Source organism: Schistocerca cancellata, chromosome 5 (genome assembly GCF_023864275.1).
Source record: "Schistocerca cancellata isolate TAMUIC-IGC-003103 chromosome 5, iqSchCanc2.1, whole genome shotgun sequence".
Classification (NCBI taxonomy): domain Eukaryota; kingdom Metazoa; phylum Arthropoda; class Insecta; order Orthoptera; family Acrididae; genus Schistocerca; species Schistocerca cancellata.
Window position 1 is genome coordinate 747732358 of NC_064630.1, and position 72089 is coordinate 747804446.

Sequence of the window (72089 nt, forward strand, 5' to 3'; positions counted from 1 at the left end):
CAACCTGCTGACAAGTGGTTGCACTTTTAATGTGACTGGACAATTTATGTTCATCCTTCCACGCAAGCAGATGCAGATTGAGAACCTGCGTGTGTAGTATAGGAAATGGAGTCGTAATGGAAATTCAGACCGAAAGCCCGTCATTCTAAAATTTATTCACTTTTATTGGTGATCCAGTTCAATTTTTTTAGCATATTTTTAGGGAATTGTAACTCTGTTGGTAGAAACTAAACGCTCACACTGAACATTGTAGTATCTTGTATTCATTTCTTTCAGAGGAAAACTGGCCCCGGAATAGATTAGTGCAACATACACACCCACTTCGGTTTTCCTTGAAAAAATGGAGTGTGTTAAAAATTTACGAGTGACGTATTTGTACTCCCGGATAAAATCAACTGAGGTAACTTAAAAATTGTAAAGAGTGAGAAAGACCCACTAAAGTGTTAACATATTCTATCCTTCCTGGGTCATATTTCTATCACTTGTCATATTGTGTTCCTGAACCTCTAATACATTTAATGAGAAGCGGAGTTTGGAGCTATGTATTCTTGACAGTGGGACCACTGTGCTGAACAACAATGTTTCTTTTTCTGAGATCCAGGAGAAGACAGCGCAGCAGTTACTTCAGGTAGTTTATACCACTCATCTCATCAGCTTGTCGTAACGCACCAGTGAGTTCTCTCTATTTTGTACAGGGATTATGTACAGAAACGAAAAAAATACATGCTGAAGTTGATACGGACAACATCTCTGCTACTCAAATACAAACTGCAACTACTATTCTCAGGTGGCATAGGATTTCACCCGTTCCGAATATTTGCTGGCACAGACTCTTAATTCCACGAATTCCACAGGTCAAGGTAGTTCATACAGGCTGTGCTAGTCTTACTTTACAGAGGCACTGCGTGCTGCACATACCACGTGACCCACGCAATACGTCCACTGTAGTTTTATGTTTCCCCTATAGTTACAGCAAGAAAAGGTTCCTCAACACTGCTGTCGAAAGGGGAGGCGCACGTAGTAGCGAACCTCCACCGAGCTGTGCGGCAATCTGACTGCGTTTTCCTCCTCGTTCAGCTTTGATAAGGTCGTGTGGCCGCCCGTTTCTAGTTCCAGTCACGTGTCACAATCAAACGGGTAGCAACTGCAATGTACTCCAGCGAAGACTACACCAATATGATGCTGTTATATGGGGAGACGATCCACAATTCCACAATGCAGCTGAGGCCAGAAGGCTGTATTCACAACGTTTTCCAACGCAACAACTACCTTCTGTGCATGGTTTTAGATGTACAGAGATATGTTTAAGAACGTGTCGTGGAAAGACCAATCCGCGACTGACTCGTGTTGCCTGGAACGGTGTTAAGTATTTCGAAACACATGACACCGACGGTAAGCATACCTTAATGAAAATAACGCCTACGTACAATGTGGGTTGCTGTATTGTTTGTGCCTACAGTGATGATAATAATAATAACACTACTAAGGTCATTATTATTATTATTATTGACTTTTTTTTCTCAGACTTAAGTCTGGTTAAAAATGGAACGTGACGCGGAGCAGAGTCAAGCGTGACTTCCTTGTAACTGTATGGTATATGTTATATTGCATTTAGGAACTTTCGGGTAATTGAACATGTATCAATAATTACAGATTTTTGTAGTTGTATATATATGTTTGGATATAGCTGTATTGCATTGATGTACTGGTGAATATTGTGAGGTATGACTCCTGTAGTTGATAGTATAATTGGGATAATGTCGACTTTATCCTGATGCCACATGTCCTGGACTTCCTCAGCCAGTTGGATGTATTTTTCAATTTTTTCTCCTGTTTTCTTCTGTATATTTGTTGTGTTGGGTATGGATATTTCAATTAGTTGTGTTAATTTCTTCTTTTTATTCGTGAGTATGATGTCAGGTTTGTTATGTGGTGTTGTTTTATCTGTTATAATCGTTCTGTTCCAGTATAATTTGTATTCATCATTCTCCAGTACATTTTGTGGTGCATACTTGTATGTGGGAATGTGTTGTTTTATTAGTTTATGTTTTATGGCAAGTTGTTGATGTATTATTTTTGCTACATTGTCATGTCTTCTGGGGTATTCTGTATTTGCTAGTATTGTACATCCGCTTGTGATGTGATCTACTGTTTCTATTTGTTGTTTGCAAAGTCTGCATTTATCTGTTGTGGTATTGGGATCTTTAATAATATGCTTGCTGTAATATCTGGTGTTTATTGTTTGATCCTGTATTGCGATCATGAATCCTTCCGTCTCACTGTATATATTGCCGTTTCTTAGCCATGTGTTGGATGCGTCTTGATCTATGTGTGGCTGTGTTAGATGATACGGGTGCTTGCCGTGTAGTGTTTTCTTTTTCAAATTTACTTTCTTTGTATCTGTTGATGTTATGTGATCTAAAGGGTTGTAGAAGTGGTTATGAAATTGCAATGGTGTAGCTGATGTATTTATATGAATGATTGCTTTGTGTATTTTGCTAGTGTCTGCTCGTTCTAGAAAGAATTTTCTTAAATTGTCTACCTGTCCATAATGTAGGTTTTTTATATCTATAAAACCCCTTCCACCTTCCTTTCTGCTTAATGTGAATCTTTCTGTTGCTGAATGTATGTGATGTATTCTATATTTGTGGCATTGTGATCGTGTAAGTGTATTGAGTGCTTCTAGGTCTGTGTCACTCCATTTCACTACTCCAAATGAGTAGGTCAATACTGGTATAGCATAAGTATTTATAGCTTTTGTCTTGTTTCTTGCTGTCAATTCTGTTTTCAGTATTTTTGTTAGTCTTTGTCTATATTTTTCTTTTAGTTCTTCTTTAATATTTGTATTATCTATTCCTATTTTTTATCTGTATCCTAGGTATTTATAGGCATCTGTTTTTTCCATCGCTTCTATGCAGTCGCTGTGGTTATCCAATATGTAATCTTCTTGTTTAGTGTGTTTGCCCTTGACTATGCTATTTTTCTTACATTTGTCTGTTCCAAAAGACATATTTATATCATTGCTGAATACTTCTGTTATCTTTAGTAATTGGTTGAGTTGTTGATTTGTTGCTGCCAGTAGTTTTAGATCATCCATGTATAGCAAATGTGTGATTTTGTGTGGGTATGTTCCAGTAATATTGTATCCATAATTTGTATTATTTAGCATGTTGGATAGTGGGTTCAGAGCAAGACAGAACCAGAAAGGACTTAATGAGTCTCCTTGGTATATTCCACGCTTAATCTGTATTGGCTGTGGTGTGATGTTATCTGGATTTGTTTGGATATTAAGTGTGGTTTTCCAGTTTTTCATTACTGTGTTTAGAAACTGTATCAATTTAGGATCTACTTTGTATATTTCCAAAATCTGTAGTAACCATGAGTGGGGTACACTATCAAAGGCTTTTTGGTAACCAATGTATGCGTAGTGTAGGGACCTTTGTTTAGTTTTAGCTTGATATGTCACCTCTGTATCTATTATCAGTTGCTATTTACATCCTCGTGCTCCTTTGCAGCAGCCTTTTTGTTCTTCATTTATAATTTTGTTCTGTGTTGTATGTGTCATTAATTTCTGTGTGATGACTGAAGTTAATATTTTGTATATTGTTGGTAGGCATGTTATGGGGCGATATTTAGCTGGGTTTGCTGTGTCTGCTTGATCTTTAGGTTTCAGATAGGTTATTCCATGTGCAAGTGTATCAGGGAATGTGTATGGGTCTGCAATGTAACTGTTAAATAATTTAGTTAGATGTGAATGTGTTGAGGTGAACTTCTTTAGCCAGTAATTTGCTATTTTATCATTTCCAGGGGCTTTCCAATTGTGTGTAGAATTAATTGCTCGGGTGACTTCATGTTGCAAAATTATCACTTCAGGCATTTGTGGTATCATCTTGTATGTGTCTGTTTCTGCTTGTATCCACCATGCATGCCTGTTATGTTGTACCGGGTTTGACCGTATGCTGCTCCAGAAGTGTTACATGTCTGTTATGTTTGGTGGATTGTCTATTTTAATGTGTGTGTTATCCATTGTTTGGTAAAATCTCTTTTGGTTTGTGTTGAATGTTTGGTTTTGTTTCCTTCTATTTTCACTTTTTTTGTATCTTCTAAATCGTTTGGCCAATGCTTGCAATTTCTGCTTTTTTTCATCTAATTGCTCTATTGCTTCTTGTTGTGAGATTTTACCTAACCTTTTTCGTTTTTTGTCTGATATTTCATTTCTTATAAATTGTGTTAGCTGTCCGATGTCTTTTCTCAGTTTTTCTATTCTGATCTGTAACCTGTGTTGCCATGCTGGTTTTGTGGGTTTCTTCTGTGTGTTGGTTTGTTCTGATCTCTGCCTAGTGTGTATATTTAGTGTAGTGAGTGCTCCTATATAAACCAGTAGTTGTAACTCTTCCATAGTTGTGTTTTCATTTATTTTGTTGTGCATGATTGTGTTGATAGTTTTTATTGTTGTTTCGACTTGTGGGTTATTTGGCGGTCTATGCAAGAATGGTCTAATGTCTGTATTTGTGTCTTTGTATTCTATATATGTCAGCTGAAATTTCTCTTCTATATCTAACACGTGTCTCTCTTCGTGTTCTATTTGTGCTTGTTCTGGTGGCTGTCTTAAGATTTCGTTTTCCTCTGATTGTTTAATTGATGCGTGTTGGTCTTTGTTTGTTTGCTCTGGGATGTTTGAGTCCATTACTGTGTTTTCTTCCTCTTCTGATTGCACATTATTTTGTTCCAGTATTTGTTGTACATGTTGTTTGATGTTTTCTAATTCTGACTGGGGTATCCTGTTATTTTTGATTATTACACGGATCTGATCAGCTAGTCGTTGTTCTGTTAAAAATTTTAATTCCGGGTATCTGGTAATAAATGTTGTGTATACTTGTGATCTGTATCCAGTTGTGTTGGTTCCTAGGTTTGTTGCTTGGTAATAACAGAACATGAGGTGTCGATTAACTTCATCTGACCATCTCATCCTCTGTCTTTGTTTTCCTTCTAGGGTGGTTGCAGGAAGCATATCCTGCAAAACACCTCTATTCGGATTTAAATCCTTTTCCAGTTGGCTAGCAGTGTCGTTACCATTGTGGGCGGGCATAGGGTTCAAGCGTCGTCCCCGACCATGACGGCACTTGTCCGAGGCTTCTTTAGTTCTGTCCTGAACCAAGTAATCACACTAAAAGGGGGGTTAGCCCTATTAGTGGTTTGTTCTTTTCGTCGCCTTTTACGACTGGCAGAACATACATATTATTATTATTATTATTATTATTACTGTCGTTGGCCAGCCGTAGTGACCGAGCAGTTCTAGGCGCTTCAGTCTGGAACCGCGTGACCGCTACGGTCGCAGGTTCTAATCCTGCCTCGGGCATGGATGTGTGTGATGTTCTTAGGTTAGTTAGTTTTAAGTAGTTCTAAGTTCTAGGGGACTGATGACCTCAGATGTTAAGTCCCATAGTGCTCAGAACCATTTGAACCATTTTTTTTTATTATTATCTTTGATTCCCTATTTAGGAGAGCGTTATTACACAATCAATTTTCATGGCACTTTTTTTTGTCTCTTTCTTTTCTCTTCTCGAAAACCTCTCAAATATTCATGTTGTTTCTTCTTTCTCTCTCCACTCCATTTATTTCTTGGTTTTTTCACTTTTGGTGTTTCCTCGAATTTCTGTTTCCTGATGTCTTTCTCTGTTTATTATTTCTTCTGTGGAGATATTTGGTTTCTTGAGGTCTTCCATGGTTTCCTCTGCCCAGTTAGTTTTCATCGTATTACTTATCACTATGCTAAAAATCTTCTTGATCAGCCTAGTGTTCATCCTATAAATATGCCCATAAAAGTTAGTCCTTCTTTTTCTAATGTTGTCTGTAGTTGCCTCTGTCTGTTTGTACAGTTCTTTTGTCGGTCATTTTATCCAGATCTCCTGTCTCTGAACTGGCCCATAGATCTTTCTCAGAATTTTCCTGTCTTGCTTTTCCATTTCCTCGATTTTCGTTCTTTCCCTGATTACTGTCGTTTCTGAGGCATACAAGGCTTCTGGTAAGATTGCTATTTTGCAATATCTTAATTTGGCATTAACGGAAAACTTCTTTGGTTGTAATGATTCCATAAAAGTCTGTAAGCTTTTTGTAGCTTTGCAAATCTTTCTTCATTGGCTGTCGAATTTAGTCCTGTTTTCTGTATAGTCTCTCCCAGGTATTTGAAACTTTCTGAGTGTGCTAACTTTCCATACTTTGTTAGCAATGGGTTTCTGTCTGTGGCTTTCGTGTCCAAATGGTTCAAATGGCTCTGAGCACTATGGGACTTAACATCTATGGTCATCAGTCCCCTAGAACTTAGAACTACTTAAACCTAACTAACCTAAGGACGTCACACAACACCCAGTCGTCACGAGGCAGAGAAAATCCCTACCCTGCCGGGAATCGAACCCGGGAACCCGGTCGCGGGATGTGAGAACGCTACCGCACGACCACGAGCTGCGGACTTTCGTGTCCATGTACTGGATTTTCATACGGAATTTGTAGTCCTGTTCTGGCTGCGATTTCATGTAGTGTCTCTAGGGCTTCTTAGGCTTCTTTTCTGTTACTTGTTATGATGCCTATATCATTAGCAAAGGCCAGACATCTTATGATGATGATTCTATTTTTGTGACTCCCCGTCTTTACCCCACTCGCTCCTTTGTCCCATGTCCTGAAAATTTTCTCTGAAACTGCGTTAAATAAAATGGGTGATATGCTATCTCCCTGTCTCACTGCTGTCTTCATTTCGAACGGCTCCGAGATCTCTTCCACGAACTTCACTCTGAATTTTGTATTTGTTAATGTTTCCTGGACTAGTTTTCTGGTCTTGTTGTCTACCTTCATTTCTTTCAGTGTACCGAAAAGTGTTTCTCTGTCTATGGAATCGTAGGCCTGCTTGAAATCAGCAAATGTTATTGTGGTGTTTCTGGGCTTTCTCGTAGTTAATATTGTCCTCAGACACCAGATCTGTTCACTGCACGATATTAACAGCCTGAACCTGCTTGGTACTCTCCGATATGTGGACCTATTTGCGGTTCCCACCACCTACCAAAGTCTCACATGGGAACAGGAAAGGGGCTGGACGGGTGCAAACAAATACTAACAAAGGTTGAAGCCAGGAGGCGTAGGGTATATTGCAGGAAGAGTTCCCACCAGCACAGTTCAGAAAAGGTGGTGTTAGTAGGAAGGATCCATATGGCGCAGACTGTGAAGTAGTCATTGTAATGAAGGATGTCGAGTTTGGCAGCATGCTCAGCAACAGGGAAGTCCAATTGTTTCTTGGCCACAGTTTGTCATTGGCCAATCATGCGAACAGACAGCTTGTCATGCCCACATAGAATGCAGCACAATGGTTGCAGCTTAGCTTGTAGATCACATGACTAGTTTTACAGGTAATCCTCTCTTTGATAGGGTAGGTGATGTTTGTGACCGGACAGGAGAAGGTGGTGGTGGTTGGATGTATGGGACAGGTCTTGCATCTAGGCCTATTACAGGGATATGAGCCATGATGTAAGGGTCTGAGAACAGGGGTTGTGTAGGGATTGATGAGTATATTGTGTAGGTTCGGTGGATGGCGGAATACCACTGTGGGAGGGGGGGGAAGGATGGTGGTCATGACATTTCTTATTTCAGGGCGTGGTGACAGGTAGTTCAAACCCTGGCAGAGATTGTTATTCTGTTGCTCCAGTCCTGGTTGGTACTGAATACGAGGGGAATGCTCCTCTGTGGCTAGACAGTGAGACTTTGGTAGGTGGTGGGAGACTGGAAAGATAAGGCACAGGAGATTCGGTTTTGTACAAAGTTGGGAGAATAATTACAGCCTGTGAAGGCTTCTGTAAGATGGTCAGTATATTTTGAGAGGGACTGCTCGTCACTGCACATGCAGCGACCACATATGGCTGGGCTGTGTGATAGGTACTTCTTGGTACAGAACAGGTGGCTTGTTGGATTGAGTAGTACCAGGTGAAGCTAATGGAGAGAAGCTGTTGAAATTCTGAATTAATGTGGAAAGGGTGCCCTCACCCTCAATCCAGATTGCAAGGATGTTGTCAATGGATCTCAACCAGGTGAGGGTGTTTAGGGAGGCTTCCTCTATAAGGTCCATGAATAGTTTGGCATAGGAGGGTGACATGTGGGTACTCATAGCAGTACCCTGGGGTACATCAAAGGCTGTGCTACCTGTCAAACCAGTCCTGTGATCTACAAGCTAAGCTGCAACTACTGTGATGCATTTTATGTAGGTATGATAACCTGCAAACTATCGACACGAATGGCCATCGACAAACCTGTGGGCAATGAACGATAGGACCACCCTGTTGCTGAGCACACTGCCCAACATAACATCCTTCATTTCAATGACTGCTTCACAGCCTGCACCGTAGGGATCCTTCCCACCAACACCAGCTCCCTGCAATATATCCTATGTTCCTGTATACCTCCTGTCCTCAAACTTCGTTAGTCATTGTCCTCACCCATACAGCCCCTTCCCTGTTCCTATTCCAACACTACACAGCCCACATTCCACCAATGCACCCAGTCTGTTTACTTCTCCATTTTTCCACGACTCTCTCCTGCCCCCTCTCCCCTGCCATAAATCTAACCTCACGACTGCACCTAGCTGCCGTACCCTCTCTCAACCTCGTCTCTGCATGCTCCCCAGCAGCACTTCACTATTCCACAACTCTGTCCTATTATCCTTCCGCCTTTCCATCCCAGTCTCCTCCTTACTCCTCCCCAGTTGCCACCACCATCATGCACTGCTGCTGCTGCCTACAGTATGGCATCAGCTGCCAGAGACTTCATGTGTGTGTGTGTGTGTGTGTGTGTGTGTGTGTGTGTGTGTGTGTGTGTGTGTGTGTACGAACGTGTATGTGTATGTCTGTCGTCTATTTTTGGCAAAAGCCTTGTTGGACGAAAGCTTATTTTTGACAGTCTTTTTGTTGTGCCTATCTGCGACTCAGAATCTGCACTATATGGTGAGTAGTAACTTTCCTTTTGAAACTTCCTGGCAGATTAAAATTGTGTGCCCGACCAAGACTCGAACTCGGGACCTTTGCCTTTGAAAGGCAAAGGTCCCGAGTTCGAGTCTCGGTCGGGCACACAGTTTTAATCTGCCAGGAAGTTTCATATCAGCGCACACTCCGCTGCAGAGTGAAAATCTCATTCTGCGAACTTTCCTTTTCATGAATTATTAAGATCTGTCAGTCTCTAACACAGGTTTACAGGAACCTCATTTATGAGATTCACTGTTCTTTGTTGCTGTCAAAGATATCATAGCATTTGTGTAAAACCGCCAACTGTGAAGCTCAAATTGGAACACTGTGTTTTGCTGATGAACTACCTGTCATATGTTGATGTTTCTTGAAACATATGCTTTGGCCCTTGTGTGTATTTTTTGGACAGGGACAATCATTTTACGAACTTTATGAAACATTGAAAATCAAATCCTGCAATTCTTCTTAAGTTTCACTGAGAACAGCGATGTCATCAGCGAATCTGATCTTTGATATCCATTCACCTGGAATTTTAATCACACTGTTGAAGCGTTTTATTTTCGTCATTTTTTCTTCAGTGTATAGAGTGAATGGTAGGTGTGAAAGACTACATCCCTGTCTTACATTTTTTAATCCCAGCACTTCGTTCTTGATCTTCCATTCTTACTGTTCCCCCTTTTCTCTTGTACATATTGTGTATTATCCGTCTTTCTCTAGAGACTATGACGGTTTTCTTCAAAATTCTGAACATCTTGCACTATTTCACATTGTCGATCATTTTCTACAGGTCGACAAATTCTATGAACGTGTCTTCGTTTTACCTTTAGTCTTGCTATCATTATCAGTCACAATTTCAGAATTGCTTGCCCTGTGATTTAAACCTTTCTTAGAACCAAACTGATTGTCAGCTAAAAAATGCTTAATTTTCTTTTCCATTCTTGTATGTATTATTCTTGTCGGCAACTTGGATGCATGAGTTGTTACGCTGATTGTGCGATAATTCTCGCACGTGTCGGCTCTTGCTGTTTTCGGAGTTGCGTGGATGACGTTTTCCTAAAGTCAGATGGTATATCACCAGACTCATACATTCTGCACTATAAGGTGGCAGAATAATTTTTACCACGTAACCTAATTTTATATCGAGAGATCGGTTACACTCATCAACCCGATGAATTTGATATCCCATAACCTATACTATGCTTGAAATCACGTTATTGCATAGTACAGAGACTAATTAATTGCTGAATGGCTCACGTGATCTTGATACCAACAAAATACACCTAATGTGCATGTTGATAGAGAAGTAGCATGTCTGTAACAATGGACTGAAGTGTGAGGCTTTCCAGCCGAACCGGGCACAGCGACACAGAAAGCCATAAACCAGCGAACTCTCGCCGTGGGACGCATGGTCCTTTCCAGGCTGGCATTTTCGGCGGAGATGGGCGCTGAAGAATGAGTCACCATTGGTCGAGTCTTCTGACGCACGCCTGCGGTGAAGTAAACATTTTAACGCAGCAGGAGATTCATTTGGATGGTCTCGAGGGAGAGAACACTGCGCTTCCATTTATGCAGAAATGTAAAATCGCAAAAGGTGCATCAGCTTTACACAAACAAAATTCACGTAACACATGTATCGGGCTTGGGACGCACATCTGGTCTGCGAAAGCCTTAAGAAAGCGTTCAGGAAAGTATCCGGAGGCTGCTTTTGGGATGGAGAAAGAAAGGCAACGGCGTAATGCAACGTTATTTTGCTAAACTTTCGGAAATCTCTTGGTACTGGCGAGGACGCGCATGGTGTTCAGGTGGACAGTTCCTGCTTAGGCGGAGCTTATTTCTGACTGAAAGTATGGCGAATGCTCATTAGACTGGGCGAAACTAGCGTCCGCCCCATTTCATTTCTGAGACCCTACTGGGCAAAGAAACGATGAATACTTCATCACAAGTTCGCATTGGCCGACACTAGTTGTGGCAAGAGGCGAACCCACAATGCAGTGGGTGACAGCTACAACAATAAAGGCAATTACGAGTGAGTAACGCAGGGCACTCCCTTCCTGGGAGGGCTGTGTGCCAGATGAAGCACATCCTGCTCTGTCATTTCTCCGGTTGAGACAGTTTGTTGTGCACACCTGTGTGCGTTCGCGAGGCGCTGATATCACTCATATTTGGGTAAACAATCTCGTAATATCTCTGGATTGGAGATTACGAACTGTGTTAGTTAAGTTCTGCGAAACATGTGACGGCAACAGAGTACACGTTTCTCAGCTTCAGCGAGTGGACACAGCCAGTTGATTTAGCCAGGGAAGAACCTAGCTCTTCGCCTCATGAAAAGTTTGGGCAGTTTACGTCTAGAATCCAGTCAAGGCCAGAGCAGAACTGTCAGGCTTACAGGTCAAGTCGTCGACGCATCGGTCGCCGACACACGCCACAGCCAGTCATGGCCACCCACATCGCCGCAGGGTGCACAATACATATATACCGCGTTGCTCAGGCGATAAGGGTGTTCGTTTCAGATCTGCTTTAGATTGGAGTTGACTTGCACAGTTTTTTTCATTCCCTCGTGTCCATGTCAATCATATTAAAAGCGTGTGTTTTTAGCTTTTAAATTCGAGGAAAGCATTCGCAGATAGAAGACATTGCCCAGCAAGAATAGAGTAGACACTGTACAGTCAATTGTGTGATTTTATAACACCGACACTGTAGTATTTTTGGTGTAACTTTTCTTGTGTTCAGTATACTTGAAGTTATGTTAATATTTGTTTTTCTCAAATTACGCTAATGTAAGAATCTTTTTAGTGAATGCGTTTATCTTGTTTGAAGTTAGGTTTATTAAGATTTTCTTGCGTTAACTTTCGGGATCTTGCTAAGTACATAGGATTTTCCTTCTTCCCCAAATACGCAGCCTGAACCCAGTCTTTATGGTCTTACTACAATAAAAATCTTTAGTACAGGTAATATTTAGTTTCATTCTGGAAATAGTTCGTTTAGTTCTAGAAATAGTTCATTTGTTCAGCCTGAAGTAGAGGTTACCCCTTTGTCATTGACATATTTTGAGGATTGTGTAACATCTATTATTCTGATATCTAAACGTCATTGTGTCTGGGATCTCCTTACCTGACAAGACCTAGGTTTAGAGGCATTTTAAACTTGTTAGAGTAATCTGTGAGCGGTAAGTGGTAAGGACAGGTCATATCAAACCGGGCGAGTACGTTACAACACACCAATGTGAGTAGTGATTTTGTTGCCACTTCCCTCAATGGTTTTAGAAATTCTGGAGGAATATTATCTATCCCTTCTGTCCTATTGACCTTAAGTCTTAAAAAGATCTTTCAAATTCTGATTCTAATACTGCCCCCCCCCATCCCTTCTGTATCGACTCCTGTTTCTTCTTGTGTCCAATTATCAAAAAAGTCTTCCCCCTCATAGAAACCTCCGATGTTATCTTTCCACCCATCCACTCCTTCCTCTGCATTTAACAGTAGAAATCCCATGGCACTCTTAATGTTACCACCCTTACTTTTAATATTACCGAAGGCTGATATCACTTATCTCTGTGGTGATTAAATCTTTCTGCCAGTTTTCTCTTTTTCAGTTTCTTCACACTTCTCATGCAATCATTTCGCCTTAGCTTTCTATTTATTTCATTCGAAAGTGACATGTACTCTGTGTTCCATAATTTCCCTGAAAATTTTTGCACTTTCTGACCTTAATTGCTTACATATTCCGACCTCACAATCATATTCCGCACATCAAGACGCTTCATTCGAACCCAAACTCGATAAGATAAAGTCAATGTTGTATGAATTCATGTAAACAATATGCAATTAACAAGTAAGTGCACCGTGGTTGAAATACTCGAGGCTGGAGTAAACACATACATTCCAGACACGACGCTCACAGAAGCTTTTAGTTCGGGAGAGAAACTGCACAACAGGACGCCGGTCCCTTCAGAGGACGACCCAGCCTATGTCGGCCGGTGACCGCCCGTGTAGCGGACAGCGTGGGCCCGAATGAAAGGGGGGAACAACCCCATGATCGGCTTAAAAGCAAATTCCGCTACATTGTGTGGGAGCGGCCAGCCAATGCGTTCTTTACACATAGCACGCAGTTTCAGAGATTTTCACAGGGAGACAGCAAACGCCAAACGCCAATGCTACAGGTTTCCGGAATGTGAAGAATGTTTCCTGAAAGTTTGGCCGTATCTTTTTGTAACACCCTGTATATCTGCTCCTGGGCACGCCTTCAGTCCAGTATCTGATTTTCGAATTTCTGCCTGACCATGATCTAATCTAACTGAAATCTTCCGTTATCTACCGGCGTAAATGTTCCGTTATCTCCCCGCCTTTTCAATATACATTACCTTCTCTTGTCATTCAGAAACAGAGTTTTCTCAATTACTAACAAAAATTTATTGCAGAACTCAGTTAGGCTTTCTCTTCTCTCATTACTAGTACCGTGCCCATATTCTCCTGTAACCCTTTCTTCCGCTCTCTCCCCTACAACCACCTTCCAATCCCCATTACTATTAGATTTTAATCTCCTTTTACATGATTTACCTATTCAGTATCCTCGTATACTTTCTCTGTCAAAACACGAAAACAAAACTTTTCCTTCACAAATGGTCAGTTTTGAGAGTGTTTTAATGCTAATTGTTTTGGCATGTTCACATTTGAATTTCTGAAGTTGAGTTCGGTTACTCACATCTCTAGTAGTTTCTATACCATATAATATTTGCAGTTCTGTTAGCACTCGCAATTCTGTTTGAAAGTTCAAAATGGTTCAAATGGCTCTGAGCACTATGGGACTCAACTGCTGTGGTCATAAGTCCCCTAGAACTTAGAACTACTTAAACCTAACTAACCTAAGGACAGCACACAACACCCAGCCATCACGCTGTTTGAAAGATATTGAAACATATTTTACCCTAAAAAGATCTGAAGTTCTGTTACCAAGAAGAGTAGAAGTTATACAAAACTTACTTGTATTGGACAGTTGTTTTCTAATCTAAGTATTTCAAGTTGTTAAGCTCTACAGTTTCATCTAATACCATGTAGGTTGTGCCTTACGGTTTTAACATATTTATCCCCAACCCGTTCTATCTTATTGCCAGTTTTTATCGACATATTTCTTCTCTCGCCGACTCTGAGCCTACTTAACCGACATTTTCCTTCTGCAACACCTATCTCAAACTCTTCGATTCACTTCTTTTCTGTGTTTCCTTGATCCCTTCCATACAATACTGTGCTCTATACGATTTTTTTTCTAAAGTTTCTTCTCCACACGAGTAGAATTCAGTTGATGGGGATTACACTCTCTGCCTGTATTAGCCTGCTTCTTACATTTTCCTTGTTTAGTCCACTTTCTTCTCAGGTGGCACCGTAGCTTCACTTTGGTTCCTAGTTTTGAGTGTAAAATATCTTTAATCTCTTTATAAATCACTCCTACTACCCCACGTTAATCTCGTCTTTCTTCAGGTAACAGTAAATTTATAGTCTGTACTCAGCCGACAGTTTATTGCATTCTACAGGACCTGGAAATGTTCCTCACTTTCACTAAGTACACCAACGATGTCAGCGAATCTTATCTATGATAGTATTTCACTCACGATACCTCAATAACACTTCCGAGCTTTAGATTTTGTTCTTTGATTGTTTCCTTAATATTCGTATATGCGTGTCGATCTATGGGGGAGCATGACTGCACCCTCTGCCTTACTCTCTTCTTAATCTGACCGCTTCTCTTTTGATCTGCCTGTCGGTACTTGCACATAATATATATTTCACGACTTTCACTACAGCATTTAATGTTGGCGAACCCTTTTTCTAGGTTAGTGTATCTTGTTAAAGTGATTTTATTATTTTTAAATATTGCCTCCATTATTGTGAACAACGTCATAACTGCTTCTCTTATATCCTTACCTCTCCTAAAGCCAAACTGGTCGTTATCTAACAGATCCTCAATTTTATTTTCCTTTCTTCTGAATGTTATTATTGTCAGAAACTTATGAGATGCTATAATAATATCACAATCGGTAGTTCTCTCATTTTCATATTCTCCCGACTGTCCGATGGCCCTCTCCAGTTTCAGAGACTGGACATACGAACATGAATATTCGTTTGCTTAGAATTTTGCCGATGATTTCAGTGATCCTGCAGAAATGTTATCTATGCCTTCTGCCTTGTCTGATGACAAGTTCTTTGAAATTCTGACTCCAGTACTGCATCTCCTTTTCCTTCTAACCCGAAACCCACGACCCATCTTTAGTGTCAATACTTCAGCGAAGAGTTCCTTTCTCTCGTAGTGGTCGTCAGTGTAGGCCGTCCGCTGTCCCCTCAGCGTTTAGAGTACACGCAGAATATCATGACCAGTAGATGTGCAGTCGGCAGGGCAAGCATGGAGAGAGCAGCAGTGGTAGGGGTCGCAGGCAGAATCGGTAGGGGAGATGCCGAGATCTGAAGGGGAAGTGCTTTTCTAAACTGAAGCCAAAGATGTCAATTTTAGTAAATATTAAGTGGAGCCCTTCCATACCCACACATGCATGTTGGCCATCCGAACAGACCTACTGTCACCTCTGCTTTGGTCGTATCTAAAAAGAATTCCACTGAAAATGCAAGAAAAGCAGCAATTTATTTTCGCCTGCCTTGTTAACCTTTTGCAACTTTTAGAGAAGTATCATGAGTGGTGAATTTTGATCAACACCTACATTTCTGTCGTTGTCACTTTAAAATATTACTTCTTTTCTAAAAAAAAAAGCACATTTCAATCAATATGGAAATGCCTTGTGGCTAGAGCCTCCACTCGGAGAGACCGTTCGTCTGGTGCAGGTCTTTCGATTTGACGCCTCTTCGGCGACTTGCGTGCCGATGGGGATGAAATGATGATGATAAGGACAACACAACACCCAGTCCCTGAGCGGAGAAAATCTCTGACTCAGCAGTGAATCGAATCCGGGCCGTTAGGTAGGACATTCCGTCCCACTGACCACTCAGCTGCCAGAGGCGGACAGTTTAATCAATGTCACCTCGCTCATATCTTGTGGAAAAGCTGTTGTGAGAGTTGTGAAACAGTAGTTTATTAAGTGAGGAACTGAGAACAAGTAAGGTGAATAGAGAATGAGATTTTCACTCTGCAGCGGAGTGTGCGCTGATATGAAACTTCCTGGCAGATTAAAACTGTGTGCCCGACCGAGACTCGAACTCGGGACCTTTGCCTTTCGCGGGCAAGTGCTCTACCATCTGAGATACCGAAGCACGACTCACGCCCGGTCCTCACAGCTTTACTTCTGCCAGTATCTCGTCTCCTACCTTCCAAACTTTACAGAAGCTCTCCTGCGAAACTTGCAGAACTAGCACTCCTGAAAGAAAGAATATTGCGGAGACATGGCTTAGCCACAGCCTGGGGGATGTTTCCAGAATGAGATTTTCACTCTGCAGCGGAGTATGCGCTGATATGAAACTTCCTGGCAAATTAAAACTGTGTGTCCGACCGAGACTCGAACTCGGGACCTTTGCTTTTTGCGGGAAGGTGCTCTACCATCACCAAGGTGAATAGCTTATAAAAAAAGCATACCATCAGTACAAAAATAATTCTATATTGTCTTCAGTTACGTTGTTCAAAAACACCAAGCATTTCTCATTTCAGCAGCTACCAATGGCTCTTAAAAATTACATTCCTTCATCTAAAAATTCCGTAGTTAGTGGAATAACGTGGTAGATAATGAAATTTTGCAGAACAGCAACATGGCAAAATAGTTTCCTTTTTGTGTTCTGTCATTTGCCAAAATCTTGTTTCGATATCTCAAACCATTTACAAAGTATGAGGGATGTAGTCAATATTTCATTCTAGCTCTATAGCTATCAAAAATGAATGAGCCACGTAAGATCAGTCTTCTCAAGATTGGTGACAAATGGAGATCTCTACCCAAGTGTAAAGAAAAATTCAATACGTTAGCTAAATTTCATACGCAGCAACATATTATATAATATGCGTCAAGCGCAGAATCATAGCGATCCCTATTTTTCATCGCAAATTTTTGTACCGAATGATCTTGTAAATTAGTTTGAGAAAGATTTTAGGGCGTGCCGCTCGATTGTGTCTTCGTAGTACGTAGCCCGCACTGCACTGCCAGGATACAACACGAGACAAGCAATCAAGACATGAGGTGGTAACAACAACGCAGGAACACTCCAAACGACGTCAGCATGTATCTACACTACTGGCCATTAAAATTGCTACACCACGAAGATGACGTGCTACAGACGCGAAATTTAACCGACAGGAAGAAGATGCTGTGATATGCAAATGATTAGCTTTTCAGAGCATTCACACAAGCTTGGCGCCGGTGGCGACACCTACAACGTGCTGACTTGAGGAAAGTTTCCAACCGATCTCTCATACACAAACAGCAGTAGTGAAACGTCCCCTTAGAACAATTATACATGACTGTGCTTAAACTGACACACAATATTTTCAGCGCAACGCAATCTGACTTTCAAAAATCCCTACAAAAGAATGGCCCTGACTAACATTAACCTATACGTTTCACAAATCACTTACCAAACAAAAAAAAAAAAAAAAAAAAAAGGTTCAAATGGCTCTGAGCACTATGGGACTCAACTGCTGAGGTCATTAGCCCCCTAGAACTTAGAACTAGTTAAACCTAACTAACCTAAGGACATCACAAACATCCATGCCCGAGGCAGGATTCGAACCTGCGACCGAAGCGGTCTTGCGGTTCCAGACTGCAGCGCCTTTAACCGCACGGCCACTTCGGCCGGCTTTACCTCATCAAAAATCTTCGTTACTCGAACTACTGCAATACAGCGAGCGCTACTACTGCCAGCTAAATAAAAGATTAAAACTACGGAAGGCACTAACTACTAGTAGGCATAGTTAGCAAATGAAAGATTTTGATAGAGAACAAATGATGTATATACCTTAATAGTCATAATATATATAGCAGTTCATGATATCCAGTATTACAAATTTCAAAACTCCACCATCTCTCTCCCCACATCCACCACTGCTGGCGGCTCACCTCCAACTGCGCAACGCTACGCGCTGTTCACATCCAGCTGCCCAACACTACAATGGCAGACAACAATGCAAACTAGCCACAGACTGCACACAGCACAGCTAGTGATTTTCATATAGAGCGCTACGTAACGTTGCCAATAAGAAAACCTAAACAGCCTACTTACAACCGGCGTTGCCTGGTGAAACGTTGATGTGATGCCTCGTGTAATGAGGAGAACTGAGTAGCATCACGTTTCCAACTTTGATAAAGGTCGGACTGTAGCCTATAGCGATTGCGATTTATCGTATCGCGACATTGGTGCTCGCGTTGGTCGAGATCCAGTGACTATTAGCAGAATATGGAGTCGGTGGGTTCGGGAGGGTAATACGTAACGCCGTGCTGGATCCTAACTGCCTCGTATCACTAGCAGTCGAGATGGCAGGCTTCTTATCCGCATGGCTGTAACGGATCGTGCAGCTACGTCTCGATCCCTGAGTCAACAGATGGGGACGTTTGCAAGGCAACAACCATCTGCACGAACAGTTCGGCGACTTTTGCAGCAGCATGGACTATCAGCTCGGAGACCATGGCTGGGTTACCCTTGACGGTGCATCTCAGACAGGAGCGCCTGCGATGGTGCACTCAACGATGAACCTGGGTGCACGAATGGCAAAACGTCATTTTTTTCGGTTGGATCCAGGTTCTGTTTACAGCATCATCATGGTCGCATCCGTGTTTGGCGGTGAACGCACATTGGAAGCATGTATTCGTCATCGCCATACCGATGTATCACCTGGCGTGATGGTATGGGGTGCCATTGGTTACACATTCGATCACCTCTCGTTCACATTGACGGCACTTTGAACAGTGGACGTTACATTTCAGATGTGTTACGACCCATTCGATCCCTGCAAAACCCTACATTTCAGCAGGATAATGCACGACCGTATGTTGCAGGTCCTGTACGGGCCTTTCTGGACACAGAAAATGTTCGACTGCTGCCCTGGCCAGCACATTCTCCAGATCTCTCACCAACTGAAAACGTCTGGTCAATGGTGGCCGAGTAACTGGCTCGTCACAATACGCCACTCACTACTCTTGATGGACTGTGGTATCGTGTTGAAGCTGCATTGGCAACTGTACCTGTACACGCCATCCAAGCTCTGTTTTGACTCAATGCCCAGGCGTATGAAGGCCGTTATTACGGCCAGATGTGGTTGCTTCGGGTACTGATTTCTCAGGATCTATGCACCCAAGTTGCGTGAAAATGTAATGTCAGTTCTAGTATAATATATTTGTCCAATGAATACCCGTTTATCACCTGCATTTCTTCTTGGTGTAACATTTTTAATGGCCCGTAGTGTAACTACACGGAAGTGGAACGCAGTATGGCCAAGGGGTACAAGTGAACTACGGCGAGTACAAAACTGCCTGTGTAGAGCCGTGCGGCCGCCTAAATATCTAACCGCGGGAAACGAGATTGGCTGCGGACTTCACGTGGCACGGAGAGTGGCGCACTCTCAAAGGCGAGGCTGGCGGCGCAGGTGCGCCGGAGCACAGAGACCACCAGTTGGTGTCCAGGTCCATACCCGCTGGCGCGCATTTAACTTCCGCGCCTTCCGACACCAGACTAACAAAGGAATTTCTGTCACACTCTCCGTGTTGACGCCCTGCCTATCATTTTAACCGGTAGTTATTTTGACTTTTCTAAATGCTGAATCCGTGCTTCTGGTAACTAGATCTCTTAAATTCTTCACAGCACGAGCTGCCTTTTAGGTGTACCTTGCTTGCACTCGTACAACGAAGAGAAAAAAAAATCGCAGCACCTGGAAGGAATTGTGCGACATAAATGTAAGTTGGTATACGTGTTTCTGCACCTGAAATATGGAGTCTATTAAAATTTCGCGCCAGTGATTGTAATATTTCTGGTTTGGTCAATCATCATATTGGGCTCCAAAAAGCTGTTCCCAGACCAGTGGAGATGCAAGAAGTATATAGATGACGAAATGTGGTGTGAGGTACCTGTGGCAGATGTTAGATTCGGTACCGTTCCCGTGAGAAAGACCGCCTGCATAATGCTCCTGCTCTGTGATTGGCTGCTGTGTTCGGAACAAGGGCGCCAAAACGTAAAAAGTATATTTATTATTATTAGTTTAACTACTCATTGCAATGACTTCACTTTTTAATATAAATATCTCTACAGCTGATTGTATATCAGTCATATTAGAATTATTAAAAACAATTTAAATCAAAAACAAAAGACTGACGAAATTGCATATAAAGGCACATTTGCATGCCGAGCGTGGGTCTCCTCGGAAACGCGAAATATTAATTAAATAAATAATCAGTGACAAATAAATAAAGCCTATGGCACACAACTGCAGCGCTGTGTCGCTGATAAAACAAAAGCACAATTACGTTACTCTTATGTTTGATTAAGAAATGAGAGAGCTCTGGTAGAAGTGGTGCGAGAAGCACGTATTTTATTCTATTGTCTGGCACACCGCCATATTTCATGTTATAGAAGAATACTGCGAGTTGCAACCAGACTAGGCACTCGATTCTGTAAAGAATTTATATTTATAAAAGTAAGTAGGATTATGAACTGTAGGCTTATTCATTGAATATATCTGATTTAACTAACTGTGTAACTTTTTTATGTTTAGTAGACAATCACCTCTGTACGACGTATTGGCATGGCTGGCAAATTATTGAAATATTGAGATTTAGATTATGAGTCCGCACCTACCGCAGCAGTCTTTGGAAACGATTTATTTACGAAGTCCGATTATTTCAGTTTTATTTCACGGTCAACTACGAGTAACATTGCCTTTACGAGAGAGCCATTGTCAAGCGTCTGATACCGAATAGTTAAACGTCCACGTTCCAGATAAGCAAATATTTATTACAATTACAATCACAATCACCATCATACAGATAGAATAAAATTAATATTTAAATAATATTTTTTATTTTATTTATTTTATATTGGCGACTGCTTGTCGGACTTGTTATTTTGTCATTTGTTACATTGTTCTCTTTGTTTCATGTGAAAAATCAACTTTCTGGACCTGGACGTGAATGTATGAGAGATAACAAAAAAATCTGAAGATATTTTCCAATTCTAAAATTTTGCGGGAAGACGCAATGAAACTTCCAGCAAAATAAGGTAAGACGCAGCATCTTTGCATTAGCAGGCTTGACCAGACGTATAATTCAGTGTATTAGCTTTTCAGTAGATTCTGTAGTGTTTCTTTCGTGCATAACAGTTTTCAGTGATAAATTTCATTCTCAGTACTTTTCCTTAAACAATAACGTATGCAACAATACCAATACACGAGTGTACAATATGGCCGACTTCTGTACGATACGTAGTAACATGGACAGCAGCCATTACCAATAATCTCAAATTCAGTTTATATTTTTAGATTAACAGACAGCCATTGTTGCTACGAGCGATTCATGCTCAACTGCATTTTATTTTAAAATCAGTGTCAAATATTTTCTTGAAACATATATCACGTGTGGCATGGTAATAACTAGAAATCAATACGCAAAAATGGAACAGCAAAGACGTACTATTCAGACGCAATCCGACTCGGACGAGAGACAAATGTTAGAAAATGACTTTACGACAGCAACCGGTAGTGACGATTTATCAAACATTGACGCAAGTGTTGACGGAAATTTTGGCAATAGGCCGTCCACTACAAAAATTTCAAAGTCTCAGTCAGAGCCCATGTTGATGCATGACGTCACGTCTAATGACGCGACGGGGGCACAGACCTTGCAAACAGTAAACATTGCCGACATGTTACAAATGCTAATGAAACAAAACGCCGAAAACATGGCAACCTTACAGACACAAAATGACGCAATTAAATCTGACCTCATAGCACTCAAGACAGGTAATGACACTTTATGTAAACGTGTGGAACTTATAGAGGCCACACTGACCAAACAGATGACTGAACTCAGTACTAAATTTTCCCAGCTTAATACGAGACAAGAAAAGACTACAACTGACGTAGCACTTTTACAGACACAAGTAAAAAACCTTAATGTCACGTGTGAAGTTCTTACTGAACAAATTCAAACATATCCTTCAGTACATGACAACCTTGAAAAACGAATTACTGACGTACAGAATAAATTTGACAATGTTGAACAACACCTGACTGACATCTTACAATCTGATGCCACAGCTCATTTTCAAAATATTAATAAAGAATTTCATGATTGGGTAGTGAACAAAGACAAACATTTCGATAGATGCTTACGTGAAAATTTACCAACAATTGTGCACGACTCCGTAGCGCCATACATTACTAATAACAAACAGCTGATCAGTGACGCAGTACAATCCGTCGCTGCACCCATGAGACAATTCACCGATCGACCACAGTCTGAATGTAACGAAAATATCAGTCAAAATGCACAGTTCAAGAACCAATATACATTCGAGTATGACACACACATACCGCACACGACAAACACACAAGAACAAAACACACCACGACTACAACACATACCACGATGTGCAAACACAAACACAAGCTATTATCATGGTAAACCACAGCAACATTATCGTAATTACTCGCCAGCTGAACATACCAGTAATTACAGTGGAATAAATCCATATCACAATACGAAGGAAGAAGAAAGCTTAATGAAACACAGGCAATTTCAGATTTTTATCCCAGAAAAACGAACCATTCATCCGGTGATTTTTCTTAAATCTTTTAGTAACGCATTTCCACGCACTTGGAGTGACCGGAAAAAGATTTCATATATTGTCGGTTACATCCAAGGCGATGCAGCTGTCTGGGCATACAGTCAAGCTGACGTATGTACCACGTACAGTGAGTTTGAGCGTGCTTTTCTGAACAAATTCTGGTCGCAATCCGTCCAGGAGCGACTCAGAAGACAAATTTTAGAACCTGTAACTTTTAACAGTAAAAATGGCAACTTACGCAGATATTTTGAAAAATACTTGAACATGGGACACTTTTTAGACGAACCAGTCGCAACGCGTGATATACCCCGTGCGTTGAAGGCCAAATTGCCTTTCAACATTAAAGAAAAACTCCTACATATCCCGGATGACGATTCAGATTATTTTTTAACAGCCTTAGATTCGGTTGACATGTTACTTGAAGATCAGCGCTTCGCGCGGCAAAACAGCAGCCACGATGTTTACACTAGTGGTATGCAAAACATGCAGGCTTACCAACTCAATTCTGGCGCGCCCACAGTTGGATACGCGGTACAGCAAAAACAGCAAACTCACATGCCGTTTCAATACGAAAATCAAAATCAACACGCGTATTCCAATACAAACAATAGTTACAACAGTAATAACACTTCATGCGGCAATCCATACAAAAGGCACCGCGGTAATAACTACAACGGTAACAACGGATACAAAGGCAACAACAAAAACACAAACAGAAATAGAAATAATAATAACTACGAGCCAAGACAGCATCAAGGTTGGACTCGCAACGATCAGTACTTCCATTCAAACTCTGCTTCACCACAGCAGCCACCAGGACAAAATTGGAGCATACCTTACGACCGACAGGTAAGTTATAATGCGCAACAGCAACAACAACCGCAAAAGTTTGGAGATCATAATAGGCAATATCCGAATGTGAATATAATAGAAATGACACCTGATGCACAACCTCAATCTGTGTCAGTACCTAGTACAAATGCTAATCCAACAAACTAGAAACAGTCACTTCTATGCCCCAGGTCGTGGCTGAAGAATTCTTGCGGGGCGACTGCAATGTTAATCAGTTATTTGACACCACACTTGAACAACAGAATAATGATATGCCGAATAATTCTAAACAAAAATTACCTGTTTTATTTATAAGATACAACCACAATGAGAATATATCAGATGAACTTTTACAAGACAGTACACAATGTCGTTCAAACACAAATGAAATTGTTTTAGCATCTACTACTGGTGTAGTAGGTGGGATTCCAACTACTATTATCCTAGATACAGGTGCAGCTGTGAGCGTTTTGTCTTTTAATTTCTATAAAAAGATGTGTGAATTGGAACCTGTGCCTGAGTTTCCTGCCCAAAACTGTAAAATAACTACTGCACTAGGTAATAAGTCATGTAGGGTTACGAAGCAAGTTTTTGTAAACGTTAAAATAGGTAATGGAACCGTACAATGGCCATTCCTGGTTGTACAAAACCGTGTGACAAATTGCATATTAGGAATAGATATTATGAGCGAGAAGGACTCTATTATAGACTTCTCCAAAGGTAAATGTATTTTAAATGATAAAGGCAGTGTAATTATTATTGATTTGGACAGGAGAACTCTAAAGCATGACAAACACTGTACAGGGTACAAGGTTCAGTTAGTACTTGACAATGACATTCAAGATATGCAAACACACTCATCTGACACAGAGCTATTGGACTTGAAAACATTGCTTGATCATAAGATAAGTGAAGCTACAGCTCTCAGTGTACATGAACGTATAAAACTACAGGAAGTGTTATCCAAATATTTACAAGTTTTTACCAAACGATTAGGTGTTATCAACACGTATGTATACAAGATTGAAGTTAAGCCTCACAAGATATTCTACCACAAGACATATAACGTACCGTTATCTCAACGACCTGCTGTGTGGCAAGAATTAAAACAAATGTTAGACTGGAAGGTCATTGAACCATCCACCTCACCTTATTGTAGTCCTCTACTTGTTGTCAAAAAATCAAATGGAAGCATTAGGTTAGTGTTAGACGCACGAGCAATTAATGAAATAATTTTACCGGTTCACACAAAACCCGAAAATTTAGAAGAGCAATTACAGAAATTTCTAGATGCAAAATATTTTTCCACAATAGATCTCGCTAATTCGTTTTGGCAGGTGGGTATCACTCCTGATTCACGGAAATATACTGCATTTATGTTCGGGGGGCGAACCTATCAGTTTTGTGTTCTACCTTTCGGACTGAATGTCAGCTCTGGGGTAATCATTACAGCCCTGGATACCGTGCTTGGCGACGATTTAGTTGAGACAGTCACACACTATGTAGATGATATACTGATAGCTACACAGACTTGGAAGGAACACGTTGGCACACTTCAAAGAATTTTAGAAAAATACGCACACCGAGATCTTAGAGCATTTCATGCTGAATAATGTCAAAGTCATACCCATCAAAATGTTGCTAAGCAACTCGTAAAACTCTGTTGTTACAATACAGATAATAAGTAGTGTAGAAATTTTCATTTCAGCGGTTCCAGAGTCGCAGTTGAAGGCAGAAGAACTCTTCTTTCAGCGCGCGCCACCACCTGGAAGACGGAATATCAAAATAAAATTTATGATTACGTAGCAGTGAATGATATATTAATTTTTCACGGAACATTTGTTATTGTAGGTACCACTGATTTGGTATGACACCTGACGAACCGACAGACGTCATCTATGAAGCGATCTTTTACTTTGAGAAATAGATTAGACGCACATCTCTCAACACGAAAAGCATCTATCAGTAGTCAAGGCCACACAGACACTCTGCACACACGCACAAAACGCGAGGAATCGAACATTTTCTCTCTCTTACTATTTTGAATATTTATTGAGTAGTGAAAACGCCTGGTCTTGCCTACTGATGTAATGAATGTTGTGTCTAACCTATCTTAATTTCAGATGACATCACGTGACACAATGTAATAACCTATAGCTATGTAATGATGATGCAAACATGTTTATGTGCAACTGTATTATGTTTATGCTAAGAAAATATGTGACGTGTGTATGTATAATTACTTATTTTTTTTAACTGATGTATCATGTAACTGTTACTATGTAAAAAATTTGAACAAAACGAGTGCCAAAAAGACATTGCATAGTGAACCTCTGTTCACGGACATTAACGAACATTACTAACTCTGCAACTACGCAGAAACCTATGTGAAAGAAACGGTTAATGCCATTCATTATGCAGCGTATCTATGTAAACGCGATGAATGATTTCTTTGATTAATAACTACGAACATTTAGGTGAGCTATATTCCCAAAAAAAAAAAAAAAAAAACTGAAAATGTGAAGTGCATAATTCGTGCATCGTCTAGTGACATTACTACAGTACCTAACTTCAAGATGTTAACTGGATTAAATGGACACAAAGTGCCTGTCCAGAAAACAACACGACGGGTGGAAGAATTTTGGTTGGAACTTCAGGGAATGAAATGTTCCCGAAATGTGACGGACACTCTTACCTGGACTGTCCAAGGATCGACGCCAGCTATGTGCCGTCCGAGGTTCTGCAACCAAGCTTCCACGGAATGTAAAAAAAAAAAAAAACGAACTGCACGTGGACCAATTACTCGATGGGTCACGTCTGATCTGTAATGAGCAATGCCTTTAGTCACAACGAACTGCATCACAACGACTATAATGGAAATGGGAAATGGACACGCTTATGTATTAATCACGTTGTTATACAACGATGTTACTGTGATCAAAAAAAACTTTACCACGACGATACTAACCTGTAAAAAAAAATTATTGTGCAGCAGATGAATATGAACTGTAATAACGACACGATGTGTATAGGTCAACGCACCTGAAACATACGGACATTTTTCTTTGAAGTTTTTCAAAACAATACTATGTAACTAAGAACATTCAACAATCTAAGTTGTATTGTGTGATAACAAATATTGTAAATTTAAAACTAAGTTACCTGTCATAGAATGTAGTCTTCATATGTAATCTTGGTTGAATATTTTCTTTGTGCAACGACTGAGAAACGCGCGCACACGAACAATATGAACTGCAATACTGTGCCGCGTGATCTAACTGTACGATATAACGGCAGTGCCGGAGTTACAAAGACACTTCTGCGCATGCGCGCACTCTATCTGCCAACATAAGAACTTTTACGGCGCACCCGCGTCATTCAAATTTTGTATATAATGTGTATAATGTAAGTCATGTAAATAGTTGTAGATAACTTAGATTTTCTTGTGCCTTTAGGTGAATTGCTCGCCTGCAGGTGTGTCCTTTCGCCTCGCAATTCAGGGGGCAATATAAAGGCACATTTGCATGCTGAGTGTGGGTCTCCTCGGAAACGCGAAATATTAATTAAATAAATAATCAGTGACAAATAAATAAAGCCTATGGCACGCAACTGCAGCGCTGTGTCGCTGATAAAACAAAAGCACAATTACGTTACTCTTATGTTTGATTAAGAAATGAGAGAGCTCTGGTAGTAGTGGTGCGAGAAGCACGTGTTTTATTCTATTGTCTGGCACACCGCCATATTTCATGTTATAGAAGAATACTGCGAGTTGCAACCAGACTAGGCACTCGATTCTGTAAAGAATTTATATTTATAAAAGTAAGTAGGATTATGAACTGTAGGCTTATTCATTGAATATATCTGATTTAACTAACTGTGTAACTTTTTTATGTTTAGTAGACAATCACCTCTGTACGACGTATTGGCATGGCTGGCAAATTATTGAAATATTGAGATTTAGATTATGAGTCCGCACCTACCGCAGCAGTCTTTGGAAACGATTTATTTACGAAGTCCGATTATTTCAGTTTTATTTCACGGTCAACTACGAGTAACATTGCCTTTACGAGAAAGCCATTGTCAAGCGTCTGATACCGAATAGTTAAACGTTCACGTTCCAGATAAGCAAATATTTATTACAATTACAATCACAATCACCATCATACAGATAGAATAAAATTAATATTTAAATAATATTTTTATTTTATTTATTTTATATGCAGACGAAGCACTTCGGAAGCGTTCGGGTCACGCCTTTTGTCGTATGGCGCGCGAAGTGTTTCGGGCTGTTCGTCAGTCTGGATTAGGCAGTCGAGAAGAACAGACATATTGTCTGCCGTAGCATGTGTTTCCAATTTTTATTTAAGTTCCTGTTCGTCACTCTGGTTTAGGCAGTCGACATCTACAGTCATGTTGTCTGTAGCAGGATGTGTTTTCCAGTATTCACTATTGAAAATAGTGCCACTGCCACGATTGCGTAAGCCGGCCGCGAAGCGAGGTCAACAAGGTCAAATGATAACGATATATAAAAACAAACTGTTGCATCCTTGAGCCCCCGGTTCTCGATGTACTCTTTGAAATAACGTTAAAACTACAGATCAGTTTAGACAAAAAATTTATTTATGAAAACACAAAGTACAGTCACCAACAAACTGTACATATTCACATACACCTTTACCTTTAACCCAAATGAACACAGATTCATTTACAGATATTTTTCTCTTACTACGCATATACAAAGACAGTGCTGATGGCGAGGTATAAGCAGATTTACCAAAGTCTTTATTAGCAAGTTCAGCTACATGATAGGTGCGATAGGCAATAATGTCTCTAACAACAAAACTTTCAAGTCCACCAACAGTAGGTACACCACTACCACCACGTAAAACAGCTACTGTGAGCCAACCATTCCCGTGTGAAAATGTATCATTAAGGTCAATACTAAAATTAAGTCTACAACCACAGAAAACACAAGGTCCGTCGACAAGTGCGACAGCAGCGACACTCTTGACTGGTATCCGGTTCTTCTTATCACCAGCTGTTGAGGCACAGACACGCGCCACAAATAGTGTAAAGATACATTTTCGTAAACATTGTGTTTGATCATGTACTTTACTGTATCAGAAGGTGTTGTATTAAGATCATGTAGTGGCTACATTAAAATACGCGAGTGGCATCCCAAAGAAGTGATACATTATTTCAGAACAGAATCTCGCTAAAAGTCAGTTTCAGCCTCAAGATACAGAACCTACGACCTGCGTGCTGTTTTCTGCGCTGGGGACATCAACTTGAAGACAGCAAGTTAGTGAACTATAACAGAACCTTCGTATTTTACGCAGTGCAGTGCCAACAACAAGGCGCCTAACGTGTGCTGCATGCACAGAACAAATGTGCTCAGTGACACGTCATCTGCAGTAATGCTGAGGTGGTAAAGGAGGATGATCGTTATTAACACCAACAATCAATTCATTCTTCCTTTCTTGCCGTATCATGTAAGAGTAGCTCTAGCAATAGCGTTTAATAATTTTTTGGTGTTGCGAATTTTTTCTGTCTTTTTTTTCAGTATTCATTTCCTTTACTGAGCATTTTTGTGTTTCTCCTCTGCCAATTAATTAAAATATTTCCTCTGTTGCCAAATATTTCGTCGTAGTTATCTTAGATGTTGTTTGTCCAACTTTGGGGATTATCCATTTTAGGAATGTCCACTCCTTTTCAGTGGCGATGTTTACTGTAACTATCATTATCGCAATTTCTACAACCTCAGAGAATTTCAAAAACATATCATCATTCCGCAGCTCTTCAGTACCACAGTTCTTTACACATTGATTCTTCATGAGTCCTCTCTTAAATTTTCACTATTCATCATTTATAAAATGTGACCTGTGTCAATGTGTTCATAGGCACGCATAAAAATCCAATATACGGTTTAGGAATCTCTGTCCTTTAAAGAAGTAAACCTACTGCCATTTTCTCCTGTCTGTAGATCTCTTGTCTCATGATTCTTGAAATGTGTATTTTATTTACTATTAGTAGCTGAAGTTAACTGCAAAACACAAGGGTTCTTTTTACTCGCTGATTCTATTTATGGATCCTGTATTCCGCTGTCACTCTGGCTTCTATTCATTCTCTTACTACATCGTTGCAGCGTTGCGTGATTATTAGGTTTGCAACTCCATTTACACAGTGAGTTAGTTTTTCGATGTCATGATACGCTTTCTCTCATCTTCTGTGTGTGGCTTTGGCATGCATAGTTGAGCTAATGTTACTGACGGTGGTTTATTTTCGAATCTCAAGAGAATAATTCTATCGCTGCACTGTTCATGCTAACTTACTTTTCCCTCTATGTTTCTACTCATAACCAATCCTAAACTATTTCTGATGTTGTTGTACATATTAAAATGATCAGATGTTTTTATTTTCTTTCCTTTTCAGTCCACTGACTAGAATTGTATGATGCTTCGTATTTCTGTTTTCAGGTATTGTAGCTTCCTTTTCGCTTTTATAACAGACATTCCACCCTCAGGCTATTAGATTGTTATCATTTAGGGTGTTTCGAATTTAATTCCCGTATTCCCAACAATCTCCTCTTCCCCCTTGGCAGTTCCTTCCCGGAGATCTGAACGGGGTCTAACAGGGAGGCCGGCCGTGGTGGCCGTGTGGTTCTAGGCGCTACAGTCCGGAACCGCGGGACTGCTACGGCCGCAGGTTCGAATCCTGCCTCGGGCATGGATGTGTGTGATGTCCTTAGGTTAGTTAGGTTTAAGTAGTTCTAAGTTCTAGGGGACTTATGACCTAAGATGTTAAGTCCCATAGTGCTCAGAGCCATTTGAACCATTATTTCTAACAGGGAGTTTTCTGCAAGTGGAGAGATCATCATGACAATTTTCGTGCGTCCACATTTCCTACCGATATACGTAATGTCTAATTCATTACCATACATAACCTTCTCCATCATCATATTGTTGATCGTTGCTTATTCTGTCGCCGTTTAGAGGAAATTTACCGGCCTAAGGATAAGACAGTCTCCTGCACCTTGTCAAGGATACTGAGTTTCATGAATTTCGCTACTGCCGATGATATTTCACGATGCTGCCGTGTTTGTTTCTAATACTGCCGGCTATTCTATTGTTTCCAATTTTGTTATTGTTGCGTCATGTAACATAAGTTGATGTCGGATAGTACTGATATTGAAGTAAGTGTGACTGTATTCTACTGCTAGTATTATTTATTCGTAATTATATTTACTAATTCTAGATTGCCCTCATCCTTACGAGAATCGACTGAAATAATCTTCCGCTGCAGGGAAAAAGTATGCGGCGCGCGGAGGGAATGGAATCGCAGGAACTGAGTGTTGGGAAACCTCATCGTTTCAATGTGACTTTGTGAATGAAGACCGTTGCTAAATTCATAGCGGATTTATCTAAGCCTTAACAGTGTGATTGCAACAAATGCCGTGTCCGAATTAGCTTTTAATAATCTCTACTCTAACAGTCCAATAGCGAGGAAATTAACGGATTAGGTACATAAATACAAGGGAATGAAATTTTATTGCTGTCTCTGCAACGTAATTATTCCGAAAATTGCATGTACTGACTGAGGCGGGTCGTCGTGAGTTATTGGGTTTAAGGAAAAACTAAACTGTCAGCAGTTACATTCACTGAATGACGTATAGTACGTTACCCCGTTACAATATCCCTGCCAAGCCTTAGAGATTTAATATTTCAGTGTTGGCGTTAAACATTTTAAGTAATTGATGGCATGATGTTTTCCAGATGCTGCATTCGAAAATTCTTCATTATTTGCCCAGATCACCTACAACTTCATGGATGTTCACGGAACGCTTACGTGAAACTAGGCTCGCATACAATAGCAGAATGTATCGCATTGGAAATGTTTTTAAATTCTCGCTCTAACGACAATGGTGTTGCGCTATTGCAGTGTGAACTGTGTAAGTACAAGATACAAGACCACTCAAGGCGTTTGAAATAAAAACAGCAGTGGATTTTGGAGTGATAACAAGTCATGTTTTAGCTGGTCGAACAAAATTTTGAAGTGTTTTGTTTTGTTCTGTTTGAAAGCAAGAAATGTTACATTATTTACTGCACCTTCAGATAAAAATGATATTAATCTCTACATTTTACGCTGCGACAATGTCTAGCCCAAGTAATAACAATAGGGATGTTAAACTGATGCAGCGGTATTTTCGGTTTGTATTGGACAGAGAAATGTCGGACAGAACAGATACAAAAAGGACTTAAATTTTTACGGTCCTTTTTCTCCGACAGGTGAAGATGAAGAAGTCAGGACTTAAATGGGATAAAGCTAACAGGAAGCAATGGGAGACAAAGTCACGCGTCTTGTAATTACAACCAGGGAAGCGAGTGAGGAACGCTTAATTCCAAGAGATGCGTTAGGTGATACGAGCTGAAGCTTTAAGAAAAAAAAAAAAAAAAACAGGTGGCCATTAAACTTTTTGTAGGAAATAGCAAGTTATTTTCAGCGAAAATTCAGTGACGAACTGGAAACAGTACTGTATGGCCGTATTAAAAATTTATATAACCAGCTCATGGCTCTGATTAGTAATGAGTTCTCAAATCTAGTGAACAAACATGCAGAGCGAAGGACTATGAAGCATCGGTTCAATAAGACAAGAATGAACGTGTATAAACACTTTTACAGTTTTTTTATGGCTGAGGACGAGTTTTCGGTGAGTAGCACGTTTCAGCACAGAACAAGTTTACAGATTTTTGGACAAACTAGGAGTTGCTGATAGACAAGTTCAAGTTTATAGTCATTGCTGCCCGTTTAAAATTTTTCGCAACAAAAATGACATTTTTACACATTACAGTTTCATGTTCTACAACCCTCCAAAAATTGAAAAGACCGAAATGAAAAGAGTGGAAAAAATACGCGTATACCTATGATACCCTGTTCTATTATTGTATTAAGTTACATATGATAGTGTTGTTTAATATGAAGAATGTTACAATATAACCTTAAAAAATAATATAATTTCTGAAGAGCTTGCATCTCCGGCAGTATCCGATATTTCCCTACTTATAAACTGTCCACACTGTCGGAACACAGAAGGTTGTATTCGCTTCACTGAAATTTTGTGATCAGTTCTTACGACTCGCCTCCTAATACTGCGATATCTACCCCCCGCCTTTAGCTTGCCGAATTTCTACTTTATGGTCCTTGAGACAAGTAAAACCAAAACGGAAGGAGGTATAAAGGAGCACCACTTAAACCATTTCTCCTAACAGGACTGCAGCCATTTGAAAGTAAATTTAGTGAAGAATGCGGACGATGTGGCGTGTTTAGCAGTGCTCATTGAATACTGTTTGGCATACACGCACTCTTCCCCTAATTTTCTGCAGTCAAATGAAATCTTAAATTTTAGTATGAAATATACAGTCTGTATGTGATTGCCGATTACTAATATTACATAGCTTTTAGGATTGAAAACTTGTACCTAAGTATCTAGGTCGTGACTAAACGTTTTACATCTATCTATATCTACATGACTACTCTGCAATTCACATTTAAGTGCTTGGCAGAGGGTTCATCGAACCACAATCATACTATCTCCCTACCATTCCACTCCCGAACAGCGCGCGGGAAAAACGAACACCTAAACCTTTCTGTTCGAGCTCTGATTTCTCTTATTTTATTTCGATGATCATTCCTACGTATGTAGATTGGGCTCAACAAAATACTTTTGCATTCGAAAGAGAAAGTTGGTGACTGAAATTTCGTAAATAGATCTCGCCGGGACGAAAAACGTCTTTGCTTTAATGACTTCCATCCCAACTCGCGTATCATATCCGCCACACTCTCTCCCCTATTACGTGATAATACAAAACGAGCTGCCCTTTTTTGCACCCTTTCGATGTCCTCCGTCAATCCCATCTGGTAAGGATCCCACACCGCGCAGCAATATTCTAACAGAGGACGAACGAGTGTAGTGTAAGCTGTCTCTTTAGACTTGCATATTCTAAGTGTCCTGCCAATGAAACGCAAACTTTGGCTCGCCTTCCCCACAATATTATCTATGTGGTCTTTCCAACTGAAGTTCGTAATTTCAACACCCAGGTACTTAGTTGAACTGGCAGACTTGAGAATTGTACTATTTATCGAGTAATCGAATTCCAACGGATTTCTTTTGGAACTCATGTGGATCACCTCACACTTTTCGTTATTTAGCGTCAACTGCCACCTACCACACCATACAGCAATCTTTTCTAAATCGCTTTGCAACTGATACTGGTCTTCGGGTGACCTTACTAGACGGTAAATAACAGCATCATCTGCGAACAACCTGAGAGAACTGCTCAGATTGTCACCCAGGTCACTTATATAGATCAGGAACAGCAGAGGTCCCAGGACGCTTCCCTGGGGATCACCTGATATCACTTCAGTTTTACTCGATGATTTGCCGTCTATTGCTACGAACTGCGACCTTCCTGACAGGAAATCACGAATCCAGTCGCACAACTGAGACGATACCCCATAGGCCCGCAGCCTGATTAGAAGTCGCTTGTGAGGAAATTTGCGAAAGTTTCCTTATATATTTTTTTATTTCCTTAGGTTATGATGCTGTGTAGTGATACATAGCTAGAAATCTTCTTTGCATTTACTTTCTTTTGTCAGAATGTCCTATGATTCAGCTCACAGTATAGCGTAATCAACTTGAGATCCCCTGTCGATAGCGGCCATTACTTCGTGTGCGTTGCACAAGAACGATGTTTTCTGAAACCATGCTGATTGCACATCAACAGATCAATACAAAATATATCTAAGTTATTACAGTAAAAAAGTATATATAAGTCTTTTTTATTTCTGAAGACAAGAATTTTATTTATGATAATGTACCTACATTAACCTTCCCAGTTCACAAAATGAAGATACATATTTGCTGAGGCTTTTTCAATTGTTGGGCAACGGCTTTGCCGCAGTGGATACATCGGTTCCCGTGAGATCACCGAAGTTAAGCGCTGTTGGGCGTGGCCGGCACTTGGATGGGTGACCATCCAGCCACCGTGAGCTGTTTCCATTTTTCGGGGTGCACTCAGCCTCGTGGTGCCAATTGAGGAGCTACTCGACCGAATAGTAGCGGCTTCGGTCAAGAAAACCATCATAACCACTGGGAGAGCGGTGTGCTGACCCCACGCCCCTCCTACCCGCATCCTCCTCGGAGAATGACACGGCGGTCGGATGGTCCCCGTAAGCCACTCGTGGCCTGACGACGGAGCGCGCTTTTTTTTCAATTGTAGCGTCGTTATAGGCCGATTATCGATTTCAGAATAAGACAATAGCTGACAAGAAAGCTAGGCATTAAATGTGCTAATGAAGTTAGGTTTAAACAGAAGTGTCCCGCTATTTTCTCTTTGGAATCTGGTCAGCCTAAAAGTCCTGCAAATGTTATCAGAGTTGGTAGTAAAGAAGTAATAAATTAAAACATCAAGCGTGATACTGCAGTTTTGCAGCATGATCAACGAAATAATATGTAAACGAAAATGATTTCTTCATTGTGTAGACGGTGCCAGTGAGAAAAAGTTTCGAAAAGGTTCGAAATTATGTGGAAAGTTTGTTGAAAGTCGTTAAGGGCTGTCATTCTAAAATACTGGTTGGATATATGAAGGTAGAACAGAAACTAATGCTCCACATTTCTTTTCTTCAAGAATTATTTGCAGTGGCGACTTGTGCAAAGTTCTACCAGTGTGTTACAGTGTAGCGGCCCGTAAGCTTTTGACTTGCAAGGGTAGGAATAGTAACTAAACTGAATGTATTAATTCTACGTTTATAAACTGAAGAGCTTGAATACATTTAAATTTTTTAATTAGTGGTTTAATATTACGTATAGTAAGATAAAATGGAAAAAAATGGCGGAACCACTGGCCTCCGAACTGCGAATCTACGCTCTTACATACGTCTCTTAATTTTTTTAAAACAAAATAACGTTACACAAGTACATCACAGTAATAAATGAACAAATAATTAGTTCATGAATTGTTGTGCACATTGTAACCTACTAAAACTAAAGCATCGATAGTTGTGGAAATACACTTTTTGTTTGTTTCATCAGGGTTGTGCGTGAAAAATGTCATCAGATTTTTATGTACTCCACTGGTGACGAACTTTCAAGCTTGTGAATATCTGTCGAAACCTTCCAATTTAACTTTTATTCAGTTTCCTTTGTTTAGTCGAGTTTAATGAGCTACTTTCTGTGATGCGTAATCGTAAGTTTTAAGAAATTTGCGAACGTTTCCTTATATTTTTTTGGATTTCCTTAGGTTATGATGCTGTGTAGTGATACACAGCTAGAAATCTTCTTTGCTTTTACTTTCTTCTGTCAGAATGTTCTTTGATTCACTTCACAGTATAGCGTTTTGTGGTCGGGTGAAGAAAATCATCCGCTTTTAGAAATTCCGCTGGTGTAGTATATTTGGGAGCGGTTCATTTTATACCCGCTAGCTTCTATCTGACAATTTTGCCAAATTTCAGTTACTTTTTTTTACACTCAAATCTGTGTTCTTAGCTGTTGATTAAATTAAAAGAGGGAGATAATGATGACTCTGCTAGGTGTACATCATAAAGTCTCAAGTTGGCGATACTTTTCGGGTAACTGCTGTATGCCAAGTTGCCTTTACATTTAATGGTATATTCCAACTGATGTGTTTCCAGGTGGCTTTACAGTCTTACACTGGAAATTTCAGTTCGATAGAATTTTTACTTCTGTTTTCCATCAGTTTAAGATGTATTTCCCTTGTTTCTGTCCTACTGTTCTCCGGAATCCTTATCTGTATCTAACTGAATTCGATAAAAAATTGTTTCAGATGGTGAAATCTGTTTGCTACGTGTTACACTACTATAGTCGGGTTCAAATTGACTGGAGCAATTTCTCTGAGCAATTTGTACAATGTATATACAAATAAGGCCTTATACTTCATATTAACATCCACGAGATTTACTCCACCGCTTTCTGCAGGGAAAGTTAGTGTGTCGAACGTTACTTTCAGTATATTTTAATTTGAGAACATCTGCTATTGCTATTATAGTCTATAATCACACAAGGTCTGTATAATCGTTCTATCCTTCCCTAAGCTGGTTTTGTAAGGACCAGTTACTATATGCGTTCCATTCTTAAGCCTTTGAGTTATTATATGTGCCATGATCTTATAGTCACTATTAAACAAAGTGATGGGTCTAAGGCTTTTTGGTGCTAAAATGACAATTTCTTCCACAAATTCACTTGGGATTTTTGCGACAGAGCTCATTAGTTCATAGTATATGCACAACAATTTAGTTTTAATCTGTTGTTGGAAAGTCTGTCAAAACTCTACGTGTATTTCATCAGGGCCAGCGATTTATTTTTAGAACTATGTTCTGTTGATATAATGAGGTTTCTTCATGGTGTATATAATCATGCATCCGCGCTCGGATTTTGTTCCTTCTAAGAGTTTCTTCTTCAGTGCCAAAATTTTAAATTTTATGTTCTGTATCTTGACGAAACTCCCGATAACCGAGACATCTGGTTTGTAAAGGTCTCGAAGACAGTAGAAGTACTATTCATTCGTTTCCTTGTACCAGAAATATTTTTCACACAAGTAACTCACTAAAATTTTCCATATTCTGGTTTTGGCACATTTGAGTCACCAGGTTATTGCAGACATTTACGAAGCGAAATTTTTTTCACGTTCTTCCCATGTCCGGCTGACTGCTTCGCAAAATTCGTCGTAAATGTGCGAAGTTAAGTTTCCACGCTCATTTTGCTCGATAGCGTTTTGTTCTACCAGATCTAGTGTACAGATATAATTATGCTGCGTGATCCTTGAAAGTAGTTGACCACACTTCAATTTGTAAGGTTCGTTTCTTCTAGTTGTTATAGACACAAATTCTGTTTAGTCAGATTGCGAATGTCTTCGTGATAAATGAAAAGCCAGGCAGATTTCCATTCTCATGTTCCCACGTATCAATTACAGTCATCTCCTTGATTAAATAGGCTAATCATGGCGATATTTTAAAATCTGGTGTTCCCTCTTTAGCATTTAAGACACAGTTATATCTCCACTTAACATTTAATTTTCTTGGTGCACTCCAGATAGGAAATCGATTTCTTTAGTCATAAAACTCAGCTCTGCTGCGTCTTTTACTACTTCCTCATGGCGCACAAATGTTCATAACTCTTGTGTAGTGGAGTGTGACAGCAATACCTCAGCAGTTTGAAGTGTTTCCATTTGGTTGGCGACAATCCCCTTGTTAAAGACTATCGCTGCCCCTGAGTTTACTGCAACATTACATCCACTGACATCATGTAATTTGATATGTTTCACTTCTTGCGTTAAAAGGAAGTCAATATCTGCAACATATAAAACAGTGTTTCAGACTATATTACTTTAAGGAACTACCAACACTATTAAATTTCAGTATCGCTGTGCTGTGTGACTGTAAGCCGTTGAAAAGGGCCACTTTCATTAGTTGTAGATATTACTTCTATTTGATTTCTTGAAATTAATAAGGTTCCGAACCAAACACAAGTCTGACTCGGCGGTTTCGACCATTTTATCAGGGCACGACTTTTGAGTAACAATACTGCGACTCTCTCCTGCTGTCTCACGCGTTATATAAGCAGTCTGCGGGACTGTGACACTCGCACACACACACACACACTGACGATGCAACACACAAACTGAGTCGCGATTCAATACTATAGACTCCAGCCGACTGCTCTATAAGCGACTAAGGCGGCTACGGTCACCGTATGGACGTTCTGCTGGCTGTCGAGTTCCTTGTTTCCGATGCACCACTGCCAGTTTACTGTCACCTTTGCACCCTCACATTGACGATGATACATCCTAATTGTGCAGTGATTCAGAACTACAGGCTCCAGCTGACTTCTCTCCAAGCGACTAAAGCGGCTACAGTCATTGTATGGAACTTCTCCTGGGTATCAAGTTGCTTCTTTCCGATGCACCACAGTCAGTTTACTGTGACCCTCATACCCTCACATTGAAGACGCAACTCACAAATTTCGTCGCGATACAATACTACAGTCTCCATCCGACATCCCTCCAAGCGACTAACTAAGCTACAGTCAGCGTATGGAAATCCTCCTGGGAGTCAAGTTGCTTACTTCCGATGCACTACTGCTTGTTTACTGTAGCCCTGTCAACCTCAGATTGACATTGCAACACACAAATTGCATAGCGATTCAATGCTACAGGCTCCAGCCCACTTCTCACAAAGCAAAAAACACGGTTCGGTCATCCTATGGAACTTCTCCTGGGAACAAACTTGCTTGTTTAGAATGCACCACTGCCAGTTTATTGTATTCCTCGCCCCCTCACATTAACGATGTAGGGCACCAATTGCGTCGTGATTCAATACTACAGGCTCCAGCCGACTGCCCTCCAAGCGACTAAAACGGCTACGGTCCCCATATCGAACTTGTCCTGCAAGTCAAGTTGACAGGTCTCTGTTGGATTCCTTTCATGTTAATTTCTTAAATATATTGTCATTTACGGCATAAATTCCTCTTCTAAATTTAATGCGGTGTTTCTGACTAACTGGGAGGAGACTGAGCAGTGGAACGTGTTACTTTTACACATAAACAAGGACGATCAGTCACATTACTACACTTTAGAACACAGTTTATATGTAATTCATGTCACACAGTCTCATACGGAACCTACATCCCCTTTCTTTTATATACTGTATATGATAAGATACTGTCATCCCCCTTCCCTTCTGTGTGAGAGGATGAATGAGAAAATGTATTTCTAGTTGCATGCATGATGGTAGCGGACAAGCCTGTCTCCTAGAGAACAGTAGGACCAACGTCGGAACAGATAGCTACGTTTTCTAAAAGCAGAGAGGTTCCTATTCTTAGTATGGTCCTCTCCGACCCTTGTCATGTTGGTATAGGAAGCTGCCTCTCTGGTCACTTCCGTTTGTATCAGTTAAGCACGCTCGGCAGGTCAGTCTGTCCGCGGCGAAGGTCTGAAGTGGTAAGATCTCCGGCTAAGAGCGTGTCTGCGAAGTCCGTAGGACAATGGATTTCTTAAGATCAGCCTAACTGAAAATTTAATCATCTTTATATCAGGTTTACCTCTAAAATATCTAATGTTATCTTAAATTGCAACGCAGTGTAATTCGAGTGTGAAGTTCAGAATATATTCCAGTAGTTGCTTTGACACTACTTTGTGAGTAAAGTGGAACCATGTGTTGATCAGTAACTCTAACTAAGATGATCAATCTTAAATGCGAATGTGCGTGAGATTATAACGTCTCATCTTGACAATATTTTTCAATATAGCAACCTTTCTTTATGTTCAACCCACATGGGGTGTACTTTGTGAGACCAGTACCACGTGCTAATACAATTTTTTGACCCATCAGGTTAATAGTAAGACGATAGTAACCAGTTCGAGGTTTTTCTTTTGTAAATTGCTTTTCGATCTAATTTATCGTGGAGTTACACTCTTTGTGTAAACCAAGTTGACCATGTGAAGCATATGGTGTAATTATCAAAGTAACCCTCAGCTATTCTTTTCGGGAAGATTTCACAGAGAGTTAGTATGAATTTAGTATAGCAGTATGTGGTAATTACATGACGGACAGGATTGCGCTACGAACGTAACTTCTTTGGGTGAAAATTGAATCGGTTGGTTGTGGTTAATTTCCTCTTGCATATGTTTCAACGTTCTTCGTGTTTTATTTTATGAATGCAATGTTGTACGCAGTCTCCCAATCTTGGCTCCATATTTGATGTGTTCCATAAGATTACAATCTCACATTTTCACAATCCTAAATAAAGCACCAGTTTAGTTATGAATCAAGTTTAATATGCTGAAATTTCAATGATCAATGTTAAAATAAATTTCCAAATATAAACTGATTTATTTCTATATTATATTTATTTCTATATCACCGGTTGTTGTATGACTATTAAAAGATTATAATTAATGTTAGTCTGGTTGGGAATTTGGTAAGCTAGACTGGATACCTGGTGAAACAGTTGCGCAGTAATGCAAGGTTAACTTCCCCAGACAGCTCACAGCTTTAAAAAACCGCTTTTATTGTCTATCAGCAACGCTTTCATAACAAATTAATGCAACAACATTACACATGGCGACCCTGTTCTGTGAGTCCGCTAGACTCTGGAATCTCTGAAACGTTAGATTGCGAGCGTTGTATAATCTTAATTTTTTTTCCCTGCAGCGCTCAAACAACTTCTGTGTTGTTTCTGAGCAGACTTTTAAATGATTCACGGCGTTGTTGAGCTTGTGTGTTTTATATGTGTGTATGTTTTTTTTCTCGCTTGTAAATTGCACTGCTTCGATCAAAGATAAAAATTTGTTTGCGTGTGAAAAAGTGCGTACTAGGTTGAGTACCTTTCGGGTAACTGTCGTATATTTTGGGGGATACATTTATTGTGATTAGTGTGTTGTGTACCAGGTATAAATTGAACTAATAGAGACACGTAACCAAGCTAAAAGTAGGCGGTCCAACAACTTTAACAACATGGACCAAGGGGATAATTTGATTTCGAATATTAACGCGTCAGACAGTTCCGAAAATGCAATGGGGAATACTTCAGACGAAATGCAAAACAGGACGAACGGGCTCACAGCAGAGCCAGAAATTAATTTGCTCCTACTAACCAAATTGATATGGCAGAACTCATGAAAACCTTATTGCAACAAAATAAAGGAAACGCAGAGAAATCAGAAAAATCGATCCGAAAGCTAGGCGAACAAATGGCGCAGAAATCTGAAAAATCGATTCGAGAGCTAGGCGAACAAATGACGCAGAAATCTGAAAAATCGATCTGAGAGCTAAGCGAACAAACGACCGAGAAATCTGAAAAATCGATCCGCGAGGTAGGTGAACAACTAGACGAAAAACTAATCCAGCAGACAAATAAAGTCGACAAGTCGATGCAGCGAGTGTCCGATGTTTTCTCACAAAGAATAAACAATCTGGCAAGTGAAGTAAAAAGTGATTTTATGAAAGAATTGGGCAGTACATTTGAACAAATCGATGACCGTCTGCAAGCTTTAGAACAGGGCAAGCGGAGTCGCGATGCGGAATCTAAAGAGAGCGAAGAATAGCTACTTAGGAATTTCCAAGCGCTGAGAGAAGAATGCCAAAGGGAACACCAGCAGGTACTCTCGAGGGTCCAGGAGGCGGAAACGCATTGTCCCGCGTCCGTTAGCAACACAGTAGCGGACAACAGTCAAGCGATTCACGCACTCGAACAGCAAGTAGAACAATTGAAGCAGACTAGGGTGGAGGACAACAGACAAATACATGAAAAGATTGCGGCATTAGCAGACATCGTAGGCACGATGAAGGTGACGGAGAGCGATAACAATACTACACCGGTAACGGTCGTAGAGACCGAACAAGTGCGTTCGCTTCTTAGATTTCAGAAGGGACAGTTCGAAGTGAACAGGCGGCACAAAGCTGTAACAGGCGAATTACAAGAATGCGTGGCGCATCTGGAAAGCCACATTGGGTGTGATTCCGAACTCGCCAATAGCACTAAAAGTAGCAGTACGCACAGTGCAGAGAGGGACTCCGGCCACGAGGGGGATTTTGACGACAGGGAAGAATGCATTTTGAGGGGCAGACATGAGAAAAATAGAAACATTCAAGGGACTCGCGAGGAGGAAATGCAGGGATTTGATTTCAAACATTTCCTGATGGTAAGAAAGTTTGAGATATTTCGAAATTCGCAAAAAAGGAATACAGCCACGAGCATGGCTCGAGCAATTTGAATTCCGTCTTCCCCCTCAGTGGGCAGATTCACATGAGAATATATGTGTGGCTATTTGGAAGGCGAACCGGTGATTCACATGAGGCCGACAGTGCGTCACTGCAACTCCACTCGGGACTTTCGACAAGCCTTTCTGTCCGGCTATTGGTCGGAAGCGGCACAAGATAGGGTCAAGCATGGCTTAATGGCGCTGCCAAATTTGAACCAGTCTGGTTTCGGCAGCCCAGCACGCCTATTCGACCACATGCTGCAGGCAATTCAATTTCTATACGACCCAACCGGGCCTGCAGAACTAATTAGGATATGCATCACCAAATTGCCGATGCACTTGCGCCACGTCATTCTTGCGGGACGATGCAAAGAGGACGTGGAAACGTTTAAGAAACTTCTCCAAGAGTTGGAATATAATACAGTAGGATGCCCGCCTAATCAGGCACAAAGTTATTACGGGGCACAGCAGCGCGACCAAAGTCGTGGCCGTAGTACTAATCAACGGCGTAACTGGTCGTCGCGACGCGAACGAAACAATAATCAGGACCGGCCGTATAGAAACTGGGATACCACTCGCGAGCACAGGTGGAACAACGCAAATGATCGAGGACGTGGACAAGATCGTGAACGCTACAGGTACGGCAACCAGAATCGATACTACGGTGAACACGATGGGAATAGGATTGTAGGCGGAGCACCACATGATGTTGAAATTCGGCCGGCTAACCCAAGACATAAGCCAGCAAATGGAAATGAACAAAACCGGCAATGACAAATGAGCAGCGCAGAAGGCGCCCAATAGGAACAAATGAGTGACATGGTAAATGAGTACATTGGGTGTATAGAGAGGAGAATGAATTGATTGGTTTACATTTGTGACATATGCATTTTGAATATTATGTTGGTAAAAATAATGATAAAGATGTTTCTATGTGATTGATTGAAGTGATGTTTTCAGTTTCTTTCCTTGTGCAATTAGGACTTAGGTTGGTACAAATGTGAAGATAAAATGTTTCTTTGTGAACAAGTGAAATGCTGTTTATGGTTTTTTTGTGTAGATTGAATAGAGTCGCTCCTGAGAGAAGCAAAACTCAGGGGAATATCCGATCTGTGGGTATTATGGGTCTGGCAAACCCAGGTCCCCAGCTGTTAGTAGCCTTGTTTCCGATTTTCTGCTTTCAGTGCTACTATCTATCTATTACTATTCTATATCTGTCAGTATAAATGAGGATCTCTTACTATAGTATGCGTGCTGTATGAATATTTTAAAATAGGAGAACTCTGAGAAAGGAATGAGTAAGGTTGGAATCTTGAAAACAGGATGCGATAATACGATAGTTTAACCAATGGCTTCCCAATACACGCTAATATGTTAATATTGATGATATACGTCTTTTTTGTTCTTTATAGCTGAGTACGTAAAGTGCTGTCTGTGTATTTCGTAAGTAGATCGATTCCCTTCAAGGTGAAAGAAGAGTTGTGGTTTGTGTAATTTACGTGGCCCTGAAATAGTAATATGGCAGTCAAATGACGAGCAGTTTTCCAGCAAATGGAGAATGGAACGGAAATATGTATCCTTTTTGTAGTCTTGACTGATGTTGAGCCAGAGCCTGAAAAATTATTCTGCTTTAATACTTGTCCTAGAAAAGTGACGTTTATGTGTTTTGCTGATGCTGTGAGCATTACAGCTTACTGTTTTCACTGGTGTGGAATGCACTGCAGCCTATATGAGTTGAACTGAAGAAATGTCGCTCATGAAGGTAGTGGAAGATTAAATAATTTTGATTATGGGACTGAAGGAAAGCTTGGTTTAAAGCAAAACATTTGTCATTTAAACTACAGGAGAATTCGGATCTTTTGTGTCTGTTGTAAGTTCAATATGTTAAGATGAAACTGTTTTACAGAATAGAGGAGACCACAATTTTGCCATTCATGAGAAATGAATCCAGAATAACCACCACAGGCGAAATAACAGATTTGGAAGCGAAAGGTAACTTAAAGAAGGAACGAAATTGGAGTAAAATGTGTAAGAAAATGTAATATAACCTGCAGGATGAAAATATTTTTACCCTTCTCAGAGTCATCTGTGTGATTAATTCTTGTGATATCGTAATTTTAGATGAAATTGTCTTACTGTTTTATGTATGAACTTATGAGTACGATAAATGTATAATTGCGAGTCTCTTATCAGGTGTGTCAACTGGTATAAATGTTTTGGCGTGTAAATAACCATTTTTCTTTTTACTGTGTATGTTTAAGGAAAGTTTCTCCAGATTTATAGTGTGACAAGACATATGCCACGAGCATCAGGAAGAGGACGAATTAGAACAATGTTGTAGATGTATAAACACTGTGTTGAAGTAGCATTGAAGTAGCTTCTTGGATTAACTAGTAGTGGATTGAAGTAAAATTTTGAGTAATTCATTTTTATGGGTAGTTAGTTTGTAGAATATACAACAGGTGTGCATGTGTATGTGTAAATAACATGTGAACCCTATGCTACCCTGACCTATACTTGCACAAGGCATAATCCTATTCATTTTAGTGAATTAATAAGTAGCATTTGATTTATTAAAACGCAAGTGAACCACATTAGTGATGTGGATTTAGATATTATATTGTCAGTTCATTTAATTTTTATTTTTATACTGACAAGTCATGTCACTTTTATTTTTTATATTGTCAAGTCATTTAACTTTTATTTTTATATTATCGATTCATCTAACTTTTTTTAATTAAAAAAAATTAAGTCTCACTTTTGTTCCTAAAAATTGTGAAAGACTATACTATGTGGTATTATGTATGACATTTTGTAATCACAATACTATGATGAACAATTTCTGTGAATGCAGTTGAGAAAGTGAAAGCGAACCGGCTTAACTCTTACAAGACAGCGGGAGCAGCGAGGAGGAGGACTAGTTGTGAACAGGCGGGTTTCCCACCAGGACACACTGTCAACCGGGCCACTTCGGGAGCGCGGTCGACAACAAAAGAAGGGCTGCGGGGCAAACACTTTCCCTTGCACCAGGAGCTAATGGCCGGCCGCACCAGTGCGACCCTTCGTGGAGGCGATGACCTGAGATGGCCGAGCGGTCCAGCGCGCGGAAATCCATCTGCTGGCAACGTACAACACGCACACGACCGTGACGAGACAGACGCAGTGAAACGACAGAAGACAGGGGATAAAGGGGCGTGGAGCCTTTTGACAGGTACAGTCCAGAGAAATTTGCAGACGTCAACGACGACTATCAACATTTCTTGGCGGAAGCCCATTGTCAAGCGACAGTAAATCATGGTTTGGTGTTCTCTGGCTGCTAAGGGTGGCACAAAGAAGAGCCATTAAGTGTCATCCTTGCCCAGGAATATCAACCTGGCATGTCAAACGAGGATACTGCAGGAATTTGACAACACAAACAAAAAAATGGTTCAAATGGCTCTGAGCACTATGGGACTTAACAGCTGTGGTCATCAGTCACCTAGAACTTAGAACTACTTAAACCTAACTAACCTAAGGACATCACACACATCCATGCCCGAGGCAGGATTCGAACCGGCGACCGTAGCAGTCGCGCGGTTCCGGACTGCGTGCCTAGAACCGCGAGACCGCCGCGGCCGGCACAACACAAACAAGGAACCAAATCGAGATGTACGTGACACGGGCCACCAAGAGAAACTTCATGAGAGGGCAGAGACAGCGAGATTGCACGCAACAGTTGGACAAAAATCCCTACTGACAGCTGTGGCGACGAACCCCCCCCCCCCCCCCCCTATATTGTGCCTCGGAACCGTGGAACTACTGAGTGTGCCAGTGAACAGTGATTATATGGTTCTTAGTCCAATGCATATATGTGTGTTCTTTCAGAGAAACTTTGATCGTGTATTTTGCAGGGGTTCGATTTATCGGTGTTTTTTTATTAGACTGACTCTTGTGTTTTGCAGGTGTGTTATTTATTGGTGTTTTTTTTTTGAGGTTGACTACTGTACTTTCAGAGCTATTTCTCAATGTTTGTTTCTGTGTGTTGTATTAGATTTGCGATATTTTGTTTCGTAAATTCATTCCTGTGGCATTGCTTCGTTTATCAGTCAGATAGCTATTCATTCTCATTGGACTTTGATCGATTAGCCTTTGCATGGGGCATATTTATAGTGAGGAACCCCTTAAGGGTAACAATCACATAATTAATTGTAGTTTCAGTATAATGACACGGTGATCATTGTTTGCTAACTTACTGAAATATAGTAGCGTGATTAAATTAGTGCCACAAAGTTATTTTAGTCCTACAAATTATTAGTTTTATAAGATATAGAATTTTTTTGCGATAACCACTTTGTAAAACATGTTTTCTCTCTTATCTTTTTCTTTTGCTTTTGCGGATTGTGCATTGTAATGTTCTACTTTATGACACTGGTGTTATTTTCATGTTTTTTGTAATTGCTGTGGCACCTTTGTTATTATCATAAATTTTACTTTTTAATAAAGAGTCATAAATTTCATTGTGATCAGTTGGCTCGTACAATGAGCAAATACTGGTGAACTCCATAAGGGTAACAACCAGAAATTGTTTTCATATTAATGTCACAGGAACCATTGTTTTTACTTGCTGACCGAATTAGGTCTACACTATCTTTTAAATAGGTGTCACAGATTGTTTTTTCCTCTTTGAAAATGGTAGATTCTAAAGATGTGTTGAAATTATTGTGTTTTAGCAAATAGCTGGTGACCGTTTGCCTTTTCTTTACATTTTTGGTTTAAGTTGGGTGTGAGAAGCCTGCTTGGTAATGTCCTAGCATGGCCAGAAAATTCCATGCACGGTCTTTTCCCGGAGCGTTGGGGTTATGAAAGGTCTCTGTTGGATTCCTTACATGTTAATTTCTTAAATATATTCTCATTTACGGCATAAATTCCTCTTCTAAATTTACTGTGGTGTTTCTGACTATCTGGGAGGAGACTGAGCAGTGGAACGTGTTACTTTTACACATAAACAAGAACGATCAGTCACACTACTACACTTTAAAACACAGTTTATATGTACTTCATGTCACACAATCTCATACGGAAACTACATCCCCTTTCTTTTATATACTGTATATGATAAGATACTGTCATCCCCCTTCCCTTCTGTGTGAGAGGATGAATGAGCAAATGTATTTCTAGTTGCATGCTTGATGGTAGCAGACAAGCCAGTCTGCTAGAGAACAGTAGGACCAACGTCGGAACAGATAGCTACGTTTTCTAAAAGCAGAGAGGTTCCTATTCTTAGTATGGTCCTCTCCGACCCTTGTCATGTTGGTATAGGAAGCTGCCTCTCTGGTCACTTCCGTTTGTATCAGTTAAGCACGCTCGGCAGGTCAGTCTGTCCGCGGCGAGCGTCTGAAGTGGTAAGATCTCCGGCTAAGCGCATGTCTGCTAAGTCCGTAGGACAATGGATTTCTTAAGATCAGCCTAACTGAAAATTTAATCACCTTTATTTCAGGTTTAGCTCTAAATTATCTAATGTTATCTTAAATTGCAACGCAGTGTAATTCGAGTGTGAAGTTCAGAATATATTCCGGTAGTTGCTTTGTCACTACTTTGTGAGTAAAGTGGAACCACGTGTGATCAGTAACTCTAACTAAGATGATCAATCTTAAATGCGAATGTGCGTGAGATTATAACGTCTCGTCTTGACAAAATTTTTCAATATAGCAACTTTTCTTTATGTTCAACCCACGTGGGGTGTACTTTGTGAGACCAGTACCACGTGCTTATACAATTGTTTGACCCATCAGGTTAATTGTAAGACGATAGTAACCAGTTCGAGGTTTTTCTTTTGTAAATTGCTTTTCGATCTAATTTATTTTAATTATCAAAATTATTGTGGAGTTACACTCTTTGTGTAAACCAAGTTGACCACGTGAAGCATGTGGTGTAATCATCAATGTAGCCCTCAGCTATTCTTTTCGGGAAGATTTCACAGAGAGTTAGTATGAATTTAGTATAGCAGTATGTGGTAATTACATGACGGACAGGATTGCGCTACGAACGTAACTTCTTTGGGTGAAAATTGAATCGGTTGGTTGTGGTTAATTTCCTCTTGCATATGTTTCAACGTTCTTCGTGTTTTATTTTATGAATGCAGTGTTGTATGCAGTGTCCCAATCTTGGCTCCATATTTGATGTGTTCCGTAAGATTACAATCTCACATTTTCACAATCCTAAATAAAGCACCAGTTTAGTTATGAATCAAGTTTAATATGCTGAAATTTCAATGATCAATGTTAAAATAAATTTCCAAATATAAATTGATTTATTTCTTTTTATTTAAATTCTCTTATATATATATATATATATATATATATATATATATATATATATATATATATAATATATATAATATATATATATATATATCACCAGTTGTCGTATGACTATTAAAAGATTATAATTAATGTTAGTGTGGTTGGGAATTTGGTAAGCTAGACTGGATACCTGGTGAAACAGTTGCGCAGTAATGCAAGGTTAACTTCCCCAGACAGCTCACAGCTTTAAAAAACCGCTTTTATTGTCTATCAGAACCACTTTCATAACAAATTAATGCAACAACATTACAAATTTGCCTGTTTACCATGGACCACTGTTTGTTTACTGTAACTATTACATCCTCACATTGACGATGCAACACAAAAACTGCGTCGTGATCCAATACTACAGGCGCCAGCAAACTTATCTCCAAGGGGCTAACACTGCTACGATCACCGTATGTAAATCCTCCTAGCAGTGAATCTGCTGGCTTCAGATGAATCACTGCCATTTACTGTAACACTCGCACCCTAAAAATGACGGTGAATCACACAAATTGATTAGCGAATCAAAATTGCATTCTTCAGCCGACTTCTCTCCTAGCAACTTATGCGGTTACGGCTACTGTATGGAAGTTCTCCTGGGAGTCAAGTTGCTTGTTTCCGATGAACCATTGCCAGTATACTGTAACTTACGCACCCTCACATTGACGATGCAACACACAAATAGCCTAGCGATTCAATAATGCAGGCTCTAGCCGACTTCTCCCCAAGTGAAAATGCAGCTATATTCACCCTAAGGAACTTGTCCTAGGAGTCCAATTGTTTGTTTCCGATACACCACTAGCAGTTTACTGTGTCTCTCACACCCTAACACTGACGATGCAACACACAAATTACGTGGCGATTCAATACTACAGCGTCCAGCCGACTTTTCTCCAAGTGTCTAACATGGCTACGGTCACTGTATGGAATTTCTCCTGAAAGTCAAGTCGCATGTTTGCGGTGCACCGCTGCCAAATTACTGTAACCGTCGACCATTACATTGACGATGCAACGCACAATTGGCGTCGCCATTCATTTATAAAGGTTCCAGTCAAATTCACTCCAAGTGACAAACGTGGCTACAGTCACCATATGGAACTTCTCCTAGGAGTCTAGTTGCTTGTTACCGACGCGCCACTTCCAGTTTACTGTAACTCTCGCGCCCTCACGTTGTCGATGCAACACACAAATTGCGACGTGATTCAATACTACAGGCTCCATCCGACTTCTCTCCAACCTACTAATGTGGCTGCGGTCACCAAATAGACGTTTTCCTGGGAGCAGTTGCTTGTTTCCGATGTACCACTGCCAGTTTTCCGTAACCGTACCCCCACACATTGACGATGCATCACACATTTCGTCGTGATTCAGTACTAAATGTTCCACGTGAATTCTTTCCAAGCGACTAAGGCAACATCGGTCACCATATGGAAAATATACTGGGAGACAATTAACTTGTTACCGATAAACCGGTAAACCACTGCCAGTTTACTGTAACCCCCACACCCTCCCATAGAGGTGACATAGACAAATTGCGTCGCGATTCAATACTACTGGCTCCGTCCGACGTCTCTCCAACCTACTAATGCCGCTGCACTCACCAAATGGACGGGTTTCGTGGGAGTCTACTTGTTTATTTCCGATGCAACATTGCCAGTTTCCAGTAGCCCTCGCACGCTCGCATTGAGGATGCAATACATAAATCGTATCGTGAATCAATACTGCAGCCATCAAACAACATCATACCAAGGAACTAATGCTTTTAAACTCACGGTATAGACGTTCACGTGGGAGTCAGTTTCCTTCTTTCCGTTCACAACTGCCTGCCGGTGTGGCCGAGCGCTTCAGTCTGGAAACGCGCTGCCACTACGGTCGCAGGTTCGAATCCTGCCTAGGGGATGGATGTGTGTGATCTCCTTAGGTTAGTTAGGTTTAAGTAGTTCTAAGTTCTAGGGGACTGATGACCTCAGATATTAAGTCCCATAGTGCTCAGAGCCATTTGAACCATTTTTCGATCACCACTGCCAGTTTACTGTAACCCTCAGAGCTTCAAAGTGTTGACACTACGCATAAAGTGGGTCGCAGTTCAGTACTACAGGCTTATGCTGACCTCTCTCCAAACAACTAACACGGCTACAATAACCGTGTAGACGTTCCACTGGGAGTGAATTCCCTTGTATCCGATATACAACTGCCAGTTTCCTGTAACCCTATCAGCGTCACACTGACAATGCACCACGCAAATTGCGTCGCGATTAAATAAAACAGGCTCTAGTTGACTTCTGTGCAAGCGAGTAACGCAGCTACGGTCCCGTGTGAAACTTCTACTGGGAGACAAGTTGCTTTACTTTAACCCTCGCACTCTTGCAATGACGAGGCAACACACTTCTCCAATCAATAGTTCAGACTCCAGCTGACTTGTCTCCAAGCGATTAACGGGACTATGGGCACCCTACGGAATTCCTCCTGTGAGTCCAGTTGCTTGTTTTCGATGCATCACTGCCAGTTTACTGTTACCCTCGCAGCCCCGTATTGTCAATGCAACACACAAATTGCATCACGATTCAATAACAAAGATTCCAGCCGAGATCTCTCTAAGCGAATAACGCGCCCACGTTCAACGGGTGAAACTTGTCCTGGGAGTCAATTTGTCTGTTTCCACTGCACCTCTGCCAGATTTCTGTGACCCTCATACCCTCACATTGACGATGCAACACACTAATTGCTTCGCGATTCAATACTACAGGTTCCAGCCGACTTGTATCCAACCGACTAATGCGGCAATAGTCACCGTATGGACCTTCTCATCGGAGACAGTTGCTTCTTTCAGATGTATCTCTGCCACTTTTCTTTAATCCTCGCAGCCTCACATTGATGATGCGTCACACAAAGTGAGTCGATATTCAGTACTAAATTCTCCAGCCGACTTATCTCCAAGTGACCTAAGAGGCTAAGGTCAAATTACGGAACTTCTCCTGAGAGTCAAATGGCTTGTTTCCGATGCACCCCTGCCAGTTTACTGTAACCGTCACACACTCACATTCAGGATGCAACACACAAAATGCGTCTCGATTCAATACTACAGGCTCCAGCGAACTTGACTCCAAGCGAGTAATGCGGCTACAGCTAACTTATGGAAGTTCTCCTGGGACTCAAGTCGCTTGTTTCCGTTGCACCACTGCAATTTAATTATAAACCTCGAACCTTCACACTGACGATGCAACGCAAAAAATTGAGTCGTAATTCATTACTAGATGTTCTAGCCGACTTCTTTACAAGGAACTTACGCTGCAACGGTCACCGTATCGAACTCTTCCTTGGAATCAAATTGCTTGTTTCCGATGCACCACTGCAACTTTACTGAAACCTTCGCACCCTCACAGTGACGATGCAGCACACAATTTGCGTCGCATTTAAATAGTAAACCTTCATTCCAAGCGACTAACCCCTCTACGGTCACCATATGGAAACTCTTCTGGGAGTCAAATTGCCTGTTTCTGTTGCACCATTGCCAGTTTACTGTAACCCACGCAACCTGACATTTACGATGCAACACACACATTGCATCGCGATTCGATACTAAAGGCTCCAGATGATATCTCCCCAAGTGACTTACGTGGATAGGGTTACCGTATGGAATTTCTCCTGGGAGTCAAGTTCTTGTTTCCGATCACCACTGCCAGTTTTCAGTAACCGTTGCATCCTGACATTGATCATGCAGCACACAGATTGCGTCGCAATTCAATACTAGACGGTTCAGGCAACTTCTATTCAAAGCGGGTGCCCGCATCTCGTGGTCGTGCGGTAGCGTTCACGCTTCCCACGCCCGGGTTCCCGGGTTCGATTCCCGGCGGGGTCAGGGATTTTCTCTGCCTCGTGATGGCTGGGTGTTGTGTGCTGTCCTTAGGTTAGTTAGGTTTAAGTAGTTCTAAGTTATAGGGGACTGATGACCATAGATGTTAAGTCCCATAGTGCTCAGAGCCATTTGAACCATTTTCAAAGCGAGTAGCGTGGCCTGTTGTCAAAGTATGGACGATATCCCAGGATTCAAGTAGCTAGTTTCCAATGCACCACTGTCAGTTTAAAGTTACCCTCGTACCCTCAATTCGAAAATGCAACAAACCAGTTGCATCGCGATTCAATACTACAGGTTCCAGTAAACTTCCCTCCAAGCGACTAAGATGCCTACGGTCACCATATGGAACTTCTCTTGGGAATGAAGAAACTTGTTTCTGAAGCACTACTGCAATTTTGCGATAATCTCCACAACCTCACATTGACGATACAACACACAAGTTGCGTCGCAGTTCAATACTACATACTTAAGCTGAGTTCTTCCAGAGAACTAATGTGGCTACGGTCACCATATCGACATTGTCCTGGAATTCAAGGTACCTGTTTCCCGCGCACCACTGTTTGTTTACTATAACCCTCGCACCCTTATATTGACGATGCAAAACACGATTTGTGTCGCGATTCAATACTACAGGCTCCAGCCGTCTTCTGTCCAAGCGACTAACGTGGCTAGAGTCACAGAATCAAACTTCTCCTGGCTGTCAAGCTGTATGTTTCTGAAGCACCACTGCTTGTTTACTGTAGCCCTGCCACCCTCATATTGACGATGAAACACAGAAATTGCATCAAGATTCAACACTACAGGCTCCAGGCAATTTCTCTCGAAGTGAATAACCTTCCTTCAACGTATGGAACTTCTCCTGGGAGTAAACTTGCTTGTTTATATTGCACCACTCACACTATCCCTCACTCCTCACATTGACACTGCAACACAGAAATTGCGTCGCGAATCGATACTGCAGGCTACAGCCGACTTCCCTCCAGGCGACTAACGCAGCTACGGTCACTGTATGGAACTTCTCCTGGGAATCAAGTTGCTTGTTTCCGATGCATCACTCCCAGTTACTGTAAACCTCGTGCCCTCGTATTGACGATGAAACATACAGAGTGCGTCGCGATTCAATACCAAATGGTCCAGACGATTTCACACCAAGTGAACAACGTGACAACGGTCCTGTATGGACGTTCTCCTGATTGTCAAGCTACTCCTTTGAGTTGGGTCATTGCTAGGTTACTGTAACCGTTGCTCCCTCACGTTTACGATGCAACAAACTTAACGCTTCGCGATTCACTACTAAAGGCTCCAGGAAACTTTTCTCCAAGCTACTAACATTGCTGCAGTCACCGTATGCAACACACATCCTGGGAGTTAAGTTGCTTCTTACAGATATAGCACTGCCATTTACTGTAACACTCACACTCTCACATTGACGATGCAACACACAATGTGCGCCGCGAGTCAGTAATACAGGCTCCAGCTGCCTTCTCTCTAACCGAGTGACGCGTCTAGGGCCACCGCATTGACGTTCTCCTATGAGCCAAGCTGCTTCATTCCGATGCACCACTGTCATTAACTGTAACTCTCGCATCTTCACGTTGACGGTGCAACACAAAATCGGGCTGGTGATTCAATACTACAGGCTCCAGCCGACTTCTCTCGAAGCGGCTAACGCAGCAACGTTCATCGTATTATCGTTCTCCTGGGAGTGAAGTTACTTGTTTCTTATGCACCACTACCAGTTTACTGTAACCCTCGCAAACTCACTTTGACGACGTAACTTAAAAATTGCGTCACCGTTCATTAGTAAATGTTCCAACCTACTTCTCTCCGAGTGACTAACGCCTCTACACTAACCGTATGGAACTTTTCTTAGGGGTCTTGTTGCTTGTTTCCGGTGCCCAACTGCAAGTTTACTATAACCCTCGGACCGTCAAAATTACGAAGCCATACACAAAATGCTTCATGAAGAAATACTACAGGCATCAACGGACTTCTCTCCAAGCGTCCATTGTAGCTACAGTCACCGTCTGGTCGCTCTGCTGGGAGTCAAGTTGCTTCTTTTCGGTGCACCATTGCCAGTGTACTGGAAACCTCGCCCCCCCCCCCCCCCCCCCCACATAGACAATGCAACGCACAAATTGCATCGCAGTTGAGTACTACAGGCTCCAGCTGACTTTTCTCCAAGTGACAATCGTGGCTACAGTCACTGTATGGACGTTTTCCTGGGATTCTAGTTTTTTGTTTCCGGTGCACAACTGCCAGTTTACTGTAACCCTCTCTCCCTCAGACTGACGATGGTACACACAAATGGCTTCTCTTTCCAAGAGACTAACGCCTCTACAGGCAACGAATGATACTTCTCCTAGGAGTCAAGTTGCTTCTTTCCGATGCACCACTGCCATTAACCAGCCGACTTCTCTCAATGGGACTTATGCAGCTATAGTCACCGTATGGAATTTCTCCTTGGAGTCAAGTTCCATGTTTCCAATGCACGACTGACAGCTTACTGTTACCTTCAGACCCTCGCACTGACGATGCAGCAAACAAATTGCATCGCAATATAATGCTAGAAGCTCCAGCCGACATCTCTCCAAGCGACTAACGCGGCTTCGGTAATTGTATATATTGTATCCTGGGAGTCAAGATTCACGTTTCCGATGCACAATTGTCAGCTTACTGTTTTCCTCAGACCCTCAAATTGACGATGCAACACACAAACTGCGTCGCGATTCAATACTATAGGAATCAGCCGATTTCTATATAATGGCCTAACGCGCCTACGGTCACTATTTGGACGATTTCCTGGGTGTCAAGTTGCTTGTTTCCGATGCACCACTGCCAGCTTACTGTAACGCTCACACCCTGACATTCACGATCCGACACGCAAATTGAGTCGTAGTACAATGCTACAGGCTCCAGCCGACTTCTCTCTAAGCGAATAATGTGCCTATGGTCACCGTATGGTCGGTGCCCTGTTAGACGATTTGCTTGTCTGCAATGCACCACTGCCAATTTTCTGTAACTCTCGCACCCTTATATTGACGAAGCAATAAAGAAATTGCGTCAGGATTCAACACTACAAGCTCCAGCCGACTTCTCTCCAAGGGACTATCACAGCTACTGTCACCATACGGGACTTTTCCTGCGAGTCAACTTGTTTGTTTCCGAACACGACTGCCATTTTACTGTAACCCTCGCATCCTCACATATACGATGCAACACGCAAATGGCGTCGCCATTCAATACTACACGCTTCAGCCGACTTCTCTCCAATCGACTAACTCGTCTGCGGTAAATACATATACGGTCTCATGGGAGTCAACTTGCCTGATTCAGATGCTCCACTGCCAGTTTACTGTAACACTCGCACCCTCACATTGACGATGTAGGTTGCCGTCTACTTCATTCCAAGTGACTTAACACAGCTACGGTCACAGTATGGAACTTCTCCTGGGATACAAGTTGTTTGATTACGATACACTACAGGTAGTTTTCTGTAACCCTCGCATCCTCACATTGACAATGCAACCCACTAATTGCGTCCCGATTCAATACTGCATGCACCAGTCGACATCTCTCCAAGCGATTATCGCGGCTACGGTGACTTTATGTTCGTTCTGATGGGAATTAATTTGCTCGTGTGATCTGAGATTATCCCGGCGTACAGATATCTTGAAAATTTCTCGGGTGTTCAGCCAGGTAGCGTCGTCTAAAAGGGGCGATATTTCGGCAAGCCGATTTCTTGCCATCTTCAGGCGTTCTTGGTGTCTGATTGATTTCTGATGGATGCCGACTTTATATAATCTCCACCCCTCTCTCGTAGCCTCCGTCTGGGCGCTTCCGAGCGGTCCGCCGCCGGTGGTGGGGGAAGGGCGTCGCTTGGTGGTGGGGGAAAGTGCTGCGCCCCAGTCCTTTCGCGGCTACGGCCGCTTGCGGAACTCTGCCGTCGTGGTGACAATGCTTCTTCTTCTTCAGGTGTCCTGACCGCAGCGGATTTCCGTGTAGACTACCGTTGTGTTTAAATCATGTTTAAAGCTCGATCCCAGGCTTTGCTTAACTGGAAACCGCTGTCTTTATTCATTAGTTCGCCATGCAACTGGATCTCTACTGCGTCTTTGAGGAGACCATCCCACAAGGTGATCGACAGAAATCGGACACCACTGCCAGTTTAATGTAGCCCTAGCACCATCACGATGACGACGCAACACACAAATTGAGTCGTGATTGAATACTACAGGCTCCAGCTGTCTTCACTTCGCCGGCCGCAATGGTCGTGCGGTTCTAGGCGCTGCAGTCTGGAAACGCGAGACCACGACGGTCGCAGGGTCGTATCCTTCCTCGGGCATGGATGTGTGTGACGTCCTTAGGTTAGTTAGGTTTAACTAGTTCTAAGTTCTAGGGGACTAATGACCTCAGAAGTTGAGTCCCATAGTGCTCAGAGCCATTTGAACCATTTTTTTGTCTTCACTTCAAGCTACTGACATGGCTACGGTAACTATATGGAACTTCTCTTGGGAGCCAAGCTGACTGTTTCCGGTGCACAACTGCCAGTTTACTGTAACCCTCGTTCCCTCACATCGATGATACAACACAAAAATAGCGTCGCGATCGTATACCACATGCTCCAGCTGGCAAATTTTCAAGCACGTTACGCGGCTAAGATCACCATATGGAACTATTACCGAGACTCAAATTGTTTGATTCCGATGCGCCACTACGACTTTACTGTAACCGTCGCACCTTCATGTTTACGATGTAATAAACAAATTGCGTAACAATTCAGAACTATACAACCTTGCCAAGTTCTCTCAAAGCGACTAAAGCAGCTACAGTCACCGTATGGGCATTCTCCTGGGAATTAAGTTGCTTGTTTCTGATGCATCACTGCCAGTTTACTGTAACCCATGCACCATCACATTGACGATGCAACAAACAAATTGTGTCGCGATTCCAAACCACAATTTCCAGCTCCCCAAGTGAGTAATGCAGCTACGGTCACCGTAAGAAACTTCTCCTGGGACTCAAACTGCTTGTTTCCCATGCACAATTGCCAGTTTATTGCAATCACCGCACCCTTACATTGACAATGAAACACACAAATTGCGTAGCTATTCAATTCTACAGGCTCCAGGCAACTTCTCTGAAAGCAACTAATTCGGATTCGGTCATCATATGGACTGTCACCGGGAAATGAAGTTGTTTGTTTCCGATGCACCACTGCCAATTTACTGTAAATCTCGCACTCTCACATTCACTATCGGACACACAAACTCCGTCTCGATTCAGTATTGCAGGCTCCAGCCGAATTCTACCCAAGCGAGTAATGCGGCTACCGTCACCTTATGGAACTTCTCCTGAGACACCAATTGCTTGTTTCCGATGCACCATTGCCGGTTTACTGTAATCCTCGCACCCTTACATTGACGATGCAACACACAAACTTCGTTGCGGTTCAGAATTACAGTCTCCATCCGACTTCTCTCTAAACTACTAATGCGGCTACAGTTAGCGTTTGAACTACTATTTGGAGTCAAGATGCCTGTTTACGATGCACGACTGCCAGTTTACTGTAATCATTGCAACCGTACACTGACGATGCAACATACATATTGCATCTCGATATAATATTTGAGGCTCCAGCCGACTAGCCGCCAAGCAACGAAAGCGTTTACGGTCACCGTATGGAACTTCTCCTTGGAGTAAGGTTATTTGTTTCTGATGCATCACTTCCAGCTACTTTAACCATCGCACCATCACATTGACATTGCAAAACACATAAACTGCGTCGCGACTCAATACTGCAGGCTCCTGCTAACTTCTCTCCAAGCGACTAAGGCGGCTGCAGACAGGCTATGGAACCTCTCCGGGCAGTCAAAATTCTTGTTCCCAATGTGACACTGCCAGTGTACTCTATCCTTCACACCCACGCATTGACGATGCAACACACAAATTGCGTCGCGATTCCACACTACAAGATCTAGCCGACTTCTCTCCATGTGACTATGACGTCTACTGTCGCCTTATGGAACTTATCGTGGGAGTCTAGTCGTATGTTTCCGATGCGCCATCGCCAGATTACTGTACGCCTCGCACCCTCATATTGTAGATGCTATATACAAATTGCGTCGCGATTTAATACTACAAGCTTTAGCCCATTTCTCTCCAAGCGGCTAACGCGATTACGGTCACCGTATGGAACTTCTATTGGCAGTCAAGCTGCTTGTTTCCAGTGCGCCACTGCCAGTCTACTTCGACCGTCCCAACCTCATATTGAGGATGCAACATGTAACGTTCCCTGGCAGCACACACACTATTAATAAAATGAAATGACATTTAATTGTACTATGTACGCCGCTATGAAGCAATTCGTATGTACTGTAATTGTTTAACAAAAAATATTATTTAATTTTGTATAAAGGACGTTCGTTATTATTGTAATATTTTCTGTAATAATATTCTCGATGTATTTATGATTGTAATATTTCTATACTCATAATGTAATTACTAAATATGTTAATATCTGCGATGAAAAAATGCAAAATATAGCCACAGAGGAAAATAATGTTGTGAGATTACAAAGAGATATTCAAAATCAGCAGTAGTATAAAAAGCACTACATATTGTCGTCTTCCTCGAGAGCTGAGAGAGAGAGAGGAACCTGTGACGTAGCATTATATGAATGAGTGGACTTCTTTTGTCTGTATCTATCTTTAGCCGCCATTAGAGGAGAAATTATAAAGGTGTGTAATTTTAATTATTATTATGGTCTAAATACATTATAATTTATCAAAATTGTGTATTACTAATGTAAATTAGCTTGCCCATGTCATCTATAATACTTCTTTAAAGAATTTTCAGCATTTTTAGCGATTATCGTTGGTGTTGCTGGGCTGTGCCGCGACAGAACGATTTGCAGCGGCGGCACATTTAAAAAATTGTTCCGCTATAAATTAACCAAACCCGTAAATCGGGAGCAGGTAAAATTAGCAGTGAATTACGAAATATTTTTCTTTTACAGCGATCCTGAGGCTGACGGAATTTATTACTGGTTTTACATTTGTGCATTCATAGGCGGATAACTAACGTTGAAGTTGTTAATCTGTTGGTTCTTTCAATTTCTAAAGCAAATAACTTAAACTTATAGTGATGTATGTTTTGTCAATGATAATTAAACGTTCAGGTCGGCTTGGCAATATTTAACCATTTTATGCTAACAGAGACAGTCTTGTGTTCCATAGCTAACGCCGGGAAAGAATTCAGTAAATATTTAAAAAACCACTGCATTTAGAAAACGGGTGCCAAGGCCGAAATACGTAAAACAAAATTAATTTATCCAATTTTCAAAGTCATAAATGTTATTAATCAGTTAGTGTGAATTTATCAGCATGAGAGGGTTGCTAAGGTTCACGTAATTTTAAATGTGCTTAATTCTGTCTAAGTGAATTTTTATTACCACACGTAAATAAAGGGTTCTACAACAAAGTTAGTACTGAAAGAGTAAATAACAAAAATATTTAAAGCCATTTCTTCCCGATTTTCATCCATTTTTTTACATAATAAATAATTAATATATATATTTTTTTTTTTTCATTAAAAACACACAAAGTGCGTCGCGATTCAATATCACAGGCTCGAACTGACCTCTCTCCAACCGACTAACAAGGCTATGGTCACCGTATTGGCGTTCTTCTGGGAATCAAATTACTTGTTTATGATGCACCACTGCCAGTTTACTGTGTCTCTCGCACCCTCGCATTGATGCAGACACATCAATTTCGGAGCAATTCTATACTGCAAGCTCCAGCCGACATCTTTCTAAGCAAGTGAGGCAGGCCGCGCAGGATTAGCCGAGCGGTCTAGGGGCGCTGCAGTCATGGACTGTGCGGCTGGTCCCGGCGGAGGTCCGAGTCCTCCCCTCTCGGCCATGGGTTTATGTGGTTGTCCTTAGGATAATTTAAGTTTTGTGTAAGCTTAGGGACTGATGACCTTAGCAGTCAAGTCCCATAAGATTTCACACACACAAGTAAGGCGGCTATGGTCACTGTATGGAACTTTTTCTGAGACTCAAGTTACTTGTTTTCGATCCACCACTGCCAGTTTACTATAAGACTCGCTCCCTGACATTGACGATGCAACACACAAATTGCGTCGCTGTTTTTACTACAGGCTCCAGCCTACTTCTCTAAAAGAGACTAATGTGGCTACTGCATGGTATGTTCGTTCTGATGGGAATGACGTTCCTTGTTTCCGATGCACCATTTCCAGTTTACTGTAAACCTCACACCATCATATTGTAGGTGCAACATACAAATTGCGTCACGATTTAATACTACAGACTTTAGCTTATTTCTCTAAAAGAAATTTACGCGAATATGGTCACCGTATGGAACTTCTCCTAGGAGTCAAGTTGCTTGTTTCCAATGCACCACTACCAGTTTTATCTAACCATCACATCCTCACATTGACGTTGCAACACACCTAATTCAGCGGTATTCAATACAGAAGGCTTCAGCCGACAACATTCCAAGCGAATAACGCCGCTACAGTCACCGTATGGAACTTTTCCTGAGACTCAAGTTGATTGTTTTCGATCCACCACTGCCAGTTTTCTGTAGTAACCTCCGCACCCTTGCATTGACATTGCAACACACAATTTACGTCGCGATTCTATACTACAGACTCCAGGCGACGTCTCTCCAAGTGAGTAACGTGGCTACAGTTAATGTACAGACGTTCTCCAGGGAATCGATTTACTTGTTTCCGATGCACCACTGCCAGTTTACTGTAGGACTCGCACACTGACATTAACGATGCAACACACAAATTGCATCGCAATTTAATACTACAGGATTTAGACCACTTCTCTCCAAGCGACTAACGCAGCTAAGCTTACGGAATGGAACTGCTCCTGGGAGTAAAATTTGTTGTTTCCGTTGCAGCACTAAAAGGTTACTGTAACATTCGCAACCTCACATTGACGATGCAACACACAAATTGCGTCACGATTCATTGCCACATTCTCGACCTGACTTCTCTCCAACCTACCAACACGCCTACAGTCACCGTATGGACATTCTTCTGGGAATCAAACTGGTTGTTTGTGATGCACCACAGTCAGCTTTCTGTAACCCTAGCATCCTCACATTGACGTTGCGATGTACCAATTTCGTCACGATTCAATACTGCAAACTCCTGCCGACATCACTGCAAGTGAGTAATGCTGCTACGGTCACTGTATGAAACTTTTCCTTAGACTCAAGTTGCTTGTCTTCGAACTACCACTGCCAGTTTACTATAAACCTCGCACCCTTGCATTGACATTGCAACAGGCAATTTACGTTGCGATTCTATACTACAGTCTACAGGCGACATCTCGCCAAGTGACTAACGGGGCTAAGGCACGGTATGATCGTTCTAATGTCAGTTACGTTGCTGGTTTCTGATGCGCCATTGCCAGCTTACTGTAACCCTCGCCCCCTGACATTGACGATGCAGCATACAACCTGCATCGAGATTTAATACTACAAGCTTTAGACCACTTCTCTCCAAGGTACTAACATAGCTAAGGCCACCTTAGTGAAATTCTCATTAGAATCAACTTTTTTGTTACTGATGCATCACTTCCAGCTTACTGTAACCGTCACACCCACACATTTATTTTGCAACACACAAATTTCATAGCGATTCAATAACACAGGGTCCATCTGCCTTTTCTAGAAATTGATAAATGCGGCTGCGGTCAAAGTATGGAACCTCTCCTGCGTGTCAAGTTGGGTTTCCGATGGACCACTGGCAGTTTACTGTAACCATCTCTCTCTCACATTGACGACGCAACACATAAATTGTGTCGTGATTCAGTACTACAGGCTCAAGCTGACTTCTCTCCAAGCGACTAACGGGGTTACCAACTCCGTATGGAATTCCCCAGGCAATAAAGTTGCTTGTTTCTGATGCTACACGGCCAGTTTACTGTAACCCTCAGAACGTCACATTGACACTCTGCAAGCTACTAACATGGCTACGGTTACCATATGGAACATCTGTTCAGGGTCAAGTTACCCGTTTCCGATGCAGCACTGCTAGTCTACTGTAACCCTCGCACAATCACACTGATGACGTAACACAGAAATTGAGTCGCGATTCAACGTTACAGGCTCCGGCCGACATCTCTCTAAGCGAATAATGCGGCTTCGGTCACCGTAGGGACGTTCTCCTCGCAATCAAGTTGCTTGTTTCCGATGCACCACTGCCAATTTACTGTAACTCTCGCACCCTCGCATTGCCGATGTAACACACAAAATAAATCGCAAATCAATACTACAGGCTCCAGCCGACTTTTCTGTAAAGCGACTTATGTGGCTACAGTCACTGTATGGAACTTCTACTTGGAGTCAAGTTATTTGCTTATGATGCGTCACATCGAAATTACTGTAACCCTCGCACATTCACATTCACTTTGCAACACAAAAATTTCGTCGCGATTAAATACACTCCTGGAAATGGAAAAAAGAACACATTGACACCGGTGTGTCAGACCCACCATACTTGCTCCGGACACTGCGAGAGGGCTGTACAAGCAATGATCACACGCACGGCACAGCGGACACACCAGGAACCGCGGTGTTGGCCGTCGAATGGCGCTAGCTGCGCAGCATTTGTGCACCGCCGCCGTCAGTGTCAGCCAGTTTGCCGTGGCATACGGAGCTCCATCGCAGTCTTTAACACTGGTAGCATGCCGCGACAGCGTGGACGTGAACCGTATGTGCAGTTGACGGACTTTGAGCGAGGGCGTATAGTGGGCATGCGGGAGGCCGTGTGGACGTACCGCCGAATTGCTCAACACGTGGGACGTGAGGTCACCACAGTACATCGATGTTGTCGCCAGTGGTCGGCGGAAGGTGCACGTGCCCGTCGACCTGGGACCGGACCGCAGCGATGCACGGATGCACGCCAAGACCGTAGGATCCTACGCAGTGCCGTAGGGGACCGCACCGCCACTTCCCAGCAAATTAGGGACACTGTTGCTCCTGGGGTATCGGCGAGGACCATTCGCAACCGTCTCCATGAAGCTGGGCTAAGGTCCCGCACACCGTTAGGCCGTCTTCCGCTCACGCCCCAACATCGTGCAGCCCTCCTCCAGTGGTGTCGCGAAAGGCGTGAATGGAGGGACGAATGGAGACGTGTCGTCTTCAGCGATGAGAGTCGCTTCTGCCTTGGTGCCAATGATGGTCGTATGCGTGTTTGGCGCCGTGCAGGTGAGCGCCACAATCAGGACTGCATACGACCGAGGCACACAGGGCCAACACCCGGCATCATGGTGTGGGGAGCGATCTCCTACACTGGCCGTACACCACTGGTGATCGTCGAGGGGACACTGAATAGTGCACGGTACATCCAAACCGTCATCGAACCCATTGTTCTACCATTCCTAGACCGGCAAGGGAACTTGCTGTTCCAACAGGACAATGCACGTCCGCATGTATCCCGTGCCACCCAACATGCTCTAGAAGGTGTAAGTCAACTATCCTGGCCAGCAAGATCTCCGGATCTGTCCCCCATTGAGCATATTTGGGACTGGATGAAGCGTCGTCTCACGCGGTCTGCACGTCCAGCACGAACGCTGGTCCAACTGAGGCGCCAGGTGGAAATGGCATGGCAAGCCGTTCCACAGGACTACATCCAGCATCTCTACGATCGTCTCCATGGGAGAATAGCAGCCTGCATTGCTGCGAAAGGTGGATATACACTGTACTAGTGCCGACATTGTGCATGCTCTGTTGCCTGTGTCTATGTGCCTGTGGTTCTGTCAGTGTGATCATGTGATGTATCTGACCCCAGGAATGTGTCAATAAAGTTTCCCTTTCCTGGGACAATGATTTCACGGTGTTCTTATTTCAATTTCCAGGAGTGTACTATAGGGCTCCAGCTGACTTGTCTCCAAGCGACTAATTCGACAACTGTCAAGGTATGTATCTTCTTCTGGGACTCAAGATGCTTTTTCCGAAGTACCACTGCCAGTTTACTGTCGGCCTTGCACCATCACATTGACGACGGAACACATAAATTGCGCCATGATTTAGTACTACATGCTCCAGCCTACTTCACTCCAAGCTACCAAGACCGCTGCGGTCACCGCATGGAACTCCTTCTTGGAGTCAAGTTATTTGTTTCCGATGCATCACATCCAGTTTACTGTGTCCTTAGCACCCTCACAATTGACTTTGCAACACAAAAATTGCGTGTTGATTCATTACTCCGTGATCCAGCTGAAGTCTCCCCAAATGTCTAATGCGGTCAAGGTATGTAACTTTACCTGGGAGTGAAGTTGATTGATTCCGATTCACCACTGCCAGTTTATTGTCGCCGTCGAACCCTCAAATTGATGACGGGATGTACAGATTGCGTCTCTATTCAATACTACAGGCACCAGACGAATTCTCTGCAAGCTACTAACACGGCTACAGTCTTCATATGGAACTATTCCTGGTATTCAAGCTGGATGTTTGCTATGCACCACTGCCAGATTACTGTAACCCTCGTACCATTACATTGATGAGGCATCATGATTCAATACTGGAGGCCTTAGCCGATTTCCCTCCAAGCGACTATCGCAGATACGGTCACCGTCTGGGCGTTCTCCTGGGAATCAAGTTGTTTAATTTGAATGCACCACAGCCAGTTTACTGTAACTCCAGCACCCTCGTATTGATGATGCAACACACAATTTATGTCGCGATTCAGTACTAAATTTTCCGTCTGTGACTCCGCCAAGCGACTAACGTGGCTAGGTTCACTATATATAGCTTTTCCTTGGAGTCAAGTTATTTCTTTCCAATGCACCATTTCCAGTATACTGTAACCCTTGCACCCCCACATTGGCTTTCCAAAGCAAAAATTGAGGCTCGATTCAGTAATACAAGCTCCTGCCGACTACTCTCCATTCGACTAATGCGGCTACAATCACCGTATTGACGTTCTCCTTGGAATCAAGTTGCTTGTTTCTGGAAGCACCACTGCCTGTTTAATGTAACCCTCGCACCAAGACATTGATGCTGCAACACACAAATTGCGATGCGATTCAATACTATAGGCGCCAGCCGACTTCACTAAAAACGACTAACGCAGTTAAGGAATAACTGTACGGAATAACTCCTGGGAGTCAAGGTACCTGTTATCGATGCATCACTGCCAGTTTACTATAACCCTCACACTCACACATTGACGATGCAACACACAACTTGCGTCACGATTCAATACTACAGGCTGCAGCCGAATTCTCACCAAGCTACTTACGCTTTTACGGTCGCAATATGGAAGTTCTCCTTGCAGTCAATTTATTTGCTAAAGATGCATCACATCGAGATTACCGTTACCCTCACACCCTCACATTCACTTTGCAACACAAAACTGCGTCGCCATTTAATGCTATAGGGCTCCAGCCGACTTGTCTCCAAGCGACTAATTCAGCAACGGTCAAAGTATTATCTTCTCCTGGGAGTGAAGTTCCTTGTTCCCGGTGCACCACTGACACTTTACTGTGTCCCTCGCACCCTCACAATGACGGCAGAACACACAAATGCGTCGTGATTCAATACTGCATTCTCCAGCCACCTCTCTCTGAAGTACTAAATAGGCTATGGCCACCATATGGAATATCTCCTGGGAGTCGAGTTGCCGGTTTCCTCTGCCCCACTGCCAGTTGACTGTAACACACGCACCCCCACAATGACGATGCAACACACAAATTGCAATGCGATTCACATTACATGCTCCAGCCGACTTCTCTCCAAGTGACTAAAGCAGCTACAGTGACCATGTGGAACTTCTCCTGGGATTCAAGCTTTCTGTTTCCGATGCACCACTCCCAGTTTACTGGAAACCTCGCTCTCTCACATTGACGATGCTACGCAATAATTGCGTCGTGATTCAAAACTACAGCCTCCAGCCGACTTCACGTGAAGCGAATAACGAGGCTAAAGTCCCGTATGGGCATCTCATTGAGTCAAGGTGCTTGTTTCCAATGCACCACTGCCAGTTTACTGTCGGCCCCGCACCCTCACATAGAGAACGGAACACACAAATCGCGTAGTGGACGTTCTCCTGGGAATGAAGCTACTTGTTCCCGATGCACTACTGCCAGATTAATGTACCTCTCGCACCCTCACATTGATGATGAAACACACAAATAATGGCGTGATCAATACGACAGGCTCCAGCCAACTTTTATTTCAGCGACTCTCACAGTTATGGTCACTATATGCAACTTCCCCTTCGAGTCAAGTTATTTGTATCCGATGCATCACATCTCGTTTACTGTTATCCTCGCACCTTCACATTGACGATGCAGCACAGAAATAGTCGCGATTCAATACTACAGGCTCCAGTCGACTTCCCTCCAACGCGTAATTCGGCTACAGTTAAGTTATGGATCTTCTCTTTCTATTCATGTTGCTTGCTTCCGATTCACCACTGCCAATTTACTATCGGCCTCGCTCCCTCACATTGATGACGGAACTCACGAATTGCGTCGCGATTCATTGCTACCGGCTCCAGCTGACTTCTCTATAAGCTACTAACACGGCTGCAGTCACCATATGGAACTTCTCCTGGAAGTCAAGCTGCTACTTTCCGATGCACCACATCCAGTTTACTGCATCCCTCACACATTCACACTGATGACGCAACACACAAATATGGTTGCGATTCAGTATTTCAGGCTCCAACCAACTTCTCTCCAAGCGACTAACGAGTCTACAGTCATCGTATGGAACTTCTCCTGGCAGTCAAGTCACTTGTTTCCGATGCACCACACCCAGTTTTCTAATAACCCTCGCACAATCACACTGACGATTTATTACACAAATAGAGTCGCGATTCAATACTACAGGCTCCAGTGGACTTCACACTGACGATTTATTACACAAATAGAGTCGCGATTCAATACTACAGGCTCCAGTCGACTTCTCTCTAACGCGTAATTCGACTACAGTTATGGTATGGATCTTCGCTTGCTACTCAAGTTGCTTGTTTCCGATTCACCACTGCCAGTTTACTGTCGCAATCAGTCCCTCACATTGATGACGGAACTCACAAATTGCGTAGCGATTCAATGCTACCGGCTCCAGCCCACTTCTCTATAAGCTACTAACATGGCAGCGGTCACCATATGGAACTACTCCTGGATGTGAAGGTGTCACTTTCCGATGCACCACTTCCAGCTTACTGCATCCCTCGCACATTCACATTGATGATACAACACACATACACTCCTGGAAATGGAAAAAAAGAACTCATTGACACCGGTGTGTCAGACCCACCATACTTGCTCCGGACACTGCGAGAGGGCTGTACAAGCAATGATCACACGCACGGCACAGCGGACACACCAGGAACCACGGTGTTGGCCGTCGAATGGCGCTAGCTGCGCAGCATTTGTGCACCGCCGCCGTCAGTGTCAGCCAGTTTGCCGTGGCATACGGAGCTCCATCGCAGTCTTTAACACTGGTAGCATGCCGCGACAGCGTGGACGTGAACCGTATGTGCAGTTGACGGACTTTGCGCGAGGGCATATAGTGGGCATGCGGGAGGCCGGGTGGACGTACCGCCGAATTGCTCAACACGTGGGGCGTGAGGTCTCCACAGTACATCGATGTTGTCGCCAGTGGTCGGCGGAAGGTGCACGTGCCCGTCGACCTGGGACCGGACCGCAGCGACGCACGGATGCACGCCAAGACCGTAGGGTCCTACGCAGTGCCGTAGGGGACCGCGCCGCCACTTCCCAGCAAATTAGGGACACTGTTCCTCCTGGGGTATCGGCGAGGACCATTCGCAACCGTCTCCATGAAGCTGGGCTACTGTCCCGCACACCGTTAGGCCGTCTTCCGCTCACGCCCCAACATCGTGCAGCCCGCCTCCAGTGGTGTCGCGACAGGCGTGAATGGAGGGACGAATGGAGAAGTGTCGTCTTCAGCGATGAGAGTCGCTTCTGCCTTGGTGCCAATGATGGTCGTATGCGTGTTTGGCGCAGTGCAGGTGAGCGCCACAGTCAGGACTGCATACGACCGAGGCACACAGGGCCAACACCCGGCATCATGGTTTGGGGAGCGATCTCCTACACTGGCCGTACACCACTGGTGATCGTCGAGGGGACACTGAATAGTTCACGGTACATCCAAACCGTCATCGAACCCATCGTTCTACCATTCTTAGACCGGCAAGGGAACTTGCTGTTCCAACAGGACAATGCACGTCCGCATGTATCCCGTGCCACCCAACGTGCTCTAGAAGGTGTAAGTCAACTACCCTGGCCAGCAAGATCTCCGGATCTGTCCCCCATTGAGCATGTTTGGGACTGGATGAAGCGTCGTCTCACGCGGTCTGCACGTCCAGCACGAACGCTGGTCCAACTGAGGCGCCAGGTGAAAATGGCATGGCAAGCCGTTCCACAGGACTACATCCAGCATCTCTACGATCGTCTCCATGGGAGAATAGTAGCCTGCATTACTGCGAAAGGTGGATATACACTGTACTAGTGCCGACATTGTGCATGCTCTGTTGCCTGTGTCTATGTGCCTGTGGTTCTGTCAGTGTGATCATGTGATGTATCTGACCCCAGGAATGGGTCAATAAAGTTTCCCCTTCCTGGGACAATGAATTCACGGTGTTCTTATTTCAATTTCCAGGAGTATATATCGTTGCGATTCAGTATTGCACGCTCCAGCTGACTTCTCTCCAAGCGCCTACAGTGGAAGTATGGAACTTCTCCAAGGAGTCAACGTGCTTGTTTCCGATACACAACTGCCAGGTTTCCGCCGCCCTCGTACACTCACATTGAAAACGGAACCCACAAATTGCGTCGCGATCAATACTGCAGACTCCAGGTGTCTTCTGTCCAAGCGTTTAACTTGGGTACGATCACCGTATGGAACTTCTCGTGGGACTCAAGTCGCTTGTTTCCGCTCTACCACTCCCAGTTTTCTATAACACTGGCACAATCACATTGACGAAGTATTACACAATATTACAGGCGCCAACAGACTACCCTCCCAGTTACTAACAGGGCTACGGTCATTGTATGGCATACCTCCTGGGAGTCAAGTTACTTGTTTCGGATGCACCACTTCCAGTTTTCTGTAACGCTCGCACTCTTGCAGTGACCATGCAACACACAAATTGCATCGCGATTCGATATTCTAGGCCCCAGCGCACTTCTCTTCAAGTGACTAATTTGGCAACAGTTACCGTATGGACGTTTTCCTGGAAGACAAAAATTTTGTTTCCAATGCACAACTGCCAGTTTACTCTAACCGTCGCATCCTCACATTGACAACGCAACACACAAATTACGTCACTATTCAATACTACAGGCCCAGCCGACATCTCTCCATGCGCCTAATGCGACTACGGTCGCCGTAGGGAACTTTTCCTAGTGGTCATTGTGCTTGTTTCTGATGCACAACTGCCAGTTCACTGTTACCGTTGCACCTTCACATTGACGATGCAACACACAAATTTCGTCGCGATTCATCACTACTACGGTGAATCCTTGCGGCTACTACTTTTTTATCTGCATTACGTCTACTGGGCTTGATACTTTGCCCAATGAGTCATTGGAACGTCAGCTTTGTTTCGCTACAATACAAAATATTTAAAATCTTTATTAATGTAAGTGGAACAATTTGAGATAAGTAACTAAATAGATATGATTTTTTTAGTAGTCTATCAGGTGTGCGACTGGATTCGTGATTTACTGTCAGACATGTTACAGTTCGTAGTAACTGACGGAAACTCATTGAGCGAATCAAGTAGTATCTAGTGTTTGTCAAGGAGATTTTGTAGGACATCTGCTGTTCCTAATCTATATAAACGCTTTAGGGGATAATCTGATGAGCCTTCTTAGACAGTTTTCAGATGATGTTGTTTTTTACTGTATACCAAATTCAGGAGAGGATCAAAACCTGCAGCAAAATGATGTAGACAAGATATCTGAATGGTGCGAAAAGTGGCAGTTTACCCTAAATAATGAAAAGTGTGAATTCATCCACATTACTAAAAGAAATCCACTAAATCTCGGTTCCACAATAAATCACCCATATCTAAGGGCGGTGAATTCAAGTAAGTACTTAGGGATTACAATTACGGATAACTTTTATACTGGAACGATCACATAGATAATGTTGTGGGAAAATCAAGCCAAAGACAGTGCTTTATTGGCAGAACACTTACAAAATACAGAGGTCTACTATAGATAGTGCGTACAGTATACTTGTCCGTCCTCTTCTAAGCTTCAGCTGCACGATGCGGGATCTGCTTCTAATAGGATTGAAGGATAACGTCCAAAAAGTTCAACGAACGGAAGCTCGTTTTGTCTATAGCGAAATAGGAAAAAAAGTGCCACGTATATGATATTGAAAAAAAAGACACTTTGTCAATGGAGTGAGTGATTGATTCTTTTGTAAAAATGTTTTGTTTCTTCATAGACGCAATCACATTCTTATGTTGTTGTTGTTGTGGTTTTCAGTCCTGAGACTGGTTTGATGCAGCTCTCCATGCTACTCTATCCTGTGCAAGCTTCTTCATCTCCCAGTACCTACTGCAACCTACATCCTTCTGAATCTGCTTAGTGTATTCATCTCTTGGTCACCCTCTACGATATTTACCCTCTACGCTGCCCTCCAATACTAAATAGGTAATCCCTTGGTGCCTCAGAACATGTCCTACCAACCGATCCCTTCTCCTAGTCAAGTTGTGCCACAAATTTCTCTTCTCCCCAATCCTATTTAGTACTTCCTCATTAGTTATGTGATCTACCCATCTAATCTTCAGCAATCTTCTGTAGCACCACATTTCGAAAGCTTCTATTCTCTTCTTCTCTAAACTATTTATCTTCCACGTTTCACTTCCATACATGGCTACACTCCATACAAATACTTTCAGAAATGACTTCATGACACTTAAATCTATACTCGATGTTAACAAATTTCTCTTCTTCAGAAACGGTTTCCTTGCCATTGCCAGTCTACATTTAATATCCTCTCTACTTCGACCATCATCAGTTATTTTGCTCCCCAAATAGCAAAACTCCTTTACTATTTTAAGTGTCTCCTTTCCTAATCTAATTCCCTCAGCATCACCCGACTTAATTCGACTACATTCCATTAGCCCCGTTTTGCTTTTGTTGATGTTCATCTTATATCCTCCTTTCAAAACGCTATCCATTCCATTCAACTGCTCTTCCAAGTCCTTTGCTGTCTCTGACAGAATTACAATGTCATCGGCGAACCTCAAAGTTTTTATTTCTTCTCCATGGATTTTAATACCTACTCCGAATTTTTCTTTTGTTTCCTTTACTGCTTGCTCAATATACAGATTGAACAACATCGGGTAGAGGCTACAACCCTGTCTTACTGCCTTCCCAACAACTGCTTCCCTTTCATGTCCCTCGACTCTTATAACTGCCATCTGGTTTCTGTACAAATTATAAATAGCCTTTCGCTCCCTGTTTTTTACCCCTGCCACCTTTAGAATTTGAAAGAGAGTATTCCAGTCAACATTGT